The sequence below is a fragment of the Cavia porcellus genome, unplaced genomic scaffold (assembly GCF_034190915.1).
Source record: "Cavia porcellus strain 051 isolate PalLab524CR breed Dunkin Hartley unplaced genomic scaffold, mCavPor4.1 scaffold_6, whole genome shotgun sequence".
NCBI classification, from domain to species: domain Eukaryota; kingdom Metazoa; phylum Chordata; class Mammalia; order Rodentia; family Caviidae; genus Cavia; species Cavia porcellus.
In genome coordinates this window covers 103529112-103601200 of record NW_026947489.1, presented here as the reverse complement: position 1 = coordinate 103601200, position 72089 = coordinate 103529112, and the positions used below count along the sequence as shown (strand labels likewise).

Sequence of the window (72089 nt, the reverse complement as noted above, 5' to 3'; positions counted from 1 at the left end):
TAGCATCTTCTCTTCAATTTACAGGCATTTGCTGAGGTTGGGGAAAACCCCTGGTGATGTGGGGATTTCAATATACCTCAGCTTTGTGAGGTGGTTGATTAGTGGCTCCTGGCATCAGTAGAGTGGCTGATCTTCTCAAGCTTGGGAAAGCCCTGTCTCACTTTCCTATGATTCAGGTTGAAGCCAACAAAATGAGGATTCCTCAAGATAGCTTGAGAACAAGATTACAATCTGGTGTTGCTATTACACAGCTGCATGGCTTCTCCAAGCTTGGTGTCTCCTCTGCAAAACTGAGCATGTGCATTTAAAAGAGCCTTGGGATTGCCTCATTAGCTCCTCTTCTCTCTTGTTAACTATCATGACTTTCACTGGGGTGAAAGATCGTTCCCCTCCCGAAGACTCAGGCCTAGAAAAATTCCGTTTCCAGGTATCATTATAGACTCAGTCATGGGCCTTGACCTAATTCAGGCAGTGAGCTTATAGAAGTTTACTGGTTGTTTCCAGAAATGAAATGAAATGAAAGGAGGAAATAAAGTTTTATTTCTCCTGCTAGATAAGATTAGGAATATATTGGATCTCAGTAGCAAAGAAGGTCACTCTGAGGTTAAATCAGGAGCCACCCCTAGATGGAAGCTCTCCTTATGGATGGTAGGGTAGAGCAATGGATGACAGGGGACTCTTTGGTAAAGTCGTTGACTCTGAAGTTGAATCATTCTGAAGCCCACTCCTTGTCTGTTACTCAAGGGTGTGACTCAATAACTCTTTTTATCATTTATGCTGTTTTGAGTTGAGCTTTTTGCTTCTTGAATGAAAGGCATCTTAATTAATATACCCCTGTACTGGATTTATTATGGATATTAAATGAGATGAAGCATTCACAGTATTTAAGACAGAGTTGGACCTACAGATATTCTCTCACCCTTCCAATCCGAGAGCATTAGTGGCAGAGACTACAGTTTTCCAGGGTTTTGTTGGATTAGGAAGAAACTAGTGCATGTAGTTTCTGATTTGGGCAGTATCCTGGTGTGACAGTGGGCATCTTGCTAGGGCTGCATGGTTAATCTTCTGGAATGGTTCTAGTTTCAAGATCAACCTCTTTGGAGAGAGTGGGCCTTTTAAACCTAGTCCTTGGGGAGATACATGAATTGAAGACACTTGAGATATGCTAATTGAAGAAAGAAAGAAAAGAATTACAGTCTGCTGGAGCAATAACAAAAGGACTTTTCTTTGTGACCAGGGTACTTTCCTTCTTCTCCTTTTTGTATCATCTTTTCCCTCTTCTCTTCTATGCAGTTTTCCCTCCTCCCAATTTTCACTAGGGCTGTGGAGACTTGTGAAGTGGAAATTGAGATGAATCTTTGGCAAGGGAGGAGAAGTATTTACTGGAAGGGGAAAGAGGAACTTTTGCTAACTCTGCTGACTTCACAGTTGAGTGTAGCAGAGATACCAATTTTCAGACTAAGTGGTAGATTTAGATTCCTATAGGAGGTTAGCAAGGCTGAAGAATAGGAATCTAAGAAGGGCAACCTGGTTCAAGGACAAAGTATTGTGTCCTGACTGGCGGTAGGGGAGAGTTGTTTGGAGTACACATACTGGCTGTAGGTTAGACTTCCAGTCGTTTCATTAGCCCTGGCTTTAGACACTGGTTCCCAGGAAGTGGAAACTGCAATAAAAGAATAAGTTAACAAAGATCTTTATAAGAAGCCTGCTTCACTTGACATTACTGCTTTGTCAACTTGCTACTCAAGAAGCGGAGGGCTCAATGCTTATAAGACTGTGTTAGAATCTAGGGTGGAAAAGGCACGTGAAAAAACATTACTTCACAAAAACGGGTCAAGGGCGCCATGTTCCAACAAGGAAACAGATGCCGAGAAGAGAAAATAGATCTCCAGTGTGGCCCAACTAGAACAGGACTGAGCTGCCACTCTCTTATCTGAAAATGAGATTTATGGCTGTAGTCAAGAATTACCCTAGCTTTTGTTTTTATCAGTCACATTCCATTAATGCCTCAGAATGAAACTGTGGTCAATAAAAACCCAGTTGTTTTTTTTTACATGAACTACTACCAAGCCAGGAATCACTATGAGTTTGTGCTGTTGATTTATTGAAAGTTAAATATAGAGCGTTACAGAGATCCTTATTGAATTTCATACCGTTCAGATCATTTTGCATCTTGGCTATTACTGTAAACTTTGGCTTATCATCTCCTTCGTTTGAGTCATATATAAAAATGTTGACAAGGGCAGCTCTAAGAGGACTGACTGTGACTTGCATGGGAGGCTTACTGCCAATAGACAGTTTTTATCAACTCTCTCTATGAGGAGGGTTATTCAATCAGCTGCAAAACCATCTTACAGTGCTTTCATACAGGCACCTCCCCCTGCCTTAGCCGTCACTGGATCATGAGACACTGTTAAATGCCTTGATGAAGTCTAAGTACACTGCCCTTGACATTTCTACCTCTAGAAGCCTGGCACTGGCCCAACAGCTTGCACGTGGTAAACTCCCAGTCAATGTTTGTGGAATTCTGCGAATCAACACATAATAACCATATATTTACAAATGGGAAGAGAAGCATGATTCAGCCACTGAGTTCGTAGAGCTCTTTGTATTCCTATTATTTGAATCAAAATGTAAAATGAGGTCATGGGTGTAGCTTAGTGGTAAAGGGCTTGTCTAGCCTGTGTGAGGCCCTGGGTTCAATCACCTACACTGAAAAATAATTAAAAATGCTACACATTAACAAGAAAGTAAAATGCAGACTATGACTGATAATATCCATTGTGCTAGTTCTTACTATTATCAGTATCCATTATTATAATTTTTTTCTTTTATAAAAATATAATCATACATAATTTCAGTTTTCATTTAATCTGTTTTGGCTACCTTTGTATGACTGAATAGAATTTGGTTATAAGAACCTCATTTTCTTCTAAACATTTAACAAATTGTTTCCCTAAATTCTCTAGGTACCGACACTACATTCAGTTATTTGTTTTCAAATTATGGGATCAGTTGATTTTTCCTAACGTGTATTAAAGATCTACTATATGCTAAATCTTGGATGAATGATTAAAATGAAAAATTGGGCCAGACCCTGACCCTTCAGAGGCTAGGATCTGGGAGGTCACAAAATAAGCCTGCACTCCTAGTGAGGAACAAGGCTCCACAGGTTAGGGGCTATTGCAGGAGTACGCCATGTGCTCTGGGGCTTCAGTGAAATGCAAAGAGTAATCATCCCCTACCCTTGGATGTTTCGGGCAGCTGAGGTTCTCATGACAGCCTGAGTTCTGTCACTCCTGTTACATGACAGCAAAATCAGTGAGCTACCTTCAGGCAGCTTTCACTGGGCAGTGAGTGCTAGCAGAGGGTGAAGGACCATGCCCCTTCACTATTTCTGTGGTCATCAGACAGGTTCATTCTTTGGCCCTGAAACAGAGAGACCTGACAGAGAAAGGAAGAGGGAAAAGCCAAGAAAGCAGATGCTGTTGAGGTAAGTAGACCTTTAAGATGAGATTCATGATTTATTTCTCAGTAGAATACAGTAATGGTGATGGAATGCATGTGAGTATTAATTATGTTGCACATGACCTTCGTTCCATCTTGCTGAACTGCTTTTTTTTTTTTTTTTTTTTTGCCTTGGAGGAAGTAAATGACCATGTTGGTAGCCCCAGTGCCAAGGAACTGTGGGAAGCCTTTAAAAGTAGCTGGGTGACAAGCATCATGAAACTGAAGGCCTGAGTCACATAGCCACAAGGATCTGAATTCTGCCAGCTGAATGCTGAGTGAGTTTGGAGATCTTTTCCCAGAGTAACCTCAGACGTGACCACAGTCCTGGCTGCCACCTGGCTTACAGCTTTGTGAGATCCTAAGCAAAAGATTCAGCTACATTAAACCTGGGTTCCTGAAACTTGCAAAGTATGAGATAATAAATATGTGCTGTTTACACAGCTAAGTCTGTGGGAATATTGCTAAGCTGCAATGGAAAACTAACATACCAATAGTTAGTCTCCTTTGCTGTTTATAATAGCAGAGGAAAAGATAGCCCAGGTAAGGAAGGTTGGAAGGGAACCTTTCAGCCTCTATGAACAGAAGAGAGTCACTAGAGAAAAGCCTTTTGTTGTGAAGCTCTACTGTGATCATTCATGCATTCATTTATTAGAAAATATTTAACTGAAGGTACAAATAGAAATCAAGATATATGTGTGAATCAGGCTTTATTTTTTAAAATTAATTACTTTTTATTTTAAAGGGAATAAAACAAGATAATAAAATGGAACAAAACAAAGCAGTGAGAACAATATTGGGTTTCAAAAACAAGACAGAAGGAAATTCCCCATAATTGCTATTTTGCATATTGTGATCCTCTAAATAATGTAAGCTTTAGACCTGCGAAGTCAATTAAAAAAAAACAAGCACTAAGTTATTTTTTTTACTTCAGTAGCTATCATTTCAGCCTGTGTTCCTCTGAATTAACCAGGTGCTTATGGAAGTGGGGTGGGTGGCAGTGGTGATGGTCTTCTTGTCTCCCAGCCTATGTGCCAGCTGGCTCACAGGAGGGCAGGTTGGCTTCTTGTTTCTCCTCCTGGCCCACATGACTGCCCATGAGTCCAGCTTTAAAGATGGTATTAGTATCAATTGTGTCTCTCCAAATTCATATGTCGGAACCCTAGCCTCTAGTACTTCAGTACTGACTGTATTTGAAGATAAGGCCTTTAGAAAAGAAATTAAATTAAAAGAGGCCTTTAGAGTGGGCCCTAATCTAGTCAGATTGCTGTCCTTATAAGAGGATGAGATCAGAACATATAGAAAGACACCAATGAGCCAAGTGTGGTGGCACAGGCCTGTAATCCCAGCACTTAGGAGACTGAGGCAAGAGGATCACTGAGTTTGAGGATCTACAAAGTGAATTCAAGGACAGTCTGAACTGTACAGCTAAACCCTGTTGAAAGAAAGAAAGAAAGAAAAGCACCAATGACATGCCCACAGAAGAAAAGCCTTGTGAGATCATAGCAAAAGGTGACTACTTGCAAGCAAAAGAGAGAGGTCTCAGGAAACCTGAGCTTCCAATTTCCTGGACAATGAGAAAATAAGTTTTCTGCTATATCAGCCCCTCAGTCTGTGGTGTGTTGTCATGGTAGCCCTAGAATCCAGTACAGACTCAGAAAAGCACTGTAGACATTTTAGACAGAAAAAGATTTTATACAGAGAGTTAGGTGCATAAATCTTTGGAAGAGCTGGAGTGGCTGCAGTCTGGGACTGCTATCAGAACTCATTTGCACTGGGCATGGTAGTGTGTGTCTTTAATCCCAGAATTTGGGAAGATGAGACAGGAGGATCACTGTGAGTTCAAGGTCAGCCTAGGACACATAGTGAGTTCAAGGCCAGCCTGAACTTCCTAGTGAAATCCTGCCTCAAAACAACAACAAAATTAATTTTAAAAATGCATTGCTAGGAAGCCAGGTGGTCGTGCATGCCCCTAATCCCAGCTACATAGGATGCTGAGGCAGGAGGATTGAAAGTTTGAGGCCAGTCTGGGCAACAACTTAGTGAGAGTTTCTCTCTCTCTCTCTTAAAAAAAAAAAAGGAAATAATGAAACAGATGGGACAACAAACTAGAGATCATGACATGAACCTGATGCCTATTCTGTTGATTCTGTCTTGGTCTCCACTGCTGGCTTTTAACATCCATGGAGCTGGTGAGCTGTCACTGAAAAGCTGTTGTCGGCCCAAGTTTCCTGTCAGCAGGGAGATGCTCTCTTTCTCATGAATTACTGTGCCTTCCAAACTCAAATGAGAGCACCTAATGAAGTCTAGTATCCTAAGTACAAGGGAATTTCAGTTTTAAAGTGTCCAGCCTTGACAGCACAAGAAAACATGAAGAAAGGGCTACAAAGGGCAGCTGAACCACGTAGACATCCATCACACAGTATGCTAGGTATTGGATACCAAAGCAAACGCCAGGACACTAGATCTTCAGAGTAGATACCTGAAGCTGATCATATAATTCCTTGAACTCCTCGCTCACATCAAAGGTATAAAATGTATGGAAAAGGGAGTTTGTAAAGAGGATTTCTTTAGAAAATTGTGCGATGAGTATCATTCCCATCTAGCCCACGGAATCCCTGAGTACTCCTCTCCCCTCAAGTCAGTAGAGTTCAGGAGGACTCTCTGAGAGCCTGATAGGGATCCCTTGCAATTGTGGAGGGGCAAGGGTCCACTGTAGACTTTTACATGACTTCTCCTGGGATGATTTAAAAGACGGAAGTTTGGTTAGCTGCTCAGACCTAAGAGTGAAGGACAGGTGGTTGACTTGGGCAGCTTGCTCTTCTATTTTTAAAAGTAATTTTTAATTTTTATTAGTGCATGTTTGAAGTACATAATGAATACATTCATCATGAGGAGCTGGCACATATATCTAAACTGTCTTTTTTTTGAGACAGGATTTCACTAGACAGTTAAGCTGGTCTGAACTGAGCTCACTGTGTAGTTCAGGTTGGTCTTGAACTTGCATCCATCTTCTTGCCTCAGCCTCCTTCAGGAGACAGGGAATTATTGTAGAGTTTTTGTTTTGTTTATTGTGGTGCTGGGGATTGATATCAGGCCTCATGCTGAAAAGCAAATGCTCCACCACTGAGCTAACTCTTCACCTGAAATTTTAAAAGACTGTACACCTATTTGTTAGAGCAGATTTGGATGTACAGAAAACCTGAGGAATCAGAATTCCCAAATAGCCCTACAGTTTCTCTTATTATTAACATCTTACATTAGGATAGGACACTAATTAGAATTAATTAATCTATATTGACATGTTAATATTAACTAGAGCCTATAATTTAGACTTTCTTAGTTTTTACCTAATGCCCTTTTCCTGTTCCAGGATTCCATCTGGAATACTGTATTACAGGTAATCATCAGGTCTCCTTTGGCTTCTCTTGGCTAAGACAACACAGTTTCTCACTCCCATCTCCTTTTTATATAAACTTGACATTTCAGGAGTACTGATCAGGTATACTGTGGGATGTTTTTCATGATTAGAATATCATAGATTTTAAAGTATAATTTGATTTGTGTTTTACAAAAGTATTATAGAGTCAGTGAGTGTCGGTGAACTAGATTGAGTTTAAGTAGTACTCCATTTTCAAGCTGTGCAGTGACCTACCAACATAATTATTAAAAAAATGAAACATGGGCTGGGGCTGGAGTTCAGTGATAGAGTTCTTGCCTAACATGTATAGGCTATAGGTTTGATCTCCAGGACTGAAACCAACCAGCCAACCAGCCAACCACAAAAACTTCCACAACCAACCACTTTTTTCCTCAGTGGGCATATAGATTCTGGATCTGTCTCATCTCATCTCATCTCATCTCATCTCATCTCATCTCATCTCATCTCATCTCATCTCATCTCATCTCCTTATCTTCTCTTTTCTGCTCTTTGTACTCCAATGCACTGACTTTTGTTTCTGTTTTTTAGAAGTGTAAGGTCATGTTAATCTTTTTTGCAATATGGTCTAAGTAGAACATGAGTTGTTCTTAAATTAGAGGAGAAGAGCCTCTGTGTGGTAGAATTGACAGGAGTCTGCTGATTGGACATATGAAATAAAGAGAAGACTTGAGCCCAGTTCAATCTGACGCCAGTTCAAACAAGTTAATCCATGGTCGTATAGTTCATCAAAACTGGAATACAGGAGTTTGGAACAGGGAATATCATGAGGTCGTGATGACATATGGAGTTGGATTTGTCTGTGGGACATCAAGGTACTCATGTCCAGCAGGAAGTTGGAAATTATGAGTCTTAGGTTTAGGAAAGAGATTGGAATAAGGATAATTGTCAAACAAGAGATTGTGGCAGGGGTTCTGATTATTAATTCAACTGGGATAAACCCAAGGGACATATTTGCAGTAATTCAAACCCTTGGCAGTAAATAGTTTAATGTGAATTTCAGGTCAGCAGAGAAATTAAATTTATTTTGGAGACTATCAGGCAAAAGGAGGCCAGGACTTTAGGGAGGATTTTGTGGTCATTCTACTCTCCAGTCTTAGGCTAATGACTGCTTCTTTTCTACTCAAATGAAAACTGAGACTTGAAAAACCTGCTGCATTAATTATTGTAGCCTCAGAAAAAATAGCAAAGAGCTTTGACTGGGGCACAGTAACATGATTAAAAAATAAAGTGGTAGGAAGTCCAGTTTATGATGAAATTGCTCCTGGATATGTTGTTTCCCTAAGGTCTTGATAGCACTATTTTTTACATTTAAAAGATTACAAAAGTAGTATGTTCAATTCTTGGCTGATGCTATATATTGGCTTATCCAATAACCACTTCTCCTTTGCCTTCTATCATGGAGGCTGCAAAGACGCACACACAAAGCCAAAGACTCCCTTACAGCCTGAGATGGCCATGTAAAGAGTTGGGAATTTAGCAGACATTTTTTTTTAGTACCAGGAGTTGAACTCAGATCTCATGCTGGCCAGGCAGGCGCTGTGCCCCTGAGCTACATCCCCAGCCCTAGCAGACCTTCTTGAGGTGAGCTTCCATCTCAGATTAAACAGAGATATAGGCAAGCCGATTTGCCCTTTTACCTTCTTCTAACAGAGTCTAGACACAGTGCTTGGTGTACCAGCTCTCTTGTTACCAAGAGAATGAAAACTGAAGGCTAAGCATGGGAGAGGAAAAAGGTGAAAGGAATTCTGACTCCTTGATGACATTATTTATTTATTTGTCTTCTATTTTGAGACAGTTCAGGCTGGCCTCGTACTCACTATGTACCCCATGCTGGCCTCAGACTCACAGAAATCCTCCTGCCTCAGCCTCTCAAGTGCTGGGATTACAAGTGTGTGCCACCGTGGCCAGCCTTGATGACAGCTTTTAGCAATTTTATGCTGATTGTTTTTGCCCAGTCTCTTCTGCAGTGTGTGTGTGTGTGTGTGTGTGTGTGTGTGTGTGTGTGTGTGTTTATATCTTTACCTCCTTAAACTGGTAAACTAGCCTTCAAGCTTAGTTAATGTGTCAATCAGCTTTTTATCACAAGCATTTTAAAGGTTGATTGGCTAATTTGGCTGATGATTTCAGAGGTTTCACTCCATGCTCAGTCAGCTTCATTGCCTTTAGGTCCATGGCAAGGCAGAAACATCCTGGCAGAAGGGCGTGGCAGAGGAAAACTCCTCATGTCCAGGCAGCCAGAAAGGGGGCAGAGGGGAGGAGGGGAAAGGACCAGGGACCAGATATAGTCCTGGGGTCATGCTCCCATGATCCACTCGCTTTATCTAGGCTTCGCCTTCTGTTTCCAAACCTCTGTAATACCATCAAATTATGATCTCATCCACTGATGAAGGTAGAGCCTTCACAATTCAATCACTTCCCCAAAAGCCCAAGCCTTTTGAGGTTGTATTGGATTTTAACTGTAACACCAGGCCTTTATAATCATTTGAGGAGTTTTAAAATTCCCATTGCTTAGTCACTGTGTATATAATGGACTGAAGGGGAATTTCTGATGGTGGGAACTAAGCCTCAGTAATTTTTAAAACTCCCCGGACAACTCCAGGATGAATCTCAGGCTAAGAACCAGTGGTTTGAAACACTGTTTGTTGCTGTTATTGTTTCTTTTTTTATTTCCAGCTGGATATGATTGTAATTCATACATATCTTGAAACTTATATCCAAACAATTAGAGCATGTAAATCCTCTCGTTTCCAGTCTGCTCCATCTCTAGAAGCAAAGTTTCTTCTCTTCATACACAAATGTATTCTAGTTTTCTATTTCAAAACTCCTTCCAGGGGCTCTTCAGTGGCACCAGAGAAGCAACATGGCCATATAGCTTGGAAAAACCAGGACAATGCTGACTTCAATTATTCTATGTCTATAAGCCACTAGAATACCTGGAAAATATCAATATTTCAGCATCCAAATTACGTCTCCCAGTCTGGTTTTGTACTCTGGATAGCAGAAAAATAATGCATTGCATGGCTTAATCTATTTCAAATGTTTAAAACTTGTATATAATTTTGTATCTATGTTTAATTATTTAACTGGGAGACATAGAAATGTTTGAAAATGATATTGCTGGGATTCAACACAGAAAAACTCTCAATTTTGTGTAGTAAACTCTTCTTTGAGTTTCTGCCTTGAGTTTCAATTGCTTGAGGTTAGCTTCTATTGAGGAAATATCGTTATTAGGTAAAAGACATTATTATTATTGTTATTATTAATTGATTCTTTTTTATTTTAAATTGGAAATCACTTTGGGATCCAGGAAGCTTGAAATTGGTACATGATAACATCTTCATACTTGGTAACATATCTGAAACTGTGTATATATATGAAAAGAGGAAAACTAAATAAAAATTATTTACAAATAAAAATAACTTTATAGTGAAAGGACCCAACTCTAAGATTAAGATTCTTGTAGCAATGAAGCATTAATTTTGTGGGTTTACAACTACAATTTCCAGCTTCTCTTGTTTCTCAAGGGAAGCAAAATTGTACTGCAAGCTAGAATGAGAAGAATGGCTTCAAAGGCTAACTCTGCCCACTAATGGGAAGAGTGACTTGGATAAATTGCTAAATCTATGCCTTATTTTTCTCATCTACAAAATCGGATTATTTTTGGTAAGAATTAAGGGGATAATACATGTAAAACATTTAGAACTATGTCTGGCATTAAATGTCAAAACATTAAATATCAAATAAATATTAGCTATTATGGTTATCTGTATTAATTTGGATATATAATCCTGGATAAGTATGTCTTAGTTACTTTTCTCATGGTGAGACAAAATACCTGACACCCAAAGTTAGAGGAGGAAATGTTTAGCTCACAGTTTGTAGAGGTTTCAGTCCATAATTTACTGGCTTCAAGGCAGGATGGTACACAGCAGAGGAGCAACTGTTCACGGTGAACAGAGGTAACAAGGCCACAAGCAAAGGCAGCAAAAGCAGCAAGAGAGGGAGAGGGGACAACCCTTTCTCTGTCCCTTATATTTTTCCCTATGGCGGGTATAGCACTCACATCCTTTATCCTACATTGGATCATGGGTCAATCACAAACTAGATTCAGCCACTTCCCAAAAACCTGTCCTCATGACTGCATGAGGCTTTGGGGAGACATCTAGACACAAACCATAACAAATTACTTTCAAAAGCAAATTTGTTTTTTGTGGATATTTCCTTTTTCTACCCAGACCTTTAGCTGACAGAGTTTTTCCTCCTTTCCCCCTCAATATTTGTTGAATTCCCTGTTGGGACCTCACTTCTGAAATCTCATTTTTCTTTTGTCTTTTCATCCTACAAATCTTGAGCTATAATTATCATCATATGATCGCTAATTGTGATGTGTCAATTTGAGTAACAACTGCCTAGCAGATTAGTAAAGCTCTGGGTGTGTCTATGAGTGGTTGGCATACTGGCTGCAAACTGAGGAGAAAAAGCCCAGATGTGGGTAGCACCAACCACTAGGTTTGTAGCCTGAATGGAAGAAAAAGAGAAAGAAGAAGGAAGTCTTATTTTCTTTGGAGGAGATATGGTCTTCAGTTTTGGGCATTCATATCCAGTTCCTTCAGTCTTTCTATGAAGATCCTTCAGATTTCCAACCTGGAATCTGACCACACCAGACTGCAGTGAGCTACAGGCCTTTGACATTCAACTAGCTTTTCCAAAACCCCATTGCACAGTTGGCTATTTTGCACTTTTCCACCCCTGATTTCTCAGATAGCCTTTGTTTTATAAATATAAAATCTGTTCCTCTAGTGAATACTAAGTAATAAATATATACTGTGTACTGAAAGGCCTGCATATTTGAAACTTTGCGTATATTTCCAGGGCCTTTTAAACACTGCTACTTGTATATCCCATAACATTTTATTCTCTAAACCTGTGTGATCTATTTTTAGAGAATGATACCATAATTCATATATGATAATCTGATTTCTGGTTATAATCCGTTGGCCCCTCTCTTTCTCATCAACCAGTCTTACCAATTTTCTCCAGTTTGTCTACTCTTCATTCTTTTTGCTGTAACTCCAGTTTAGTCATCATCTTCTTTTCCATTTAGCCTCCTCTTCTGCAACCTTTTCTGTGTAGCCTCAGTAATATTTATAAAATGTAAAATTGTCATGTTATTTCCTTGCTTAAAACTCTTTAGTGACTTCCTAGTGTCCTAAGAACAGAGTACAAATTTTTTATCCTGAGGGTAAAAAAATACAGAATATTTTATACTGAGGAGAAAATACAAATTTCTTAACAAAGTTGGAAAGTTCTTTCATAATCTGGGCCTGCTTAGTTATCCAATCTCATCTCTTGTCCTTTCCCTTGTTACATCTAAGATCTAGACTTAGTGGCTGGATCCACTGTGCTGTCTGCTACCACAGGACTTTGGGACTTGCTGTCCTTCTAACCATATTTTCATTATCGTGCTCCCACACTTTGCCCTAAATTTTTTGCCTGTCTCCCACTGATTCTTAACATCTCATTTTGAATATTACTTCCCCTCAAGAAACTTCTCTTGAGTGCACTGAAATTATACTTATTTATTTGTATCCCTACTCTAGGGGGATACAGATAAAGCTTGATAAATACAAGATTTACATAATCAGTACCTATTACCTTGTCAAATACTTGTTTCATATATTCTGGAACCAGTATATCTTTTTTCTGATGACTCTTTCTCTTGTAGTTTTTGGAGGGATTACTACAGCTTCACACGGTCTAGATTAAAGGTGGGTGCCTCACTCAAACTAGAGTAATCAAGGTCTGAGAGCTGTGGCAGAGTAATGATGAAGTATATTGGATGCTGGATTCAAACCCTAAATCTTCCCTTAGTAGTCCACGAGCACTTTTGTGGTTCTGTCTTTTTATCTATAAATGTGTGCAATAATAAAAATACCTGTCTATGACAGAATGACCATGAATGTGTGATCATGAATCACCAAGTTACCTTACAACCTAAGGACCCATCATGAATTGGGTGTTGTCTGATCCTAAGCTGTAAAGCTGATCGTTCACAATTGCATTCCATCATTAAATGGAGTGGCTTATACAAGATCAGGCTTAAGTAAGTCCTGAAGGTTTAAGTAAGTTGTATGAACAATTTGCAAAGACATTGATCACAGTGCCTCTTAGTGCCCTCTGACATGTTGACTGAAGAGAAAAATTCTAGGGGCTGGGGATTTAGCTCAGTGGCGTAAGCGCCTGCCTTGCAAGCAGGCAGTCGTGAGTTCAATCCCTGGTACTGATAAAAATGAAAAAGACAAAAAAAAAAAAAAAAAAAAAGAGAGAGAAAAATTCTAGGACTTCTTTAAAGGTGGTATAATATGCTACTACTACCCAAAAGTGGTAGTACCATAGTCCCACCATAGAGTGGGTTTGAAAGCCAGGAGTGAAGGAAATAACACCCTGTGGGCAGCATGAATCTGTATGGATTGAAGGGCAATAGCCAATGGTCTGGCTGGATGACTGGGATAAAGGATTATGATTGGAAAACTGGTGAACAGAGGTCTGGAAAAGCAGTTTGTAGGTAGAAATCTCTTAACGGTGAACAGAATATGAAGACCTTATGTCCCAAGTGAATGCTTACCAAGTAGTATTCTCACTAGAAGAGGGTATTAACAAGCAAATGAATAAGATTACCTGTTCTGTTAGCTCATTTTCCCAGACCTCCTTTTCTTAGTCTACTGAAAACCGAAGTGGCCCATAGGGTTATTCAGGGCCTTTTTTTTCCAATAAAGATGTAGAAGCATCATGGATTTTCAATCACCACTGCTCAACCTGCCAATACCATAGAGTAACAGTGAATTTTCAAGATGGTTCTAGTCCCCAGAAGAACCAGCCAGCCACTTGATAAAAGATTATCCACCAAGGATCATTTCCATCATGGAAGAGACAGACTTTGTTTTCACTGCAACAGACAATTTGGATACAGATTTGTTTTTTCTTTACTTCTACTAAAACTACTATTCAGGGTTTTATAGAGTATGTTATTCATATGGTACCTCACAGGCATTGCTTCTGACCAGTGAACTTGTAGCAAGTGAGCGGTGGCCGTGAGCCTATGCTCATGGAATTCACTGACCTTGTGTTTCCTTCACCTTGAGGTAGCTGACCTGATAAAGTTGTGGAATCGCCCTTTGAAAACTTACTTACAGTGCCAGTGTCTCAGATAGCTGGCACAGGATTGTCTCAGACACAGTATGAACCCTAAATTTGGGTCCAATATATGTTACTATTTCTCTCAGAGCCAGTTTTTATGTGTTCAAGAATCAAGGAGTAGAAATGGAAGAGGGTTGCTTTTTCTTTCAATTACATTTAACGATCCACTTTGATTTTTTTCTTCCTATCTCTATTGCTATAAGTTCTGCTGGTATAGAAGTCTTATTTCCAAGGAAAGAACGTTATCATTATCCTGAAAGTGAAGATTATCTACTACCACTAGTGGATTAACAGGAAAAGGAGAGTGTGCTAGACTGGCTCGGGTTAATTGGCCCTGATTATTAAGGAGAAACTGGACATCTCTTTAGAGAGATTCCCACTAGAAATCTGTATGATTCATGTGTAAAGGCCGAGTGTGCTGGATTGGACCTGTATTTAGTTAGGACTTACTAAAAGCAAAGAATGAAATTACCAAGTCAATCTAGCTTGAGGAAAACAAGGAGTTTATTTGCAGAATTATCTCTTGAAGGTCAAGGGCAAGACCACACTTGGCTCTCAGGATTGAAGTAGAACCAGGTCTTAAAATGCTGGCAAGCTCTCCATGTCCTATCTCTCTATCTACACACCAAGTTTATTCTCTCTTTTTCTTTCCCTCTTCCCTCTCTCTCTCCTCCTCCTGCCTCCTCTCCTTCATCCTCCTTTTTTGTGGTACTGAAATCAAGGCTTCATGCATGTTAGGCAAGGGCTCTAGCACAGAGTTACATCTCCATCCCTTTAAAATTTTTGAGATAGGGTCTAGCTAGGTTGGTCAGGAAGGCCTTGAACTTCTGATTCTGCCACCTCAGCCCCCCAGAGTGCTGGGATTGTAGGCATATGTCACCACATCTGGCTCACACTTTGTTTTTATTCCAAGCGGATCTCTGCTCCCGAGTTCCCAGGGCCAAAGTCAGTAGTAACAACTTTAGCTACATAGAGACTGCCCCTCTTTCCTGTTCCAGCTTCAAACTTCCTGGGGAAGGAATCTGATTAGTCAAGTTTGCTTCACTGCTTGGGAGAGAGGGGTCACATTGTACTAACATGTGGGTTCCATAACAATCTCATAGATAGTGTTGGTAGGTCAGGAGGTTGAGGATGGTTGGAGTACTGATTGTAAGAAATTCTGTTCCCAGAAGAAGGGCTTCTACTATTGAGTTGAGCTTGGCAAAATTTTTATACCTAATAATAATAACAACAAATATAAATCATACTTATAGCACTTATTCTTGCTGCATAATACATACATATGGTATTTGGCACAGCATCTAGTTGTGAGGGTGTGCGTGTGTGTGTGTATTATATTCACAGTTTATAAGTTAAGTTTAATTTTTATCCACATTTTACAGATGAGACAACTAAGGCTTAGAGAGAACTAAGTAATTATCCCAAGTAAGTACCTGAGTTAGAACTTGACCCCAAACTTACTTGTTTCCACAGGTTCTTCTTATCATGTAACTCTAGTCCTCCAGGCTCTGGGTACCCACTGTCAACTACAGACTTCAGGGTGCTGGCTGGCTCTGGAAACCCTGAGTGGGTCCTGCCAACTGCTTTTTCTAGGCTTTGATTTCCTCCTGGGTTCTACATGTGGGACTGTGAGACAGACTGACCCCGAACCTCTGTTTTTCTTGTATGTAAAAACGGACTGTTATAGGGATTATGGGTGCTACATGAGGGAAGATTTTTTTTTTTTTGGTCTGTCATGGTCCCTGTTAACCTTTTGTACCCAAATCAGTGCTCAGAACTTGAAATTATCTGTTAAATGAATTAATGAAATGAAATGAGGCTCATAAGGGTCCTGCCAGAAGAATAATTAGATATTCTTTCTTTTTGGCTAAGTATTAGACTTTGTACGTGGGATTAGGCAAGTGACAGGGAGATATGGATTGAAATTTTAAAGAAACTGTGTATGGGCAGGAAGAGAGAGAGAGAGAGAGAGAGAGAGAGAGAAAAGGAAAGAGAGAGCTGCAGAGAAACTAAAAATTGAGAAAGACAGAAATGGAAGGCAAAGGTAGCATTAGATTAAGATATTTTCCTAATTTCTTTACTGATAAATAAAAATTGTATGTATATTTTTAACTTGATAACCAGATTTGCTATGGTTGCCAAAATATTTGAATTCTCAGGTTCTTTAAATAAAATGGCATAGTATTGATCATTGAGCGGAACCATTTGCCGTCTCACTGTTTGAAAGTCCACTTTATATGCTTTAATTTTGTAACTTGAACAACTGTTTCTAAGATGACAATATATAGTCTATTAACTAGTGATTTCCTACTGTTTATTTTTTCTGAAATTGTGTATAACTTGTACCCTTTTTCTGTTTTTTTTTCTTTTTTTCCTTAAATAAAACTTTTAAAAAATGGCATAGTATTTGCATCTAGTTTATGCACACCCTCTTACATAATTTAAATGCTATGTAAATAGTTGTTAGATTATATTGCTCAGAAAATGATGGTGAATAATAAGGTCTGTATATGTATAGTATGAATGGAATTTAAAAAAATATTTTCTATCCGTAGTTGAATGAGGCTGGGGATGCAGAGCCTATGGATATGGAAAATAGGTTGCATTTACCATGTACAGGATAAATTTGATTTTTGGTTAGTCTTTTTTTTGAGACTAGGTCTTGCTATGCAGTCCAGGCTGGACTTCAACTCACTTTGTAGCCCAGGTTGTTCTCAAACTTGCAATAATCCTCCTGCCTCAGCCTCCCAAGTGCTGGGAATACAGGGCAATAATATTTTGACATGTATATACATTATGAAATGGTTATATTTAGCTAGTATGCATTACCTACATACCTATCTTTTTGTGGTGAGAACAAAAACATCTCTTAGCAATTTTCAAAAATGAAATGCCTTATTATTAACTATAGTCACTATGTTGTCCAATAGAAATCTTGAAGATGAAAATTTACTAGTGGTCTGCTATGTAAATGTCCCTTCTGTGACCCCATGGAATCTGTGATAAAAATCTATGTACTCACTATTGCTGTAGCAGTGGCTTTGTGATAAGGTGGATCCAGAGTAATGAGAGCATGCAGCTGAGCACACATGGGTATAAGTAAATGAGAAAGGTAAGTGAAACATCTGCTCCTTTATCCAGTCCACAGAAGTCACTTAGTAAACCTCTATTTTTTCTAGGATCCTATGACCTTGCCTGATTTCCTGATTTCCCTCACCACTGCAAAAGGCTTTGCATGCCTAGACTTCTCATAATGTCTGTCTCCTTGCCGAGTCATTTTCCACAGGCTCTGCTGTATGGCATCAGAAAGCCCTGAAATAGGAAGACTTTTGTGCCACTTTACTATGTGCAGAGTTTTTTCATGCCAAGTGAGGCAGACACACAGCTGTCATATGCACATGATCACCCAAGTCTTTAGCCTGCTTGGGAGATTCCTGAGTAAGCAATGATGTAATTTGTTTGTACAAAAACTATAACAGGCTTCTGAGTTAAGCATTTGCCCATCTGGTCTTTGCCAAAGACAACAGGTGTTTTGTGTCACTGCCTGTTGACAGTGGTCATAGTCATGCATCTTACCTCAGAGGTTGAGGTATTATAAAGTAAATATAATTAACAGGGGTGGTAAGCTATGCCAGAGGTTTGGATGAAGAATGGTGGGCGTCCAGTAAGGCTGGGTCCAGGGAGTCTCCAGGTGTAATAGAGTTGGTAGAACAAAGGAAATGACAAGTGATTCAGGCTTGCACTCTCCTGGGGACAAGTGTTCTCAGAGTTGCCACAGATATTTTAATCAGGATGTTTCTTTCACTTGAATTAGAGGAATGCAAGTTCTATATTTATTTGTTTCTTCTTTCCATCAGATTTTGAGGCCCAGAGGAGAGGAGCCTCCAACTTATTCATTGCCATGGACCTGTTGTTTGGCACAAAAAACACACACGATGAAAGTTTGCATCATGGAAGAATCACGATATGGGACCTTTTTCTGAGTCTTGTCTTTTCAGGCCCTTCTTTTTCGGCTTTCTTTGGCATCGGTCCCTGCTCACTGCAGGTGTCTCCTGAGAGCTTATGTCCCCATGTTTCCTTCTCCTCCTGGAAACGGAAGTTCATTTAAAAGCAGTTCTATTGTTTGTCCTGCTTACTCTGAAGCCGAATGCAACCTATTTGTTGTGTGGTTGGCTGGTCTTCACACAGCATGTTTTTGTGATGTGCAACATTTCCTTTCAGGTCAAGTGTGGCCTGGTACATAGGCAAGACCATGCATTCAGTGTAGCTAGTGTCCTAAATTTCAGCTTTCCCACTTTCTCATTGTAAAATTCAGATAAACAGTTAAGAGTTCACAGAGCCTCATTTTCCTTTGTCCAAAAAAATGCATTTAACCAAGTGAACTTGGTTAAGATTGGACTCAAAGATTTTTAGATCTCTTGATAGAGACCAAGAAAAGGCTGTCATTTAAAATTTGCAGAGTTTTATGTCTCCTAAGAGAGGAAATGTCTAGGAAAATCTCTCCTATTGATCCTCTGGAGATGTAAAGAAAAAAATCATACTCTGGAATGAGGAGTAGATATCTAGTACTTTGTCTCCAAGAAACTGAGATGTTGGCAAAATTAGGTAAACTGTCATTGTGTTAGACAGAATTCATCTTTGCAAATGGTTCTTTTTTGGAACAGTGTCTATTTCCTAAGTATGTGTTTCAACATCCATCTATCTGTTTATTACTGCTTGCTCTTCGAAATTTTTTAGTGGATGAATCACATTTGAACTAGTCAATCATAGAAACTCAAGAGCTAAACTATGAAGATGACTGGAATACGGAATAACCCTGAACACCAGAGGATCAGGAGTGACGATGGAATAAGCAAAAGAACTTAACTGGGCTTTATGGGACTCAGCTGTGACAGGGCTGTTAGAATCACTTACGTAGTGTTCTATGGCCAGAATGCTTGTTCTGGTATCACCTAGAAGTTGGATATTTCCTCCTGGGATAAGATCAACCTTACAACAAGAAATAGAGACTCAGGACATGGGCCTTAGATTGTATGTGAAGAAATAATTCCTGCTTTTTGTGAATCTCAAGGATTTGGGGAATCAAGACTAGTCTTGTCTGGGCCTTGCTCTATGGTTGCAGCAGAGAGGAATGTAGAGGTCAACACAGGACCTGAGAAATCTGAACAAAAGCATTTGCTTTTAAGTTTCTCTGTGTTGTGATGATCTTCTTGCCAAACCTTTAGTTATGTCTTATAAATTTTAGCTGGTTTCTCATTATTCCAATGGGAAATGGTTGAGGGATCTGTACAGCTCCTGTTAGGGCAGAGCACTGGGCTTAGGGAAGATGGATCTTGAGGGCAGTAGGTGTTTAGACACAGGAGTCCCCCATGGAGGTAACTGGCATAGGTGGAAAGTACAGAAGAAACAGCTGGGTGGTGTGTCAGCACTCCTTGGGGGAACTTGATCAAGGCGACCATTGTTTGAAGTCGAGAAAGATGAGGCTCAAGCTACAGTGATGGGTGGAATTCAGTAGAAGAGTAAGTGAAAACTCATGAAGTCTGGTTTTTAAAATTACATCAGGATACTAGAATCGACTTCATTTAGTTATAAAAGCGTGGTTAAGTCAAGTCTCACTAGTGTAGCTAATGTAACTAGTACAATTGTCTGATCTTTAAGATGCCTCATGGTCAGAAGTTCTGTGAGTTTATGGGGTCAGCTGGCCCCCTGTGCTCTTCACTCACTGTTCTGTGGGGCAATGCTGGAATGTTTCAGGACGTGTTGCCAGATGTTGTAATTCATAAGGAATCTTTCTTATGTGGAGAGACTCTTGTGCTTCAGATAGTCACATTCTTGGAAATTATGGTTCTGAGATCTCCCTGATTGCAGGAGGTGTTACTCTTATTTATATTGCAACATGTTGAGAAATTGTTGAAGCATTTCTTAAACACAGAGGAGATGTTTCAGGAGATGTATAAAGAAAACCTCAGTTTCAAAATAATAAAAGAATACAGAGGCTGGGGGTTTAGCTCAGCGGTGTAAGTGCCTGCTTGGCAAGCATAAGGTGAGTTCAATCCCTGATACTGGAAAAAAAATAAGAAAAAAAGAAAAGAATGCATAGGAGGATATTTACACAAGGGCAGATCAGATAATGTTACAAGGTAGGACCAGAGAGCCACGTGGCAATGTACTTCCCAAAGATATTCACAGCAAAGTCTTTCCTGCCTTGTGCTCTTCTTGTGGTGATGGCTTGATATTGTACATGCAAGATGCATCTATTATCCCATCTTGAATCTGAGCAGCTTTATGACTTAGGTGAAGTAGTATTATATAATTTTGGGGTGGTGGTGATGGGGATGGAATCCAGAACCATGCACATTTTAGGCAAGCACTGTACCAATGAGCTACACCCTCACCCGTTACATAATTTTTGAGTCTAAGTCATAAGTGATGATATAGGGGCTGAGGATTTAGCTCAAAGGCTCAAGTGCTTGCCTGGAAAGCACGAGGTTGTGAGTTCAATCTCTGGTACAAAAAATAAAGATGATATAGTTTCTACTTGGTTCTTGTGGGACACTCATTCTTGGCACATGTATTAGATATCTATTGTTGCATAATGAAGCACTCAAAAACAGAATTTTAAAACAATACACATTTATTATTCAACTTTGAGTAGAGAGTTTGACTATACCCTAGCTGGATCTTTTGGTTCAGGATCTCTCTCAAGATTGTATTCATAGGGCCTGGGGATTTAGCTCAGCAGCATAAGTGCCTTCCTGGCAAGTGCGTGGTCATGAGTTCAATCCCTGGTACCAGTAAAAAAAAAAAAGATTGTATTCATGGTTTTAGTGAGGGATGGGGTCTTTTCTGAAGATTTGACTGGAGAAGGATTCACTCCCAAGGTCACTTATGTGGTTTGGGAACAAGATTTAATTCTTTAAGGTTGTTGAACTGAGAGCCCCAGTTCTTAACAGAAGCTGGCCCTGGTAACCCTCAATTCCTCATCATTATGAACCTATACAACAATGAGAGAGAGAGAGAGAGACAGAGAGAGAGAGAGAGAGAGAGAGACAGAGAGAGAGAGACAGAGAGAGAGACAGAGAGAGAGACAGAGAGAGAGACACAGAGAGAGACACAGAGAGAGAGAGAGAAACAGAGAGAGAAGGCATCTTTGTCTTGTTTCTGATTTTATAGGGAACACTTTCAGCTTCTTCCTATTTAAATTGATATTGGCCATTGTTTTGTTATAAATGGTTTTTATCAGATTAAGATAAGGTCCTTCTGTTCCTATTTTCTTCAGGATTTTTTTTAAAAATTGTGAATGGATGTTGGATTCTGTCAAAGACTTTTCTGCATCAGTTGAGATGCTCATGTGATTTCTGTCCTTGCTTCTGTTTATGTGATATAGTACATTTATTGATTTGCATATGTTGCAGCATCTCTGCATCCTTGGTGGGAGTCTACTTGGTCATGATGTATGACCTTTTTGATAATTTGTAGCATTCATTATGTTTGCCATATTTTGCTGAGGATTTTTGTGTTTGTGTTCTTTAAAGAAATTGGCCTGTAGTTCTCCTTTTGATTGGGTTGTTTTCTGGTTTTAGAATCAAGGGGATGCTAACTTCCAGAAATGATTTTGGGAGTATGCTTTCCTTTTCGATTTCCTTAAACAGCTTGAGGCTATCTTAGTTACTTTTCTCTTGTTACAGAGGCAAAATACCTGACACTCAAAGTTAAAGGAGGATGGATTTATTTAACTCAAAGTTTGTAGAAGTTTCAGTCCATGATTAGCTGTCTCCAAGGCAGGGTGGCACATGATAGAGGGGCAACCCTTCATGGCAGCAGAAGACAGCTACTCATTAGAAGATTTGATTCAACCCTGATATTTCTTTGTTGATTATTTGGTCTATCTGATCTGCTTAAGACAGAGGTCCTCCATTATAATTGTGATCGAATTTATCTGATATTTCATGTCTAATAGTGTTTGTTTTATGCAGTTGGACATGTCATGGTTTATGAAGTTTGGTGCATATATATTTACAATTGCCATCTCTTCCTTAACCAATATATAGTGGCCTCCTTTACCTCTTCTGATAAGTTTAGGATGAAGTCCATTTTATCTGAAAATAGGGCAGCTACTTCTGTTTCTTTCTAGGTTCTCAATGCATGGAATCTTATTCTAACCTTTGCTTTTGAATCTGTGTGCTTCTTTTTGGATTAAATGTATTTCTTATATACTGCATATCATTGGATTTTGTTTCTTGATTATTTTCGATTGAAGAATTGAGACCTTTCACATTGAGAGATATTAATGAAATTATTGATTTATCCCTGTCATTGCATTTTTTTCTTATTGCTGACTCCTTCCCCCTTTCTGCTCAACTGTTCATGCTGCTTGGCGTATTCACTGTATTAGATTTTTTGGCATTCTTGACTCTATTATCTCTTTCTAGAGTATCTTTGAGAATTTATTTATTGTGCTGGTTTTGTGGCCATGAATTTCTTGAGATGGCTCTTTGTCACAGAAAAATCTTGTTTCTCCATCAATTTTAAAAGGAAGTTTTTCAGGATATATAAGTCTGGGTTGGATGTTGTTATATATTAGGGTCTGAAAAACTTCACCCCAAGCTCTCCTGGCTTTTAAGGTTTGTGTTGAGAAATCTGCAATAATTTTAATGGGTTTATGTTTATGAGTGATTTGTTACTTTTCTTCTTAGTTTTTAAGATTCTGTCCCTGTGCTGAACCTCTGGAAGTTTGACTATGTTGTAATTTAGGAAAATTTACTTTTGATTGTGGTTATTTGAGGTTCTGTAACACTTACTTATTTGCATGTTTAATTCATTCCCTATAGTTGGAAAGTTTTCTGCTATTATTTCTGTGAAGTGGTTTTTAAAAATATCCTTAGTGTTGTCTTCCGATTTTTCATTTATTTCAATTAATCTTTGATTCATCTTTTTTGTATCATCTAGCAACTACTGAATTATTTTTTCATATTCTCTTGTTGCTTTTAAGGAATCTCTGGCCAACTGATTTCTGATAGCAGTCCTGTCTTCTAATTCTGACCTTCTGTTCTCACACTGGTCACTTATGCTGCTCATATATTCAATATAATTTGTTTCCATTTAGACCTTTTTATGGACTCTAGTTCTTTGCTAATCTGGTCACTTATGTTTTTATCATTTTGTTTAGCTCAGTTAACTTTTAAAAAAAATTTTATTTAAGGAGAAAAAGAAAAAAAAAGGGTACAAGTTATACAGAATGTCAGAAAAAATAAACAGTAGGAAATCACTAGTTGATAGATTACATATTGTCATCTTAGAAATAGTTGTTCAAGTTACAAAATTAAAGTATATAAAGTGGACTTTCAAACAGTGAGACTGCAAGCTCAATGATCCAACAAAAAAGTAATATGGTTATCTATCTTATACACTTAAATATACATGCAGCTATATCCTTTAGAGCACTTTCTTTTCCTCTCTTTTGTACAGTAACAATTACACATTTTTGGTTTTATTACTCCCACAGTTCTTATTACTTTTTTTGAAGAGAATAAAACCAAATGTGACATAACAAAACAGAGTCAGTCAAATCAAAAGGATGGACATAATACATAATGTAAAAACAAAATTCAAAGTGATCAACAATGGTTACCATAATGCCTCTTGCTATCTTAAAAAGAATTGCCTATATCATAAGTTATAATAAAATTGAACAAAACAGTAAAGAACAAAACCAATAAAACCAAAACATTGGAGACATTACAGGACTTCAAAAGAAGATAATAGTCAACCAGAATGGGCATCATAATGAATCTTATTGTCTTCACAGTTGTTGCCTATATTTTTGAACTTGGCACTATCAAGCAAAACAGAATAGAGGAAAATCGGTCAAAACAAGATGGTGAGGGCAATACAGGGTTTCAAATCAAGTTAATAGGAAATCAAAGTGGGTTACTATAATATATCCTGCTATTTTTATTTATTTTTCCCTTAATTAAAAAGATAAAAATAAAAAAGTAAATAATAAAAAAGGAGATTGAGATAAAAGAGGGCATAACAACAAAACAGCGCAGGTCAAAACATAACCATTTAAGCAAAATAGTGTTTCACCACCAGATATCCCGACATAAAAGTAGTTACCATAGTGTCTCTTTCCTTGAAATCTTTAAGTATAACTTCATGTACTGTAGCATCCAACATATCAAGACAACGTAAAACCACTCAAGAGAATGACACGATTACAGGGTATTTAGAATCAACTATCAGAAAATGAACAATAGGTTCTATATAATCTCCTTGTCTATAAAAGTTTTTGCTTATGTTATCACATATAATAAAATCCAGTAAGATACAACCTGTTAAGACTGATGGAGACAGAAGAACAAAAGCTTGATGGGACTTCAAGAAAGATGATATTAAATCAGCACTAGCTATTATGATGTCTTGTTTTCTCCAAAATAGCTATTCCTACCATCCAATCTTCTCTGCCTAATTTCTGTTGAGCTCTTTTTCTGTCTTAGTTGTCAGCTTGTCTTCTTCATTTCTCTTTCTGCTCCATTCATTGTGGCCTCTCTGCCACTGTTTCTGGAATCTTGGTATTTTTCTTTTTTAGAATATCCTGCAGTATTCTCTGTAGAGTTGACTTGGTGGTTGCAAATTCCCCTAGTTCCTCTTTATCCTGGAAGTGCCTTGTTTTTCCATCAATTTCTAGGGACAGTTGTGCAGGATATATCAATCTTGGCTGGAGGTTATTTCCCCCTACGCTCTTCGTGATTTGATGTTTTGTGCCAAGAAGTCTGCTGTAATTCTGATGGGTGTTCCCTTGTAAGTGATCTGTTTTTTTTTTTTTTGTCTCTGATGGCTTTTAATATTCTGTTCTTATATTGGATTTCTGGAATTTTGATTATTATATGCCTGGATGTAGCTCTGTTTGGGTTGTAGGTGGCTGGAGCCCTGTATGCCTCATACATCTGAGTATCTTTACCTTTTGCTAAATTAGGGAAATTTCTGTGAATAGCCTTTGTAGTTCATTTGTTTGTGTCCCTACTTCTTCTTTTATGTTCTTAATTCTTAAGTTATATATCCTCTTATCATCTTCTAGCCTTTGTATTATTGCTGCTTGCTTCTTTGTTATTTTTAAGAAGTTTTTCATTTCATGTTCCCACTTGACAAATCTGCTAATTTCAGTTACAGTTCAGCTAATCTATTCTTAGTTTCTTTCAAGCTGTTATGCCAGCTTTCAATAGAGTTTTTAGTTTCCTGGTAATCTCTTTGAACCTGCTTCATGTATTTTATGTTTTCTCTCTTTTCTCCATCAAACAATTCTCTCCTTTTTTTCTGTTCTTCCATTCCACCATTTGTTTTTTCTTGGGTGGTGCTTAGCATTTCTCTAACTATTCTACTTATATCTTGCCTTACTTCGTTAAATACTTCACTTTTGAACTCATCTATGAGGCTCTGGAGATATTGCTTTTTGTCTGTTGGTGCCGTGTCTGATACTGCATGTTTTCTGCCTTCATTCTCCTTTGCATTAGCCTTTCCTGGATCAGTGTTCTCAGTATTGGGGACTGAGGACCCTTTCTTGTTGCTTCCTCTTCCCATACTTTTTGTTCCTTCCACACAAGTATATATAGGAGGCCCAGTTTCTTTGTTTGTCAGTTACAGTTTGTTTGAATGTGCTGGCTAGGTGTTCCCGCCCACTGCAGTGTATTAGGGAGACACAGACCTGTGCAGCCTCTACTGGGCCCACCCCTCCAGGTCAACCTACTGAAGGCTTCATTGCTAGGGTGCGCCACCAGGTGATGGGACCTGGTTTGGGCTAACCCAGCCTGAGCGCTCCCCACCAATCCCGCTTGAGAGGGAAATATGCAACTAAAGTCACTGCAGTGTCCTGTTCCAGCTAGTCTGCCCAGTCCCAGAATGTCCTCTGTTGGATCCTCCTACTCTATGAAAGAGTCCCCATTCATCTCACTCACCGCAGGTCAATGCAAGGCTCCCTGCCAGTCCCGTTCTCAACTCTGTTCACTGATTCCCACTCTCAGAGCTTTTGCATCTCTCTCCCTGCTGCGCCGATTCAAACACAGCAGCAGTGGCAGGAAATTCAAATTGTGGTTTCCAGAGGTGTGGGTTCCAGCTTCTGTGCTGAGATTTTATCTGTTCCGGCTATAGCACCGGGATTACATTTCCAGTTGGTTTCTCTCAGCTTAGTTTGTTCCTGGGTCAGCAGGGTATATCTCCCCTTGCTGAGGACTCCTCACACTGCATGATTCCTGGATTATAAGCTGGCTGTCTCAGAGAGCCTCCATAGCTGCTATTGTCTATCCACCATGCTCTCCTGGAAGCCTCAGTTAACTTTTTACTAGTACCTTTTGTAAGTTCCCTGATTGCTTTACTTATTACTTCTGCTGTTTGATTAGTTCCCACCAAGCACCTCACTGATTTGTGTTTTAACTTTCTGTCTTAACCCTTGAAATAATTGGGCTGTGTGCTTTTATTTTCCTCCCCTTCAATGCACCATAAATCAGCTTCAGGGAAGTTTAAAGTTTTGGGAGGCATTTTGTTGTCTTGTCTTCTCATATTTCTATTCTTGGTTGGTTTTGTTTTGTGCTTAGTTTTGAAGTCTCCTATACTAGAAAGACTATGTTCTAGTATGGAAATCTTTGTTAATTTTTTTTTCATTGATGCACTCAGGACATGGCTAACTCAGTCCTTTGCTTCTGTCCCAAGATTTAATCACCCCTTTTAATATGGGAGGGGGCATGCAGTGTAGTGGGTCCAGAACTCACTTTTGTCAGAATGACTGGTAGAATTATTTAATGTCACAAAGACAATCTAGGTATTGACATATGGAGAACACTCATTAATAGTGATGACTGCGATTCTAGAAATAATAACTAAATTAACAACTATAATATCACCCAGGACAAACAAGCTATTGATATTCCTAAGAACCAATAATATACCACCCTTACAAAAGAAATCTACAATTACAATATAGCCAAATCAAATATTGACATATAGCATGTATTTACTAATTTACCTCCACTAATGATGGAAAAGAATTCAACAGGTATAATATGGAATGAACTATCTAAAGATTTATAAAACTTAATGGTTACACTCTTACAGATATAGGAGGTTGGGAATGGAAGACTGTAAAAAGAAAAATTTGAAAAATTAAACAGTGGAAGATGATAAAAATGAGACAAAAATCCTATATAGGGTAGAAAGATATTTATAGAATTGAATAAATATAACAGAAAAAAACCATAATGAAAATTAGAAAGTAAGAGAAAAATGGAAGAAAAAATTTTCTTCTTCTCTTTTTGAAAAAGCAGCTTCCTTTTAGGATCCACAGTTTTGGAGTCTAACAAGTTTTGGTCTTCTCCACCTGGTCTTATAGCCTGTGGGTTTGTTTGTTGTGCCCCCATTTCAGCAGCTCCTCTGTTTACCACAGGTTGTGGCAGTTACCATGGTAAAACATGTCCTTGTCCATATCTGTGGAAAGAAAGGCAATAACACTTCAGATATATGCTAGATGTGGTATTTTAATGCAGCAGGGCAAATGTTCAAATAGTTAATGCTGGCAGACATTTTTAGACCTGAGTAAAACTCAAACAAAGTATGACTTCTCACAATGGGGGTAGAGATGATGTCCTTCCTGTCTTGATTTAAACTTTTCAGGGTACCTCTTTCTATGGGTCTGCATCTGGCTCCCATGGTTGTTTCTTACCCAGTCACTGTGGGAGAGTAACACTTGGAGCCCTAAAGTGAAGGTATTTTTTAGTTGTCCTGAGTTCCAGATTTAAATAAGCTGACCCTTTCCCAAAATGGTGCCTGATCAAGCACACCGGTGATATGGAGGACATTTGCACTTAAATTTCTTTCCAGATGTTGTCTGCCATGTGGAAGTACTCTCGGGGTAAAGCTTCACTGTTTTTGCAACTCACAAAGGCCATGAGTTCCACTGACATTTTTTCCTAGTTCTCCCTAGACCCTGGATGCTTACCTTGTTTCTAGGAGGCCCAGTTTCCCTCCCTGTGAGCTGTGAGACCCAAGGAGAGAGTCATTTCCTTTTAGTTGCTGCATTGTGGACCAACTTTCTAACTTCTCTGCAACTTCTAATCTTTCCTGTCAGTTCCTTCGCAATTCCTGGTGATCTGCTTCTCAATTTTTCTTTACCAAGTTATTATTTTCTAGTGTCTGGACTCTGGATCTTGGACAGACTAAATTTTGCTATTGATCAGTACTCTGCCATTTTCTTTCTTTTAATTTTTCAGTTTGTACATTATTTTTTGTGTTTTATTTCATTGATTTCTGCTCTTATCTTTTTTCATTTACTTATTTTGTGATCTATTTTTAAAAATATGTATTGGAAGCTTCGCTCTTCTAATATATCCCTAATGGTGGGGCCAGCTGGAAGACAGTGAATTCATGTACCTAGCCACTTTCATTAACCCCTACACCAGATGGTAAGACTGGCTGGAAGAATGTAAGATGGAAGGGAACCCCAAGACCCAGGACATTAGCCCAGTGCACAGATGCACACACATCTTTGGAGGGCAAAGTAATCAGTGAGGCCAGTAACATGGAAGTGTCTGAAGCAGTAGTGAGGAGACAGCAGTTTGACTCTGGAGAACTCCACCAAATGAAGATCAGTCCCAGCCCTCACACCCAGAGGCCAAGATCAGTTCCATACTCAGAACATCTCTAGATGTAACATGGACATTATCACAGAACTATAAACACCAGAAGAAGGTGGGGTCTTAGGATAGTTATAAAGAACCAACTACATCTGGAGGACATCCCTGAGGAATAGACAACTGTTTTCCTCTTTGAGAGAGGCCTCAATGCTATAGTAGAATTATATATCATAGAATGTTGGCAATCATCAACATAGAAGATAAAATAAAAGAACAAAAGAAGGTGGAGAATGACAAGACACAGAGGTGGGGTGTAGCCCCAGACCCCCAGCCCACCCAGGACAGCCTCAGAACTCCATCCATCCAGTGAGATGGATGAAGTTGGAAGTCAAACACTGTAACTTTTGGAAATGATAACAATAGAAATGAAAAAAAAAAAACAAGTGGAAAAGGCTATAGAGAAGATGATCTCTCAGGTACAAAAAGAAATGATGCTTAAAATCAAAGACATTAGAGAAGACATAAGAATAGATGATCTTAGAAAAAGATAAAAACAAAATATGTTCAACATAGGAGGTAAATGGAATCCATAAATCAGATCCAAACAGAGATCCGGAAGACTAAAACTTGCATTGAAAGTGTATGCAACAGATTAAATGAAGGAAAGGATAAAATTTTAGATCTTGAATTGCAGCTAGTGATCTTAAAAATAAAGATATCTTAAAAATAGCAAGAGCCTATGGGAAATCAATTTAACAGCTACAAAACGAGGCAAAGAACACAAGACTGAGTGGGGTCAATGAGAAAGCTGGAGACTGTACAAATGCCATAACAATCATAAATATATATACACCTAGAGGAGGGAAGCTAAGTCCCCACCTATAAGCCAGCCAGTACATGAAACAGGGAGTCAGCTTGGAAGCAATGCTCCCACGTATAAGCCAGCCAGAGCACAGACTAGGGAGAACCATGAAGGCAGGTAAGCCCTTGCCTGTGAACCAGCCTAAAGCTGGTAGTCTGAGCAACTAGAGGACAACAATATGCAATATAGTAACTATTATAGATTTCCTACTGTCTTATTACTGTTTAATTTCATTTTATTACTGTTTTATTACCTTTAAAATAAAAATACAAATATATTGCAGGAGCACTCAACTATATATAGACATGATAGACATGGAAAATCAAACAAGCAATAACACAGTTGTAACAGAAGACCTCAATACCCCATTGTCACAGAGAGATAGATCAACTAGACAAAATCTGCAAGGAAATATTAGAGCTGAACCAAATCTGCAAACAAATGGATTTAAGGGAAGAGGTCACCCTGAGGCTATAAGCCAGTGGCCCGGAGGCATCTGGTAAGTCCAGTGTAGACTGGGGTGGGGAGAAGACATGCCCCTAGGCCATGTGCCAGTGGCCCAAAGAGATTGGAGAGCCCAATGTGGACCCCGAGTAGAAGCCACACCCTAAGACCCACTGCCATCAGAGGAACATTGGTGAACCACCTCCCCATGCCCAGGAGCCCCAGATCATAGGAACCAAGGTACCTAGTCCAATCTATTATATCAAGGGACTGGTAGCCAATGCAGGAAGCATCTGGATGCAGAAGTGGGCTAAGTTGAAGAAAATGTCAACAGGAAGGAACAAAATATAATCTCAGACCTCTAGCCCACACAGAACAAGTTCAGGAGACAGATATAGCAGAAATTAGAAAGCCACACAACTGAAACTTCTGAAAAGATAACAACTGAAGTAAAGAAGAAACTTAGTTCTTGTATTGTTTGGTTAATTTTACATATCTATATCTGATGGTCTAGACAGCTATTTTGAAGATAACAAAAGGCACTATGGTAGCCCTTGTTGCTTGCCTATTTTCTTGTTTTGAAGACCTGTATCATTTTCATTGTTCTGTTCTGTTTGATTTCATTAGGTCTGATGGAATGGGCAACTATTTTGAAGACAACAAGATGTATTATGGGAACCGAGATCCGGCCATGGTGGGATTAGGTGGCTGCACAAGAAGGCAATTTGCCCGCTCTCTGGGTAAGTGCCCCTGGTGTGGGCTGGAAGGAGAACCAGTCAGCGGCTCCCATGAGCCTACTGGTGCGAGGACTGAGAATCAAACACCCCTCCACCCCATCAGCAACTGGGGACAGAGGGCTGAGCATCTCTTGGGAGGATGACCATTTGCAATATAGCAAATATCGGGGATTTCCTTCTATGTTCTGTTTGAAGGCACAGGTTATTTTCACTGTTATGTTTTGTAATGATGGTTTTGCCTTATTCAATATTCACCTTCAATTGCTTTTATAAAGTTATTGATTTGATTTCACTATACCTAATTGACTGGACAACAATTGTGAAGATAATGAGATATACTATAGTACCTATTAGTACTTTCCCAGTATCCTGCTGTGAACTTCTGTACCAGTGTCACTGCATTGTCTCGATTGGCTTTGTTCCATCATGTTCTGTGGTATTTTTTACCACATTTCAAATAAAATTTTTAAAAAAGATTTATTATGGTAACCATTGTTGATTGCCTATTATCTTATTTTGAAGTCCCATATTGCTTTCATTGTTTTGTTTTGATTGGCTTTATTCTCTTTCATTTTGTTTGATTTTATTCTCTTTAAAATAAAAAAGTGGAAGCTCAGGTCATTTTTTAAAAAGTAATGTTTCTCTTCTAATAAACATTTATAGCTAAAATGTATTTTGAAGCAGTACTTTAGCTATATACCACCAAGTTTGATTTGTTCTGTTTTCATTATCATTCAGTTCACAGTGTAGTTTACCTTCTGTGACCTATGGGTTATTTAGAAGAATGACATCTAATTTCCAAATATCCGTGGACTTTTTGTTATTGATTTACAATTTATTTTTAGTCAGAGAACATATTTTGTGTGATCATAATTCTTTTAAATTTAATGAACCTTATTTTATGGCCCATAATGTGTTTTACTTTGCTGAATATTCTATCTGCAGTTTAAAAGAATGTGTGCTCTGTTGGTTAACAAGTGTTAATGTTCTATGTATATCATATCAGTTTATAGATGATGTTTAAGTCTTTATTACTTCTGGTCATTTGTTTTATCAATTAGTGAGAAAGGAGTGTTGATACTGCCAACTGTAATTGTGGGTTCACTCATTTTTTCCTGTATTTTTACCAGTCTTTGTCTCATATATTTTGAATCTCTGTTGAAGGATAAAAACACATTCACAATCTTTGTGATTAATATATCTTTTCAGAATTCAGAAATGTCTCTCATTATCCTGAAGTCTAGTTTATTTTATATTAATATAGCCAGCCCACTTTTATGGTATTGTTTACAACGTGTACATGCTTCTATTTTTAAAAGTTTAGTCTATCTGTGTCTCTTTGTTTAAAGTGAGATAAGTTTCCTCTAGACAGCACAGTTTTGCCTGTGACATTTCTGTTTTGTTTGTTTTGCTTCACAATCCTCGAGATCTCAGGACGTCTTGTACGCTAGGGAAGCACTCTGTCCCTGAAATATAATTCCAGACTTGGGTCTCTGTTTTTAACTGGTATTCTAGATAATTTAAGTTTAATGTAATTATGTGATCAGATGTAAGTTTACTATCTTGCTACTTGTTCTTTAAAATATTTTTTCTCCTTCCTGACTTCTTTTGACTATCCCATTTTATCTTAATTTAAAGTTTTTAAGCTACTTTTAAAGTTTTTAAGCTACATTTATTTGAAGATGTTTTCTTTTTGTTTCTAGTGATTGCTTCATGAATAGTGATATGCATATTTATGTTATCACAGCCTACTTTCAAATAATATTATACTTCTTCCTGTGTAAGACTATATAGCAATTTACTTCTGTTTCCCCTTTCCATTCTTTATGCTATGTGGTCATTCATTGTACTTCTACACATGTTATAAGCACTGCAAAACACTGTTATATCTAGCTTTTGTTCTTCTGTCTCCAATGGTCTAAACAGGTTGTATCTTATTGGATTTTACTATGTATGATAGTATAAGAAAAAACCTGTTAAAGACAAGGAGATTATACAGAGACCATTGTTCATTTTCTGTTAGTCGATTCTAAATACTCTATAATGCTGTCATTCTCTTAAATGGATTTACATTGTTTTGATATACTTAATGCTACAGTATATGAAGTTGTACTCAAGGACTTCAGGGAGGGAGTCAATATGGTAACTATTTTTGGGTCAGAATTAGCTGGTGGTGAAACACTATTCTGCTTAAATGGTTATGTTTTGATCTGCCCTGTTTCGCTGTTATGCCCTATTTTTTTCTCAATCTCCACTCCATTATTTACTTTTTTATTTTTATCCATTTAATTACAGGGAAAAATATAGCAGGATATAATATAGTAACCCACTTTGACTTTCTATTATCTCGATTTGAAGCCCTGTATTACTCTCACCATCTTGTTTTTGACTGAGGTTCCTCTATTCTGTTTTGCTGGATAGTATCAGGTTCGAAAGTTTAGGCATCAGCTGAGAAGATAATGAGATTCATTATAACGCCCATTCTCGTTGACTTTTATCTACTTTTGAAGACCTACAATGTCTCCAATGTTTTGGTTTTGTCGGTTTTATTCTTTACGGTTTTGTTCAATTGTATTACAACTAATGATATAGGCAATTCTATTAGAAATAGCGGGAGGCATTAGGGTAACCATGGTTGATCACCTTGTATTATGTTTTTATATTATCTATTATGTCCACCCTTTTGACTTGACCGATTCTGTTCTGTTATGTCACATTTGGTTTTACTCTCTTCCAAAAAAGCAACAAGAACCGTGGGAGCAATGAAACCCAAAATGTATAATAGTCACTGTACAAAAGAGAGGGAAAGAAAGTGCTCTAAACTATATAACTGCATGTATATTTAAAAGTATAAGATAGAAAATGATATCACAGAGTTTTATTGGATCATTGAACAGAACTGTTTGCAGTATCATTGGTGGAATGTCCACTCTACAAGCTTTAATTTTGTGACTTGAACAATTATTTCTAAGATGGCAATATGTAATCCATTAACTAGTGATTTCCTACTGCGCATTTTTTTATTCTGTAAATCTGTATAACTTGTACCCCTTCACTGTTTTTTTTTCTTTCTTTTCTTTTCTCCTTAAATAAAAATTAAAAAAAAAATTTTAAAATGACACTTTTTTATAAATAGTCCTCTTTACCATTTCTGTTTTCCTTTGCATAGTTCCAATTTTCCATGTAGTATCATATTTCTTTAGTCTTCAAAACTTCTCTTAGTTCAGGTGATGCTCACAAATTCTTTTACCTTTTATTTGTCTGAAAGGTCTACATTTTACCTTCACTTTAAAGCGATATTTCCTGGGTAAAGAACTCTAACTTGATACATTTTTCCTCTAGGACTTCAAAGATATTGTCAGAAACAAGGACTTGTTTTTGCTGTCAATCTTATCTCTGTTCCCCTGTACATAACGTACCTCTGTTTCAGATTTTTTTCTGCGTCATTGACTGCTAGCAATTTGATTATGTTGTGCCTTGGTGTGGTTTACTTCATATTTATCTTAGCCTGCTTGGGGTTGTTGAACTTCCAGGGTCTGTGGGTTTATAGTTTTTATCAAATACAGAAATTCTTTTGCCTTTATTTTTTCTGCCCCTCCCTTCAATTATACATATATTATACCACTTGTTATTATCCTGTAGTTAACTAAGGTACTGAACATCTTTTTCAGCCCTGCCTCTGTCAGTTTTGGTTAACAGAAACATGGAACAAACTTGAAATTTGTTTTCAAATTCACTAATCTTTTCTGCAGTATTCAATCTTTTTAAGCCCAGTGAATTTTAAAAACATATTTGTCAAAATAAAAATAAAAAATTAAAAAAAAACATTTTTCAGCTCTGAAATTTTCATTTCACCCTTTAAAAAATACCTATAAATTTCTTCCTTGTTAGGTTCATGATATTATTTACATACTACAGTATATTTATAATAACTGTTTTAAAGTTTTTTCTGCTAATTTCATTATTTCTACAACATCTAAATTTGTTTATACTGATTGAGTTTTACGGGTCTTATGGATTACTTATGGGTCATATCTTCTTCCTGCTTCTCATAATTGTTTGGATTCTGGGTATTGTACATGTTATGTTATTAAGTGGGTATATATTGTTGCCTTCCAATATAATTACCTTTGGATATTAAAACAGAAAAAATTCATTAAGGAAAACACTGGTGAAATCCAGAGTCTAGTGTAAATAATATTGTGCCAATGCTAATATTTTAGTTTAGATAAATGCATCATAGTTATATTTATATTAGGGTAAGCTAAGTGAAGTTTATATGCAAATTATCTCTACTATCTTTGCAAGTTTTCCATGTATCTAAAATTATTCCCAAATTAAAAGAGTAGTTTTCCTTTTCTCCTAGTTACTTTAAGGCATTACCTACTGTGCTTGCATTTTGTTATAACTTAGTCCTCATTTCTAAAAGGATATTTGGGGCGCCATGTGTGAGCCTTGCAGGAGTGGGGCTAGCCCAACCCAAGCCTCTTGTGATGAATCAGCGTCATTCATGGACTGCAGTGGGAGAGAACAAGGCCTCACCAAGCAAGGATCGCCTCCCGGAAACCATATCATTTTTATTGTGTTGTTTGCTTGGGTTTTAGTCTCTTTTGTTTTGTTTGATTTTGTTATATCTGATGGCATGACAGCTATTTAAAAAATAGCAAGACATTATGGTACCCATTTTGGATTTATTATTGGTTTGTTTTGAAGTCCTTTGTTACATTCATTGTTTTGTTTTTATTCTGTTCTGTTAGATGTTTACTCTGTCCTAAGGTATCTGCAGTTTTGTTCAAATACCTTTTATGATTTCACAAAAGTCCCTAATCTGTCATTTTCATATGGTATCAAAAATGATAGCCTGCATTCTAAAACTTAAAAAAATCAATCATTTTCTTTCCCTGGTTCTTTTCTCCTTTCCCACTTTGACCTGAGTCTTCTCTTTCTTTAGCTTCTTTGTCCATGTCTTATTCTATTTCAAATTCCTCTTCTAGAAGCTTCCTGCAGTTAGGGGACCAATCTTTAAATGTACCCTGCAGGCTTTTTAGTCACCTGGGATCCCGTTCAAAGAGGCTGAGTGCCCCCTCCCTTCAGGCTTCACCAGAGCCTCTGTTTCATCCATCATTGCAGTGGACAAACTCTTGCCAGTGTTTTCTGCTGTTCTCACTTTGACCCTGCATGCTTTTCATCATGTCTGAAGTTTTCCCATAATTCTTACTCTATCAGTTGTTTTGTACTTTCCCTCTGCTCTGTCTCACTCAGAGAGCCCTGGTATGCCTGTGGTTGCTGTTGCTTGTGATTTGTTACTTAGTTTTGCCCTAATTGTTACACCTAGGTCTTTAGTTTTATTATCCACTCACTTGTTTTTCTTTTTCTTTTTCTTTTTTTTTTTTTGTGCTGGGAATTGAACTCAGGACTTTGCACTTGCCAGGCAGGTGTTTGCGCCACTGAGCTAAATCCCCGGCCTTTTCATACAGTGATTTAAAGTGGATCATACACTGTGCCACGCTTCTACCATCTTCTCAGGATGCCAACATGTTTCATTTTTTAAACCAGAGCAGGGGTGGCAAATATTAGATATCCTAAAACAACTTTTATATTCCTTTTGGAATTCAGTTGCAGTGATAGAATTTTGGATAAAATTAATCAGATGAGACAGGGGAAAACATCCAACACATTTGCACTAACAATGGGTGTAGAATTTTGTATATTCTCTTTTGACTAAATTCTTTATTACTTATGTCCCATGTTTGGTACATAAGCTTCATGATGCTCATTATAATAATTTTGAATATTTCACTGAGTAGATGTAACAAAGTTTACTCAGTCTATTCCTTTGTTAGACATGTGCCTCAGATGGCACTGTCATAAATACCTTCATGTACTTTACTTTTTGTTTGTTTGTACCTTATGATAGAACCCTAGGAGTGGGAGGACTGGGTCAAAGATAGGAACATCTCACTGATTCTGGCAATCTGTAATCTAAAATATGTTTTGAAAATTGTTTTTCTTATTGTAGGGGAAATATTGAAGCTCAGTTGTTAGTGCCAATGTTCAAAAGAGAAACAGGCCTATTTCCCAGTATCACTACTAATGTATCCTTTCTCCCAGCCATCACTCTTTCTTCCTCACCTTATTTAACTTTCTTTCATTTACTTAAGCAACATTTATGGAGGGCCTATGTATCAGGCTCTATGGTTTCTTTCCTTCTGTGAGCAAAACCCACAAGTATGTGTGATGTTCTGATTAAGAAAAAATGCAACACATGTGATGCAGAGAGACCTGGTCCAGACATGCACTGCCTTATTATCTCTGAGGAGCAGGAAGGGTGCTGGGGCTTGCCCTCACCATAGTGTTCCCTCATTCCTCCTGACATGTCTGAGACTGTTCATTAGAACCCTAGATTCTTTTTCCTGAAGACTTACGGTATTGGTTATTCCCTCCCACTATAGGCCATTGGTTAGCACCATTCTAGTATAACCTTGAGAGGGAAAAGAAGGACCTAAGCAATCTCCTTTGCACTAGCTGATCCAGTTGCCCAGAAGTAATCTTGGTATCTCTACCCCAGAATACTAGTGAGCTAGTAATAACCCCCATGGCAACAAGTTGGCTATTGTATTGATTTATTCCACACAGTCAACCTTCAGTCTCAGTCTCCTCTGTCTGTCTTCCCAGTACCCTCTGGAAACTGAGTCTTACCTTGAATGAGCCTAGATCCTTATATCTTGGGTTTTGAATGAAGTTATCTGATCTCTGCCTACCCTGTTCATCATCTCCTAACATGGGAGCTGAACCTTGTTCCACAACTCCCAGCTATCATTTGAGTTTGTGCTCAGTCATCTGAATACTGAGAACCACGATGGTGCACCTGTCCCTAACACTTGGCGGAGCTTGCAGTCTCAACCCTTGCTGCAACTGGCTGAAATTCACTACATCTTGGTAGCCTCTGCCAAGAACAACTCTCTGGACTATTTCATCTTGTTGAGGAGCCTGTGTAACTTGTATTTAAGCCTGTTGAGTTAATAATCACAGTGTTTTAAAGGTAAAGAACCAGAGAGAAAATATCACTTTGTAAAAGTCAAACAAGCTTGTATCATACCTAGGCCTAGACCCTAAGATTGTTTATTTCTAGGAGGACATAAATAGGTAAAACATCAGAGGAGAAATTTAGGAATGTATTCTAAAAAAGAAGTTGAATTACATGTCCTGAAACTTCCAGCATGAAGAAATAGAAAAGTTGCTAAGATATGAGAATAAGATAGGTTCTACTTTTCAAGATCAGGGTATGAAGTGAGGATTTTTTTTTCAAACAAAAACACTTCCTCCCATAGAGAAATTCTAGTGCCAGATAAGGTAATTCAAGCATTTTCCACCCCAATATACATGTAGAAACAATTATCCTGATGCATAGCTCATGCCAGACTAAGAACTGTGATTGACCTATTCAAAATGGATTAATGAGAATGTTTGGAACATCCTATCTGATTAAAGAGTTTGCCATTGGCCATGAAAGCTCAACTGAATATCAGAACTGAGTCTGGGAAAATTTGATTTGTCTTATGCACTTTGAAGGCATTTTACACAACTATTGCTGTATTAAAGACACCCAAAATACAGTACTGCTTTTATTAGATAAGACAAAAATGATTGCTGATGGCAACCAGAAAGTGTCAAGGTTTTCAAATTTGTGTGGATTTTCAAAGTATTCGCAGATTGCACAGTTTGGGCTGAAATGTGCTATCAATCCAGCTGCAAAGATTTTTAACTGAGAATTTCACATGATCAAACCAGGTGAGTAATGAAGTTGTATAATATGTAATTTGTTCCAGATACTATCAAGAGGTATTAAAAGAGCAGTTTATTATTCTCAAGGGTTATATGGGTCAGGAACTCAGAAAGGACATAACAAAGACATTTATACTTGCTCCACAATGTCTTGAACCTCATATCAAAAGTCTCAAAAGCTGAGGTTTTTGGTTGGAATAAAAAATATGTCCCCCCAAAGGCTCATGTGTTTAGAGGTAGAACTTTGGGGAAGTGATTGGACCATTGGATGCCTAGATCCATTCATCAGTGGGCTAATCCCACTGTTAGGAGGTGGAGTCTGATTGAAGAAGGTTGGGTCTGACCTCAAAGAGTATATTCTTGTCCAGTTTCTTCCTCTTTTTCTGTTTTTCCCCCTTACTCTACTTCCTGGCTACCATAATGTGAACAATTTTCCTTCACCATACCCTTCCACCGTGATGTTTGTGCCCTGAAATAGCTAGCCATGGACTAAAGCTCCTGAAATAAAAGCCAAACTGAACCTTTTGGCCTTTAAATTTTATGTGTTCAGTAGTTTGCCCCAGCAATTGGAAGTGACTATGCCAAGGGATATTGAGAAATAAATATGAATATTTTAGCTAATGCTTTTCAGAATATAAGTCTGAGTGACTTTAAAAAAAATTAAACTGCAATTTCAATACAATTCCTAATGCAATACCCATCTCTACAATGTTATAATAAGCCCTGCTCAACTGTCACAGATTACTTTTAATGGGGTTTAGGTTAATTGCTTAATTTTCCGGGTTTTTTTGGTCCACATTCAAAAGTGACACTGCTCTATTCTTGTTGGGTATGTGTTGTTATTGTCAGTCAGCTTTCATTATCAGGGTTATGATGATCTCATAAAATGAAATGAGCAGATTTTCTTCTCTGCTGTTTTTTGCCCAAATTCCTCTTTGCTTTCCTGGCCTGGAAAGAACAGGGCAGGCCCCTGTTTAGACTTGCTCCAGAACCTTTGGTGACCTCCAGCAAGTTCCTGGCTCTCTTCTTGCTCTCAGTGGTGTTGTCTCTGGCATTTCTCTGCTCCTCTGGTCTGGTTTCCAGTGTACTCTGAAGCATCTTTCTTCAACCTGACCTGGCCCCTCTATGAACCTAGGGGAGGGGATTTCCTTGGCAAATGGGGCTCTCCACATGCTCTTCCACTTCCTCCAGGAGTTCTTCCAGCTGGGATCTTGAGCTTTTCCCTGGGGTCTGGCTCTCTGCTGCCCTCACTTACCCTCTGACCACCCTGTCTGTCCTGGCCATGAGTTTCTGCAGCCAGACCATTGAGAATGGGACTCAGTTCCACAGGTTCATGGGTGCCTTGAAGTTCCTAAGAGATCTCAAGAGCCCCTGACTTGATGGGGGTGCCGCACTGAGGCAATGGCTGGTTCCTCAAAGCTTGGACTCAGCCCTTAAGGGGAAGCATGAATCATGTGCTTGCCCAAGGGCAACACTTTGAAGGTCTGTTGTGGCCTGGTGGGGCTCTTCTGCAAATCCCAGAAAGGAGAAGAAGTTATATCCAGTCTGGACCTTAGTTTAATACACTGCTCTCCTGCTCTTTCCTGCTATCTGAGACACTGCATGTTTAGCCTTGCTGTTGACCTGTTAGGGTAAAGGGAACCAAATAGTGAGGCCTGAGTGATGCAGCAGATTTTCTAGCTTAGTGAGACCCGTTCTTTTCATCTCCTGTGGTGCCATAAAGATCACAGAGAGAAACTTCATTGAATGTGATACTTGCCACTATTTATCATCTCCTGGTGGTTAAGAGTGAGACATCTGGAATCAAGCATATTTGGGTTTGAATCCTGGGTGTGTCTTTGGACAAGTAACATAGGGTCTCTGGCTTAAGGGATGGAGAATAACAGATTGGGTCAGATGCCATTGGCTTTACTGGTGAACCATAGATATTTCCTAATCTGTGCGTAAGAAAATGTAGTCCTTAGAGTGAGACAATAACTAAACCAGCTCTAAACTAAGTAATTGCTGGACTTGAGAATGTGAACAAAAGGGCAAGGTCATATGGAGTCGGCAGAGAGAATAGACAGGGCATTGTCCCATAGCTACCTCCACGTCTCTCTGTGAAAGGCCTCCTAGGGAGATGCATCGTTGGTCTGGGTTGAGTATACTTGGCCAAATAGTGTAGGCTCCTAAGAGTTGAACTTCTTGTCAAAAGAGGGAAAAATGCGGCCAGGGACTGGTTGATGAGAGTTTAGTCTGTCTACCAAGAACCACAGGCAGGTAGTCAGGTAGGACTAGAGGTATACCCATCCCTGGGAAATGGGCTGCAGGCTGCCTCCAGGGATCTCAAGGGCTTGGGCCATGCTTAGAACATGACACTGAGTGGGTGTGTGGCCTACTTTCTGGATACCTGCCCCTCCCCGACCAAAGGGGTGGATATAGTGTCAAGTGAAGTCAGAAAATGGCCCACGCCTGAGACAGGACTGGAAGATGCTTGCTTCTTGGGACTATTGTGTGGAAGGTGACCTGAGGAGGGTGAGGGAGTAACTGGCAGAGCAAATTTCCTTTCTTTCTTTCTCTCTCTTTCTTTTCTTTCTTTCTTTCTTTTTTTCTTTCTTTCTTTCTTTTCTTCTTCTTCTTCTTCTTCTTCTTCTTCTTCTTCTTCTTCTTCTTCTTCTTCTTCTTCTTCTTCTTCTTCTCCTTCTTCTTCTTTCAGACAGGGTCTCACTATGTAGTTCAGGCTGGCCTTGAACTCACTTTGAAGCCCTGGCTGGCCTAGAACTCACAGTGATTCTCCCACCTCAGCCTCCTGAGTGCTGGAATTACAAGCATGTGCCACCATGTTTGTTGGCAAAGGACATTTCTGAGCACAGTCTCGGGGAAATCTCATTTTACCTGAGGTCTAATCCCTCAGAACCCAGCCCTAGAATCTTTTCTGCCTTTCTGAAAAGTTTGATCTTCTCTTAGACTTTGAGGACTCACAAGTGCAGTTTGCCAGTTTTTCCTCCTCCAGGTGCATAATAGGATTGCACTTCTTGGCTCCCTGTGGCTGGTTGGTGCAACAGTGACAATTTATGGCCCATGGATTGTGCATGGAAGATATATGCGTCACTTCTGGGCCAGAGCATTTCATTCCCACTACAAGACACTCTGTGGTTCTCTTTCTGCCAGTGATGTGGTCAGTGTTCAGCATCAGAGCTACTCTCCCAGGCGAGGAGATGGAGAGCAGACCCCACCCAGCCTCAGACAGGTGACATGAGAGGAAATATAACCTCTGCTGTTATAAAGCTTTTGTTTATATCATTTTAATTCATCAAAAATCAAAATTCCATCTGTCAGTTCCCACATGAATGCTTCTTTTGCTTTCTTCAAGATTCTGTGCCCTTTGGTTTATTTCTCTTGCTTCTTGTTGTTATGATCCTTCACACACAGGTTTCTGGGCCCAGGGATAACTTGTTGCTACCTAGATCCATCCTTTGGGCCCCTAAAATTCACTCTTTGACCACAAGACAGGCAAGACCACAGAGGCTGGAGCTGGAGAGGGTAGACTATGTGAGCGGACAGCTTCCCAGGTGGCCCCAGTGACTCCTTCTTCCTTGTTCACAGCCTTGTAGAGTTTTCTCCCACCTGGTGCCAATGTGAGGTCCACATGAGTGTGGCAGAAGTGTTGGTGTGTGGCTTTGAAGACTGAACTGTGAAGTGCTGCTATTTCATCTTGGCCATTCTGTCCCTACTGGAAAATTTGCTTGATGGGAAGTCATATCATAAGAAGCTAAAGAGAGGCCCACATGGCAAGGACTAATGCCTCCCAGCCGCAGCCCCACAGATGGAAGGTTGTGTCCTCCCATCCCAATCAGGCCTTAATGGCTACTGCTCTGGATGACCCCTTGATGGCAAGCTAGACTGAGCCCCTGAGCTTAATAGCCTTGTTAAGCCACTCCTGGATTCCTGACCCCAAACAAATGTGTGTCGTTTTAAACTACTGTTTATAATAACATACTACACAGCAATAAACACTTAATACATGGCAGGTGCTGTTGGGGAGAGTGGGTTTGGGGGTCTCTGCTTAGCCTGAGTGTGCCCCTTGTTCTGAAACAGACTTGGCCACCACAGCATAGATGGTGACCTGAAGAGTTACTAAGGGGCAGCATTTCTCCTGGGGGAAGAGAGAGCAAGAAACGATGATACAGCTTGGTGTTTATCCCATACGAATATCTGTTGTCTAGTTTCAAGAGACTTGCTCAAGCCTGTCTTGTGCCGAACAGGGAGTTCTAAGTAAGAATCGATGCCACTGTACAAAGAATGCAAAACATTGGTGCAATAGCCAGATTCTCTGAGGATGCTTTTGCTGAGTGTGACGCATAGGGAGAAGCCTGCATGACATCACTGGGGTTTCGAACAGTGCTGCAGCTAGAGCTCATGCCACTCAGGGTGGTCCTTCCATCTGCTTCCCTCCAATATATCTTTTTTTTTTTTTTGTCTTTTTTTTCATTTTTACCAGTACTGGGGATCGAACTCACGACTACCTGCTTGCAAGGCAGGTACTTACGCCGCTGAGCTAAATCTCCAGCCCCACTCCAACATATCTTAATATGTCAACCTATTTAAATAGAAAATTGAAATGATTCACAGAAAAAAATTATATTTTCATGCATTACAATCTTTGCCATGTTAATTGAGTAAATTGTTACAATATAATTTTCCTTTCAGCCAATAATGCTACCTCAAAAATGTGCCACCCAGAGCATTGCAGCCCCACTATGAGGTATGACATTGGTTCAGCTGAATGCAAGGAGTAGCCCCAGAACTGGGACCCTACAGAATAGTAGATGCCAGAGGGGGGAGGGAAGGGGGAGAGGAACAGAAGGAGAGAGAAAGAGAGAGAGAGGAAATATGCTATAAGCAGGGATACCTTGGTGAGACACACCGCAGACACTGTGGTATTAAGGGGGGACATATGTTGGTGAAACTATTCAGGCACCTTCAGTCATCCGTGTAAGACTGCAGGATTTGGGGAAAATTGGGAGTACAATAAAAATAATAGCATACACTCTTTTTCCATTTATCAAGGACTTGCTGCGGGGGTGAGAGGATGAGAGAGATATGGGTTAAAGGATACAGGATTTCAGTTAGACAGAAGGAATTCAAGAGGACTTGTCCAGCATAGTAACGACAGTTAATAATGATGTGCTGTACTCTAGCCAACTGGCTGAAAAATAGATCTGAAGTAGTCTCACCTTGAAAGATGCTAAGTCTGTGAGGTAATGGCCATGTTAGTTTGATTTAGCCATTCCACAATGTATGCCTAAATCAAGCACATGATTGTGATGGTTACTCTTAATTGTCAACTTGATTGGCTTGAGAGAAATCTAAGAGATTATTTCAGAACACTTCTGGGTGGGTCTGGGTGGCTCATGGGAATGAAACTTTAGGAACTGTATCTGGTCCCTGGCCCCTTCCTCTCTGGGTTCTTCCCCACGCTCTCTGCTATCTGGGTGCCACAAGAGGAGCCGCCGTCCTCTACTACATCTTTTTCCTCCAGGATGTTTCTGTCTCGGAGCCAGCTGACCATGAGCTGAAATAAATCTTTCCTCTTTTAAGTTGTTTGTGCCAGGCATTATGTCATAGTAATAGAAAGGTGACTAAATTCAATGGTGTATACCATAAATATGTAGGATTTTTGTCAAAAAGCTTAAGAATGTACTTTTATATGCATATTATGGATATATTACATACTATAAAATGTAAACAAGAGAAATTAAACTTTAAAAAAGCACTCACTGTATATCTGGTGGCAAAGTAAGTAGTTCGCACAAGTAAACTTCAAGCTTTGAAATAATCTACCAGGTGGATACAGTATATTTTTGTCTTACTGATGAGGAACTAGACATTGCATAACTTGCTTCTCCCAAGTTCCTTCTCCAAAGGTCAGAGCAAGGGCCACACAGGCAGGCACTCGCCACCCTGAAGTCTTGGATACAGTCCTCTGGTGCCCCCATCTGACACACAGGACCCAACAACTGCTGTGTTGTGTGCATGTGTACATTATATCTGGCGGTTTCTGAGATAGTGCCTTGGAAGGGAGCCCATGCCACTCACTGTCTGGCCTGAGGCTCTTGGCTGCAGGGCACTGACCTCCTTTTAACCACAGAGTCAGCAACTGTGCAGATAATTTATCATAACCATTAGCAGAGTGCTTTTGAGGTCAAGTATGAATCTTTTGCACTGCAGCTCTGCACAGATCTGTGCAGGAGCAAAGAGGAATCAACTTCCCAGAATCACTCTAAACATAGAAAAGGATTCTGTCACTTCAAGACTTTTAGGCAATTGTAAAAGGAGAGATGGAGAACAGTGTGAACATAGCACTAGCAGACTGTACACTTAAACATGGTTACAATTGTAAATATTATGTTATGGTTTTTTTTTTTTTACTACAATCAAATGTAGAGACCAAAAGGAAAGGGGTAGAGTCATCATAAGGTAATAAATGGGATCTGTAAGAAGGAAGTGCTGAGCTGGGAATGTAGCTCAGTAGCACAGTTCCTGCCAGGCAAGAGCAAGGCCCTGGGTTCATTCCCAGTACCAAAAAAAAGGGAAGTGCTCAGTCTAATGAGATTCAGTGTAGTCTGAGTGGGATTTGGATCATCGAGAAACAGAAATGGGTGAGCAGATGCATAGTCAGGCCAGGAAGAGCAAAAAGGCCATCCCAGAAATAACCAATAGCCAATTCTATTCTGGCCATGACAATTAAATATATACATATATATAAGTAAATAACACTCTATGGCTTAGCACAGGCTGGGTTCAGGTGTTTCAGATAATCTTGGCACCTTTACAGAATCATGGGTCACAAGGGCTCTTCAGGAGACATGAGGGACTGGACCAGCCAGCTTTACAGTTAGCATTCCTGGGCTATGTAGAAGTCCCAGAAAAACTGTGCCCTGTTCCTGTCTGTCTGGGCTCCACTTTAGACCTACAGCCAAGCACAGAGAGCCAGCAGGCAGGATCAGCCCAGGATCTGGCGCTCTCGTGGGAAGATCCAGCATCCTCCTGGTGGATCTGAGGTGCAGGCTCCCCGGTTCTTAGAGAAGGACCTTGCAGGTGACAAGGTAAGTAAAATATCTAGGAAGCAGTCTGAGCATCTTGGCTTCTTCTGAAAGCTAGAAGGCCTTGAAGGCTGGGGTGTGACCTTGTGAGGGTGAAGCCTGAGAAGCATCTTATTTTTCAGAATTTTATTACAGTCTTTATTCCTTTCCAAAGTGTCTTTTCTCTCTGGACCACTTGCCTAATCCCAGGCCAGGGAGGACCCCATGCTTTGACCACGTCACCCAACCCCAGAATTTAAAAGAAGCCCCTATGGTATTTCATGGGGAGTGCAAACAGCCCTGCCTCATTCCCTTTACCCCTTGATTTAGGGTGAACAGTCTTTTCCCCTGATTTATGATAGAAATCTCTAGAAAAACAAATTTCACAAGTCATAATACTGCAAAAACTTTAGAGATAGTCTAGTTTGTTCATTCATTTAATTTTATTGTTTTAAAAATCTAATATTGAAATCAGGAAGGCAGACATTGTGGGTTGCTGATTTAGGAGCTGCTGTAGAGTCTTGTTCTGTCCATTTCTCCATGTGCCTTGGAGCCCCGACTTCTTTTTGCCCTGAAAATCCATTATTGTGGCTTTGTGACTTTGCACTTTTGGCCAAGGGTTCTTAAACTGCAGTTTGTCTTTGTCTGTGATCTCCAGATTCTTGCTAGATTCCTTTCTCTGGAAATGTTTCAGATAAATCACAGTTAGTCACACCCACACTGCACCTCTCCCCAAAATACCAGCATGAAGCAGAGTGAGAGAGGCCTCCAGAGAGCATCCAGGAAGCCCTTGTATTATAGATGGGAAAACAAAACCCCTGAGAGGACAAGGGACTTGCCCAAGGTCATGGTTTGAGTCAGGACCAGAAGTCAGCTTTTTGGCTTCCCAAGGGCCCCAGTGCTCTGCATGTTGGGTTTGGGCCCTTTCCTTCATGCTGTCTGAGCTTTAAAGGAGCATCTCTTTGGCCCCCACCTTTCAGGAACCACCCCAAAAGAGGTAGACTGGTAGCTCAGCCCAGTCAAGTGTCTACTGGGGGTGGGAATAGGAAGACAAGCAGTCAAGGCCTGAGAGAAGAAAGCTGGCCCACAAGGTGTGGAGACAACTGCCAGTGGCCCTCTTGGTGATCCTTCAATTCAGTGACTTCTGTAAATAGCAGTTTGACAGTGGACTCTCTGAGCTCTGTGAATTGTGGATAAAGTTCATGCTGAACTTGAACTCCGTAATGTGTTTGTTCATGGCCATCGGAACTTCCGCTCACTCCATCTAACTGTCTTCTGGCCAGAGGATGTTTTGTTTTTGTGGTCTCGTGGTAATGTTTTTCTCATCAGCAGGGGCCAATTCCTGCCTGAGTCTGACGAAGGCCACCGGCTGTGTGCCATGGTGAGTTCTGCAGGGAAGAAGATAATCATGCTGCCTTACAAAGCTCTTTTCCAGGCACTGCTTACTTGATCCTCAGTGAAGCCCTGGGTGTCAGCAAGGAAGTCCTTATTAGTCTTTTGTTTGTAGAAGACGCTGTGGCCCAGAGGGATGAGGTATTACTCCAAGGTCACGTGGTTAGCAAGTTATTGAGATAGAGAAACAGAGCTCAGACGCTACTTATGTGCATATGGAACTTGAGCTCTACTTGACTGCTCTTCCTGTTTCCCTTGCTTTAAAAATTATGAATCTAGTACATCCCTCAGTGGGGTTCTGGGAGAGTAAATGAGTCAGTTATGAAAAGTACTTAACCGTGTACCTCTAAGGCACTAAGTACTCGGTTATGTTAGAAAACGTTGTTATTATTATCAAGTCTGGTTCTGCTATGAGATGGGACAAATCTCTCCTGATCTGGGATGTGGATTCTAGGAAAACCAAATTTCAAAAGTCATAATACTGAAAAAGCATTAGAGATAATTTAGTTTGTCCACTCATTTAATTTTATTATTTTAAAAAGTCTGATATTTAAAGATAGTCATACATAGTTATCCTTGTGATTCATGATAACTAGGCATACAAGGTTAGTGATCTACATAAGCAGTTGAATTTTTGTATTTTATAATGAAAACCAAGTATTTTTCTTTTATTGATGTTCTCTTGTTTATAATAGACATTGATGTCATCACATTTCTCCATTATACGCACCATTTAATCCTGATCACATGCACTGACAATGACTCACATTAAGAGACAAAAATAGGAAAAAACAGTGTTACTCAACATTTGGGAAACGGGAGGGAGTGTACAAATGCTGATTTCCGTATCTTTCCTGGCAGCAATCGCCAATTAATAGTACCTCAAATTGAATCATGTTAAAATGAAAAGCACTCTCGTCTCTTAATACTTTCCATAATATATTTTCTTAAACTTAGAGGTATTTTTGAGAAATATCTCTTGTGGAGAATAAGCAACGTTAAGCAATTCCACTAGATTTTACCTTAGTATTTTTGATTTCTATTACATTCAAGGAAAATTAAATTTCATACCTTGTATAAAATATTATCTGAATTATGATCCTTTTATAAGCCATTCATCCACTCATCTACTCTCTCTTCTTAGTTACTTACCTACCTATCCTGCTATTTATGCAAATAAAGATATCTGCACGATATTCTTTTGTGTCATCTGTGGTTTCTTTGGGCTATGGTGTTTTGAAGATTAAAGGAATTTCTTTGTGTTCTTAAATATTGTTTGAGTTCTTTAGAGTAAGTATTTACCAGTCGTGTAAAAATAAAATATCTTAAAGTTAGAGGTTTTCTTGCTCTTACCCCATGGCCGTCAGGACCAGGGCTTTCAGGTTCCTCCAATTCTCTAATACTCACAACGATTCTGTTCCAAGTCCCTGCTCTCAAACTTACCTCAGGGTTAGTGCTGGAGAACTTGAGCGGCAGACTGCTGATGGTCTGCAGGTGGCATATGACTGAGGGGTAGACAAAAGATGGCTAGAGGACAGAGACAGGGAAAGAACACTCAGTCCCTGGCATTTCTCATCTTGCATACGAAATCAAGTCTCGAGAGAAAGGATGATTTGTTCAGAATCTGCCAGCCTGCCACATGCATCAAAGCTAATCAATTGTCCTTCCAAAAACCATCAGTCTTGTTCTCCAAACCATATCCTAAGTTTTAATATGGAAAAAGTAGCAGAAGGGGAATCCAGGGCATAGGAAAGAGATTGGTCCAAAATCTTTCTCTTTTCAGCAGCTAATCATGCTTTCCTGTTAAGTCCGCTTGAATCAGCACCTTCAGAGATAACAAGAGTCTCTGGAGGCATCTCTATCCATATCTCTATCTCTATCTCTATCTCTATCTCTATCTCTATCTCTCTCTATCTCTATCTCTATCTCTATCTCTATCTCTATCTCTATCTCTATCTCCATATCTATTTCACAGGCTGTTGAGAACCTGTGCATAGGAGTGGGAAGATTGGATGTCTGTTTTTGAGTGAAGGGGGAAAAGATTCAAAAGGCTCTACAAGCTAATTCTTATATTCAGTACTCTAGCTGGGAACGTGGCCTGTTTACCTAAACTGTCATCGTATTTTATATTTTTCTGAAGATGACATGGTGGGAGGGGTGTAGAAGGGACACTTTGACTACTCTTGAGGGCAAGTAAGTCCCTGTCCAACTCCAGGAAATTGTCAGCACCTCCCTGGTGGACAGCTCCACAAAATCCACTGGAATCTTCCCATCTCAGTGGGGCCACTGGGCCACTGGTGTTCTGTGAATTCTCTTTCTCTCTTCCTCCCTCCTTCTCTCCCTCTCTCTGCCTCTCTCCTTCCCTCTTCATTTTGATGTAAGGCGCTTCAATTCAAGAGGTGATATTCTTTAAGATACATGATGATGAAAAGAAGTATTGTTAGCCTACATAAAGGGTTCCTTTGGCCAAGTATAAAAGCCGGGGTGATTGAGTTAGAAACAGTTCCATGATGTTTGTGTCATAGCTTAGGAATCTGTTGTAACAGAATTTTTAAAATCAAACCAACATCAAGGACACATCATCTTACAAAATTATTTTGGGCTATTTCCCAGTGTTAACGCAATATGGGAGAGGTTAGTTGGACATTGAAATCTTAGAATTCCAAATATATTTTAATTATTTAAGGCTAAAGTTCAGAATATTTGAAATCTGGACTGTCCCAGAAAGTCCAGAATTGTGATCATCATGCCCATAACTAGCAGTCTAGAATGACTAATGTAGAAGAGAGAAATCTAAGACAAAATGTTAAGTCCTGGCATTGCAAACATCCTGGGGACAAAAGTATTTGGCATGCACAGAGGTTCTCCACTAACAGTAAGCAGAAAGTTTTGAAAGCGTGTGAAGCCATCTATCACTTCCCTTAATTGAAGTGGAACACTGCCACCTAGGCCTGAAAGGTATCAGCTCTGGTAGGTGAGGCTGGTTGCCTTCCATTAGGTGCGTTATGAAGCAGCCTTTCCCTTGAGACGTCTCCTTGGTCAGAGCCTGGTTCTCAGCCTGGTAGGCTGGGAAATTTAATATTGTCAACTTAAGTGGCTTTGTCTCGCAGATCAGGGCTTCACTGTCTAAGTTCATGAGGGCTTGTGTGAACTACTTGTCAGGTGTTAATTGGCAATGAGACACAGAACAGTTTGTGGACTGGACATTTGCTGCCTGTAGGCAATATCCTCTCCTTTTCTGTAGGAGAAATAGGTTGTTAAATGTAGTGTATTTGATTGTGGTTCTATTCCTGACCTCAGGAATATTTTTATAGGTCCCTAGTTTTTAATTTCTAATATGGAAGCTTTAATAGCTTACTATTTAGAATCATGTGATGATTATTTTCATCACATGTGCTTAAAGGAAACAGGGCTAGGGAGGAGAGGGAAGCAATAACTGGAAGAGGAGGAACTTTTGAAAACAAGATATTTGATGTGTTCTCAATTTTTTTATGATTGCTGATTCTTGAGTTCCTCTGGAATAGAAAAATGTACAAGCCTAGCCAAGACCATTTTAAAAAAAAAATGGTGAAGAATTTGCCCTATTAGAGACCAAAATATACTATGAAGCTCTGTAATTAAAATATTGCGGGATTGGCACAGGAATAGACAAATAGAGCAGAGTCCAGAAACAGGTTCATTTGTACGTGGAGACTTAGTATGTGATGGGTCTGATTTTTCAATGTGAACCTATGGGGAAGGGAATAAAAGTGAATTATATAATATGCTATGTGATATCTATCAGGGAAAGAATTAAGTTGAAATTCCTTTTCCATACATACACAATATAAATTTTCATGTGGATTCTGAAAGTGATTTCAAAGAACAAATTAAAAGTTTTGGAAATTTAGTTGTTCCCCTACCCACAGGGCATACATTTCATTCTGTGGGTGCCTGAAATGGTGAATCATACTTAACCTCATATAAACTGTTTTTTCCCGTATATGCATTTTTTTTTTTTCTTTTTCGTTTTTTACCGGTACCAGGGATTGATCTCACGACTGCCTGCTTGCAAGGCAGGCGCTTATGCCGCTGTGCTAAACCCCCAGCCCCTCCGTATATGCATTTCTATAAAACAGATTATAAATTAGGCACAGTAAGAGAACAACAATACTCAAGTATTGTTATAATAATCGAAACGTGCTATAGTAAAAGTTGAAGAAAGACATATGAGTTGTTTACTTTTAGAATTTTCTACTGATATTTTGGTAATGGAGTTCACCACAAGTAACTGACACCGTGGGAAGTGTCACATACGATGGACGCTACTGCCCAGAAAAGTGTTTTTTCGATTTTGCGGTGGGGAGGACCTTTCTAAGCAGCACACTAATGTTTAGAAGTAACTCTAAGGAGAAGGCTGGTAGGTTTGACTACATAACTTTAAAAACCTTTATGCAAGTTACGACACCATAATTGTGTTATGTCACACACACACAAAACTCTGAGTCTCTATCTCTAGCTATGGTTTTCATATTTTTCTCTATCTCTCCTCTATCTCCAGGCCCTGTCTGCGCCTTTCCCTCTTTCTCCTTTCCTCTTGTCTCTTCTCTTTTCTTCCCTTCCCTTCCCTTCCTTTCTTTTTCCTCTTCCTCTCTCCTTCCCTCCTCTCCTACTCTTTCCTTCTCTTCCTCCTTTTTTCCTCTCTCTCTGTTTCGTTATCTCTCTTTCCCCCTCCCTCTCCCTCTCTCTCAACCTCTCTTTCCCTCTTTCATGTCTTATGTGGTGCAGGGGACGAAACTCTGGGCCTTTGCACTAAACTACCCCAGTCCTTCATTTATTTATGCACTTGAGACAGGGTCTCTTTAGCTTGCTAAGTTATAGCAGCTGGCTGGAACTTGCCATCCTCCTGCCTCTGCCTTCTGGAGTGCTGGCATTATGGTGTATGCCACCATTCCTGGCATATACCATAGGACTTCACTGTCTAAGTTCATGAGGGCTTGTGTGAACGACTTGTCAGTGTTACTTGGCAATGAGAGACAGATTGTTTCCCTTTTGTCTGAATCTCTGCTCCTTCCTCTCTGAGTACCTCTGGGTTTGCCTGCACCCTTACCTCCGTCCCCACCTCCACCCTTGTCTCTGTCCCCTTCCCTTAGGCTTTGTCTCAGGCTGTTTCTCAGTGTTGGCAGACATGTTCTTGACAATAAACAGAGTTTTAGCCCTAGATTGAGGAGGCAAAGGGGAAAGAAGAAGAGAAGGCAAAAGGCAGAGTGAGGGGAGAGATTTGCAAAACATCAAAATATGAAATATATGTATCAACTATAAACCCATAAAACAAGTGAAGCTACCTTTAAAATCTGGGTACAGGATACGCACAGATGAGCCACAGCTGGGAAATGTAAGTGGCTGAGGGGGCACTGGTGCCTGTCTCAGATCCCCTTTTTCAGCTTAGTGTTTGTTCTTCAGAGCCCTGCCTGCACAGCTCAGGGCTCTCAGGTGGATCTATTCTGAGGAACTGTCCTTTATTTAGAACAAAAGGAAATTCTGTTCTTGGGAACTTCTTTTCATTCCTGAGGGAGAAGTCATGCAGACATCTGAAATACACTAAAATTGTGTCATTTGTACATAAAAATAAAAAGATCTTCAGAGCTGCTACCACAACGGGGTTAATTTTCTCTCTTAAATTTAAATTAAAATGCTTAAGTTTCCTCAATCTTTTAAAACAATTCCTCTCCACACAAAAACAGTGACCAATTTAACTTCTATGTCAGTAGATTACATTTTACTGTCCTCAGACCTTTTTGGTAATTGTTTTTAGTCAGCAGATTCCTGAACAATCTGTTTTGTGCTTCCTTTCCTCCCTGAAGGAGATCTCCTCCCTAACCAGGTCATCTCGGACTGGATCGTCCTTTAGCTCCAAGGGCTGGGAAGAGGCATCCACTGTGACTGTCCTCAGAACACAGAGACTGCCTTTGGCCTGGTGGGAGCAGCATCACAGTTCTGTGCACTGTGAGTTGGACAAATGTCCCTGACAACAGCAGCTAGGGTTGTAATTGTTCCCACGCTGGCTCTACAAATCCACATGCTCATATTTCCAGCACTGAATCGTTTATCACCCCATAGTAGCTTTGGCTGGGCAGCTGGAAGTTCCCTTTGCCTCCCTCATGATACCCTGTTTCTCTGTTGTCCTCCTTGGCCTCTTGGGGATCCTCATTCCATTCTCTATGATAGCGTCCTGTCTTGAAGTCTTCAAGTCTTAGACGTCTTTTTAGAAGAGTTGGAGAGAACCAGCCATGAAACAAGTCATTCTCTTGCTAATACTACTTGTTCTCCATAGCCTGGAGATTTTATGTGACCTCTTGTCACTTCTGACCACTAGAGAGGCGACTTCACACGGGTGCTGGGGTTGTGTGTAAGAGAGAAGTGGATGAATGGGAAAGAAAACCTCATCCTGCTGCCACAGCTCCTTTCCCAGGTGGTGGGCTTTGGGGGCAGGGAAATATGCTGGTGGTTCCTGATGTCACACCATGTACAGGGTCTGTGGCTAGCGCTGGAGGGGACCTCACCAACATTCTTGAAGCCCTGTTTCCTCCACACATGCAGTCCTCCTGGCCCTGCCCCACTGTGGCTAGTATGATTCATTTTATTGATTCACTTAGCCACACTGGCAGCTCTGTTCACTGTCCTGTGCCAGGGCCCTCGCTGGGCACCACGCTACAAGGTGCTGCTTCTCACTTTGTGAGCTTCCATGCTCTTCTCCAACAACCGCAGTGCTCTGCAGTCTGCTCATGTTAGGTTAGGGATGGAGAGGGGTATGGGGAGAGTGCAGGGGAAGGGCCTTGATCCAGACTGGGGAGCTGGGAAAAACTTGAGGTCTTTCTCCAAGCTGTTAAATTCCTGGCCAGAGCTAGGGAGAGGGTGACAGGAGTCTGCAGAGAGGGAGTTGACCGGCAGTGGGGCCAAAAAAAAAAAAAAGAAGCCAGAAAAAAATTTGGCTATTTTCATCACCCTTTGGCCAGGAAAGGGAGTGAGAAGCCTCAAATGTAGCGTTGACACTGTTTTTCTTTCTTCTGGAGAACTGCCACGTGCCGCTACAGAGAGCATTTCACGGGTAGATGCATATTATTGCAATGTGTTTATCTAGGAAACCAGAGCCCAGCTCCAGCATCTGGTTTTCAGTACAATCCTGAATGAAGTCCAATTTTCCAGTTGGGTTAATAAAAATAAAACCTGGGAAGTTGTGGGCTGGCTGCATCGGGGGTTGAGTCCTGGCCTCATGCGAGGTCATGGACTGTAGAGCCGGAAGGGCTCGGGCAGGTCATGGATTCAATGTGGACAACCTCACACGGGGAGGAGCTGCAGGGCAGCTCAGAGGAACACGCTTCAGAGGGATTGGTGCCCTTGGGTTTTCTTCTCTGAACCCGATGCCAGTTGATGGAGTACCTACCATGTCCTGAGTACTGGGCTGGGGCATGGGACAGGGTGAGATACAGATGTGGACCTGAGCTGAGCCTTCATGGACAAGCAAGGCCTGCACTGAACAATGCTCAGGACCATGACAACTGGTCAGCACTCATCACCTTGAAGCGGAACTAGAAGTCCCCAGGCTCCGTGTGCCTCTCCTGCCTCCCAGTCTTGCATCCTGGCTTCATTACCTCCCTTATGCAGAATGCACTTCTCTGCTCTCGAATAGCATGGTAGAAAACAAGATTGTCCCACAGACCTCGATTCACATGAGGTTTTTTCTTTCTTGCCTTTCTTCCTCCAGCCAAAGTTCCTTGGGCAAAGGTATTAACTGACTCTGGTGATGACAGGCTCATTTCTGGTAAAAGTGACAATGGTGGTGGTGGAGAGGAGATGGTCAGAGTCACATATGCAAATGTGGCCAAGGAGAATCACTCTCTGGGGTCCCATACCTGGGGTTCTTTCTCATTCATGGAAAGTATTCAATATCAAAACGTAAATCACAGCTTCTTTTTGTCCTGATTCTACTTTTGTGAGGAGGCTAGTGCAGGGAGGCCACTTTGTTATGTTAAGACTCCTGGCTTCCAGTCCAGTGCTCTGTCCACTACACCCTGTTCCTCTGGTCCTGATATGAAGCCAGAGGTTGTGAAACAGCTTGTGCCTATGACTTCCCCTGGGAGCAGTGTTGATGAAAGAGAACTGTGTTGGCTGGTCTTGGAAGAAACTGGGAACCAAATGCCAGTGGTGTGGCTAGCTGTGGCCCTTGGGGGGAGCTGTCAGAAGACATATATCATAGGTTCTGAGCAGGCAGAGTGACCTCCCATGGGGTGCATGATCCCGGGAGAGGGATGTGCCTGCCCTTGCTCCATTCTTCTTTACTCGGAGGCTGCTTCTTCAGACAGTGAGGGAAAGGTCGGTGTAGCAGGAGGATGTCCTCTCTCCTGACTCCCACCGTAAACTAAGGAAAGTCAGAGCCACACAAAGTCAGCGGTGATCAAGGAAGAGAGATTTTTTTTCTTCCTGATGCTAGTGACAAGGATTCCCAAGCCGGGCCAGAGAGTTTACCATCATTACTGCCTGCTGGCCTGACTGTCTTTCACACTGGTGCTAACCACAGGCACTTTCCGAACAGTTCATTGGCTCATTCTGTAGCTGGGTTGGAATTCATGGGTCAGGCTTAGTGAGAAAGTTTTCTCTATTTTCTCTTGCGCCTTTCCTTGGCTGTAGATACTTCTTCAAACTCATAGGCATGAACTAAGCTGTCTGTCCTACTTATCCATGCCCAGGGGGCTTAACCTCTTTTTCTTGATCTCCCTTCTGTGGGTTTCAAGGGCCACAGAGGGAGGCCACAGGCATTAACCTGTCTCCTAGGTAATATGTGTCCTCATGTACTAATAAAGGATGTTCACAGTGCAAATCAAGTCTTTCACATATATATATATATATATATATATATATATATATATATATACCAGAGCACTGTAGTTAATCTTGCTTCATTAACATGGAATTAACCTGAGTCCAAACAGCTCTGATCCCAGTGAGAAAGAGAAAATGTTCACCAGGACCTTTAAGTTTTGTGTTTTTTGTGTTTTTCTAATTTATTTGGTTTTAATTCTCTCATGATGCAGGTAGGTGTGTCCTCAACACACTCAAAGAAAGGCTACCCTAATGTTTTCCTTGAGAACAAAGACTTCATGATAACTAGACTAGAGATCAACTATTACATTACAGTGAAAATATTTATATTTTGCCCATGTCCTGAAGCTTTGTGGGAAACTGAGATTAATGGTGGCGAACTAATTGATATGATGGAGGACATTTCAAGATAGCTCAAAATTCAGCCTGTGGCATGGGCACTGATACCTACTTTTGGGCAGGTTTATAGTGAGGATTGGGGACAAAAAGCAGAAAAGAAGGCTCTAAAACTAAAAATTTGACCCGAATGGGATCAGATATAAATTTTGGGTGAAAGGATGTGTAGTAACTAAAGAGATTAGTGCCATTAAACAGAAACCAAGTATTTTGTACAAAGAAAACAATAAAGATGCTTTGAGTGTATGTCAGAAATCAGCAAGACTCCACATACTGCAGGCCCAAGGCTGCAAAAATGTAGATCTTTTACTTGAGAAGAGAATTCCTGGGATCCTTGCTTAAGATAGGTTGCCTAGGGAATTGCTTTCCTGGGACTCATTCTACTAATCTCAGTCATCCAGACACCCACAGGCTACAACAGCCATGATCCACAAGGGCCTACCTACTGCTCCAGTTAGTGGAAGACCTTGGAGTTGTCCATACTTTTTTTAAGCATGTAAAGTGCAAGCGTTGTGGGGTCATGGAGGCTTCCACCAAGATTTTAAAGGAAGGCCTGAAAGCCAGGCAAGAAAGCCTAAGAGGGCAGTACTGGAAGATGTAGTACTGAGAAGATGAAATGGAGACCTCAGAGATATCATAAATGTGGCACTTTCATTGAAGAAAACTGCAAGCTGAGTGGAGCCCAGACCAAATGAGAGGCTGCGTGGGCTGCAATAAGCAAGTCTGTGCATGTTAGGCTGCCCAAGTCTGTTGGAATGTGCATCTTGCTGTAGTATGCCTGGATGGCAGATATGGAGTGTCTTGGTTACTTTTTACTTTGTTGCTGAGACAAAATAAAGGTTCTGAAGCCCAACCTGGGGAAAGGAAAGGTTTATTTCTTACAGTTTTTGGAGGTTTCAGTCCACACTCAGTTGGCTCCAAGGCAGGCAGGCATGGCTGGGCCGCAGTTCATGGCTGTTGCAAACAGCAAGCCGGAACCAGCAAAGAGCAAGACACATCTTCTTTCTGCCATTACATCACATCCTGGCTCCACCCCTTTAAGGGTGGAGCACTGACACCATCAATCCAAGCACTAGACAATGAATGAATAACAAACGCACAATCAAACTTATGAGGCCTGGGGGACACAGACATAAACCATGACATGGAGCTACAGGGCCTGATGATTGCCCTCCTGGGTTTTTATTCTCTTTCCAGTTCAATCCTATCCTATATACTATTCTTCCCTTTTGGGATGAGAATGTTTACCCTTTGCCCTTTCATCTTGGAATTATGTAATTTGTTTTTTATTGTTTTAGGGGTTCACAGCTAAAAATTTGCTTTGAGTTTCAAAGAAAACTTTTTAGCAATAACAGAATGGTTAAGACTTTGGGGGACGGATTATTGTGCTTCACTTGAATTAGGATAGTTGTATCATGGTTAGACACAATTATTAACTTGTGTTTATTTGGGAATTAAGTATGACTTATGGAGTATGTGATAAGGGTTGGGTTGTGGTGGTTATGATGGCTAATCTGAGTGGATTAGTAAAGGACACTTTTGGCTGTGTCTGTGTGGGCATGCAGTGTGACTTAGGTTGATATCTAGTCTCTCATCTCTTCTTCTTTGGTGTTCTTCCCTTGCTCTGCTTCCTGGCTGTCATGAACTGAGCAGCTTTGTTACACTATGCCCCTTTGCCATGATGTTCTTGTTTTGGAGCCATCTAACCATGAACTGAATCTTCCAAAACTGTGAACCAGATAAACCATTTCCTTTTTGTTGTTGTTGGTACTGGGGATCAAACTCATGACCTCGTGTTTGCTAAGCAGGCACTTATATCACTGAGCTAGGCCCCTGGCCCCATTTCCTCCTTTAAATTGTGGATGTCAAGTAATTTGTTCCAGTAATGAGGAAGCTGACTAGTACAGTCTTTGTTTTTGAATTTGGGTCTAAACAGTCCAGTAGGTATAATGTATGTTCTAATCAGTTCTAATTCCTCAAATATTTTTTCTACTGCTTTTTAACAAAGATTGAAATTCATCCATCTGTCATCCACCATCCAGCCATCCATCCAATTCTCTGGCAGGTATTGTGCTGGACAGTGGGAATACAGTGTGAGAAGTGGTTTCTCAAAGAACCTGACTGCCTCCCAAGAGCAACTGATGTGCCTACCTCCAGGCTAAGATTATTCTTACAGTAAAGACAGACATATAGTGGGGAGAATGGCAATCAACACGGAAATATGTAATTAATTGTTACAAATGTGTTGACTGACTAAATGCTACATGAGAAATAAAACATATGGAGAAACTAGGAGAGGACCTACCTTGAAAGGGCATCAGGCATATGTTTATAGAAGAAATGATGTTTGTGCTGAGATCTGAAGGATGCGGTAGAGGAACAACAAAATCTTAAGGTCCTGAGATAGGAAAGAAAATGTGGTTTTGAAACAGAGAGAAGCTCAGTGTGGCTGAATTATAGTGAGAAAGTGATGTGAAGTGAGACCAGAGAGGCACGCAGGAGAACTACTGAACAGCTTTTTGACCCCAGTGAGGGAGCTGTGAAGGAAGGGAGGGGCTAAGGCACAAATAGAGATCATCTGATTTCAGAAACTGACCTAGCTGCCAGGGGGAAAGTAGATGGAAGGGCCCACCGGCAAGCAAGGGAAGCAACCCAGAACTGTTGCAGCCAGCTGAGAGGTGATGGTGGCGTGGTTCAAGGTGATGGTACTGCAGACCTATTTTGGATGTCCAGTAGGAAGATGGCAGGTGGGCAAGAAGCCTTCTCAGCTGAGTCCCGTGCTTCAGGCTTGAGGATGTGGGTGAACAGCAGCGTCTCCATCTGCAATGGAGATGGCAAATGGTGAAGCTTGGGAGTTTCAGGAGGACTTTTGGAGCTCATGTTGGGTATGATAAATCTGAGATCTCCACGAGCCATCGAGTATAACAAGCAGACACTGGGTAGTTGAGACTGCTACTCAGAAGAGGGTTGGGCTCTGTCAGCTCATGGTCCCTTATCAAGTCCCTGGGAACTTTGCACTGGAGCTGAATCTTTCACGGGGCTTCAGTGAAGAGCTTGGATTTGGATCCCAGGACTTCCTTCTAACAGGAGAGACTATGCAGGTCAGGACTGCGTGCATTTAGAGGCTCAGTTGAGGCAAAGAAATTTCTTTTTTCCACAGGGACAGTCCTTTCAGAGTATTGTTCTAAATTCCATTGATTATTTCTTGCTTTGTCCTGGAAACAGCTACTCTTTATGTAAGCGCGCTGAAAAAGTGAGAAATCATGGAAAAATGCTTTTGGTTTTGGCTGCAGCAGAGGCAGAGAGGGCACATCTTGCTCTGTGGTGTAGAGGCGGGGCCTTGGGCATGTCACAGGCCAGGCAGCCGGGAAGTGGATGCAGGTGGTCGCTGAGTCACTGGACAGCTCTTTGCTCTGGAGAACCCGGGCAGAGCTGTGTGCTGCAACGGGAGGGGCACGGGTCCTATCTGATGCTCCAGGAAGCAAGTGAAAATTGGAAAAGGAGGGAGACGTCATTTCTGTGGGGCAGGAGAACACAGCGTGCCTCTCTGGCTTCCAGCAGGAATATTTCTTGCAGAAAGCTCTGAACTCTTGCTAGCACTGAGCTGCTGGGACAGAAAACTGTGACTCAACCACAGCGGAAAACACCCCCCCTTCCAAGGTTCCTGCTGTAATCATTCTTGGCTTTAGAGGACATATTTGGGGAAGCAAACTTCTTTCTGATTAGCTTCTTGTCTCTCTGCTCACTATACACAGAGATTCCTGAGCTCTTCCTCCTCCTCTTCCTTCTTCTCTTCCTCTTCCTCCTCATTTTCCTGTGGTATTGGAGACTGAGCCCAGGGCTTTTACACTGAGCTACATTCCCAGCTCTTTTTTCAGTTTTTGTTTTGATATAGGGTCTCCCTAAGCTGCTAAACTGCCCAGACTGGGCTTGAACTTGTGATACTCCTTCCTCAGAGTTCTGGGATTGCCAGCATGCACTGCCATGCTGGGCTCTGGGCTACTTCTTCAGGACAAAGGGCCCCTGTCCTTCTGCCCTGGCTGTACTCCTGACGTCTGTGCTGTGTTTCTCTCTGTCTCGCTCCTTGTCTGTCTTTGTGTTTCTCTTTGCTTGCTTGCACCTTCTCCTACTGACCTGATGGAGTGCGTGGTGAGCAGAGGATGACAGCGCGGAATGTGGTGGCAGAGGTGGAGTGAAGCAAGCAAGACCCCCATGAACCTCACGTGCACGGACTCGGAGAGCCTCTACAGAGCCACAAGATTTAAGCATTTGGGGCAGGGTGGAGGTCAACACACCTGGCAGCTCGGGGAAGGGGAGCAGCAGACCCTGCTGGGGAAGGGAAGCAGCAGACCCTGGGCACGCTTGCTAGAAGACTGTGTTCAACCCAGTTGCTAAGATTGCAATGAAAAAAGATTGGTGGGAGCAAGGTTGAAAGCATGCAGGTCAGCTTGCAGGATTCTAGTCAAAGTGTGGCCTATGATGGTCTCCCTCTGTCCACTGCTCTCTTCTCCTTCTCAGATGCTTCACCTTGAAGTTAAAATCAGCTCCTCTTGGAGGAGAACGAGACAATGCTGTTGAGGGGCAAGGCAGGGTCAGTCCAGCATCTCTGAACAAAGCATGGCATGTAAGCACTGGGCAGTGAAAACCACCTTGTTCTCTTTTCTCCCTCTCTTGTCATATGTGTATGTGAATGCGTGTGCATGTGTGTGTGTGTTTGTGGTGTATTTGTTGCTGGGTATTGGTTGTAGGACCTTACACACTTCTACCACCGATTTCTATCTCCAGCCTCAGAGTCTTGGGGAATTTGGACGCCTCCAGTGACTTCCAATCTTCAGCAGGGTAAAACCCCAAGTTCTTATCACGGATATAAAACTCTGTGCTTGACCTCCCTCTACTTCCACTATTCTTGCCCATCTTTATTCCATTCTGGCCACATTGGCCTGGGGCTGCTCCTCCAGTTCGGCAGAGTCCTTTGCCTCAGGGCCTCTGCTGTCACTGTGCCCCCCAGTGGGGACCTTTTATGGCACAGGGCTGCCCCGCTGGCTCCTGCTCCTTCACCAGGCCTTTCAGATGCCAAAGCAACAGAGGCCTTCTGTGCACATCCTGGTCAATTCCACAGCACTGCCAAGGGGCCATGTGCTCCCCTTCCCCTTGCCGCACTGAGGTTTTCTTCATTTTGTTTTTCACCTTGAAACAAGCGCGTCCATCTGTCTATGACCTCTTTCCTGCGTGGAAAGGACTGCTTGCTGTGCATTCCCAGCGCCTGGAAGAATGTCTGGCTCATGCAGGCATTCAATAAATATTTGTGGAGTGAGCAACCGAGTTTCTAAATCCGATGAGTAGAGGTTTTTGGTGACTTCTTAGCAATGATATGTAATCTTCAGAATGAATGTTTGTCACACTTATCAACATTTTCTCTAAATTAAACCCATTTTCTAATAATATTGTTTCAACAGGGCAGGGACCCCTCAGGGTTGGGCCATGAGCCAGGATGTTCCTGGAAGAATCAGAGTGGGATGTTTGAGCTTGTGCCCTAGGCCTCCGTGTCTGAGAAGAGAGTCCAGTGCTCTGGGAACTGCAGAAGTGACCCCTCCTGCCTTGTTTCCCCTGGGTGGAAGCCTAGCTGTGCCCTCTGTGGATGAAGGTGAGGAAGGGGTATATCAGTCAGCATATTACATCAGAGAAATAGAACCACTATCTGTCTCCCTGCCTTCCATCTACCCATCCATCCATTATCTATCTATCTATCTATCTATCTATCTATCTATCTATCTATTAAGAGACATAAAGACAGACAGTCTTTTTTTTTTAATTAGGGAAATGGGGGCTAGAGATATAGTTCAATGGCACAATGCCTGCCTGGTAAGTGCAAGGTCATAGGTTCAATTCCCGGTACCAAGACAAAAAAACCCCACCAAAAAATAATTAGAAAAGTGGCTTATGTGATTGTGGGGATTGACCAAGTCTGAAATTTGTGCTGGAAAGCCGAGTATTTCTGTACTATAATTTTGAGGTCAATTTCTTTGTACTCAATGAAATATCAGTCTGAATTTTTATTTTTCTTTTTTTCTTCCTTTTTCTTCTTTTGTCTTTCTTTCTTTTAATATCTTTTTTGGTAGATATGATCTTCCTATGTAGTTCAAGTTAGTCTTGAATTTGGGGTCCTCCTGTCTCAGCTTCCTGAGTACTGGGATTACAAACTTGTACCACCATGCTCAGTTTCAGTTTTTGCTCTTAAAACCTTCAGTTGACAAGATGAGGCCTATCACATTATGAAGAGTCATCTGCTTTATTTGAAGTCGATTGATTCCAATGTTAATCATGTTTAGAAAAATATCGTCAAGATGGGGGTACAGCCCAATGGTAAAACACTTGCCTAGTATGAGTGAAGGCCTGGGTTTGATCCCCAGGACTGCAAAATGCTAAAAACCAAAAACCATAACCAGTCAACCAACCAACCCAACAGAAGAAATCTCCCCAACAACATGTAGACCGGTGTGTTTGAGTGAACAACTGGGTATCACGCCCTGGCACACGGAATGAGCCATCCCTGGGCCCAACCTGCAGTGACACTCACCAGTGGGCAGTCCTGTAGCTGCGGTGCCTGAGAGCTGGGAGGAGCTGCTGAGGGATCTTGGGGACATGCATGTCACACTGATATGCAGGAGGCCCTGCAGGAGGGGCCACAAGGGGCATGGGAGCTCTTCCTTCTACCCTCTTTTGCCTCTCCTCTAGTCTGGCCTTCATCCCGCATCCCTGAGGCCCTGAGTCAATTCCAAGGGACTGAAAATCAGGAGGCCTGGGGGTGCACGGCTGTCACTGGGTACCTTCCAGAGCCTGAAGGTCATAGGGGACTCAAGGGGAGGCGGAGCAGTAGCAGGCACTGCAGAGGCAGAGGTGGGGCTGGAGGCTGAGCTCACCAGAGGGCTGGCACAGCTGTCCCTCCTGTACACACCTGGAGTCACAGCAGTGCAGCGTGCCCTTCCCTGGCCACCCAGGCAGACACTCACCTCCTTCTCTTGTCCTCATAGCACTGTGTTTGCCTCCCCACACTTCTCAGTCTAGACGAAAGATGGTCAAGGTGGGCGGGGCGCCCTCTCCCATCCCCCACTCCCTACTGGGGTGGCTCCTTGGGGATAGGCTTGCTTCTCCCTTATCTGTGGGTCCCCTGTGGAGGTTAGATAACTAAATGTTTGATGGGGTGCTCCGTTCAGGGGTGTGAAATGTAGCCCTTTCAAGGCTGGTAGTTTTGGGGGTGGGGAGGAAAGGCTAGATGTCTCTTGTCCTCTTACCTTTCCTGTGCTGCTTCTCTTGTATATGTTTAAGATACACAACATGGTGTTTTGATGTATGTGGTGGAGTGATTACTACAAACAGCAAATGAGTATATCTGTCATCTCAGCAGTTTCTGCCCGTCCTCCCTTCCTGCTTCTTCTTCTTTTTGCTTTTTGACAAGTTCTCACTATGTAGCCCCCAGGCTGGCCTTGAATTTAGAGTGATCCTCCTACCTCAATCTCTGGGTGCTGGGATTATAGGCATATGCCATCAAGTCTCTTGCTCCTCTATTTGTTTATTGGGGTACCAGGAATCGAACTCAGGACCTTGTGCCTGCTAGGCAGGCAGACAGGTACTGTGCCACTGAGTTATATCATTGGTCCCCTTTCTCCTCTTTTAAAAATCTCTTGGGGCTGGGGCTCAGCGTTATAAGCATCTGCCTTGCAAGCAGGCAGTCATGAGTTTGATCCCTGGTACTGAGAAAAAAAAAACCTCTCTCTTCTTTACTTTCCTTCTTGCCTTCTTTCCTCCCTCCCTCTTTTCAATTTCTCTCTTTATGGAATAATTAGTAGGTAATCTCTACTCTCTAAGCAAATTTGTCATGGATAAGGTCCAAGGAGGTCCCCCCAAGAGGAGATGGGGAGGTCAATTTGTGGTACCCTCATGGAGTAGGCTTTTTTTTTTAATTTTAAAGAGAAAAACAGAAAAGTCAAGAAGCAAAGAAACCTAAAACATAACAACAAAAACAAAATGACAACAGCAACAGCAACAACAAAAACCCCCCAACAATATCTACATAGGTTTTCAAAACAACAAGATAGGAATTTAACAATATACTCCATATAGTTATCTTCAAAATGGTTGCTCAGGCACCAGATACAGGAATAAAACAAAATAATAAAACAGAACAAAACATTGGATTTCTTTCTTTCTTTCTTTTTTAATATTGGATTTCAAAAACAAGACAGAGTCATTTGTGGACTGCACAGGGAGAGAACAAGGACTCATCAAGGAGCAAGCCCCGTCCCCAGGCGAACCAGTGCTAGAGGGACAGCCAGACCCCAGCCCCTCCTGATGTGTGGGCTGGCAGACAAGAAGAGCCAGTCCTCCACCCCGCAAAAGCCACTGGGTGACCCAGAGACACACAGGCTGTGATGACAGTTACTGAGGTGAAATGAAGTTGATGCTTGTGGTGTTTGGTGTTTCACTGACCTTGGGGGTCTGGGGCCAGTGGTCTGCTCATCGGTTCAGGGGATGGCGGTGTGCAGTGTGGCATCTGGGAGTGTGGATCTCCTTCTAGGGGTGGTGGCCATTGTTGTCTCCCTATTGTCTTGCTTTGTAGTCCTGTTTTACCTTTGTTGTTTGTTTGGGTTGGAATTTGTTCTCTTTTGTTTTGTTTGATTTTGCTATATCCGACGGTATGAACAGCTATTTCAAAGTTAGCAAGACATAGTATGGTAGCCATTTTGGATTCACTATTGTCTTGTTTTGAAGTCTTTTATTGCATTCATTGTTTTGTTTTTATTGGTTCTATTTTGTTCTGTTCTGTTTGATTTTTACTATGTCTGAAGCTATTTTGAAGACAACAAGAGGCATTATGGTAACTATTGTTGATTTTATATTGTTTTGAAGTCTTGTATCACTTACACTGGTTTGTTTTGATTGATTTTGCTCTATTTTCTTTTAAAGAAACCCCAAAATCAAAAACAACAATCCAGAAGGAAATCCCCCACAGCAACCGCAGTGCACACAGCCACCCTCCAGCCCCAAGCCTGCAGTCAGTGAAACGGCACAGGCATCCTGAGTCCTCTGAATCAGCCAGTCGCTCACTGGTGCTGGTGGTGGTGGGGACGTGCTCTTCTGGTCTCCCTGCCCCTACACCAGCTGCCTCACAGGAAGGCGCGGTTTACTTGCTCTCTGAGACTCTTCTCGATCCCTGTCTAGGAGCCTGGCTTGCAGGAAGGCATGGTTTCCAGACCCCCTGGAGTAGGTTCTTGAAAAATTAATTGCACCACTCTCAGTGAGAGATGTAGGCAAATTTAACAGCACTGTGTTCTTGGGGTGGTGATCTGTGGAACTGGTGAATTTATACTGCAGAAGAAAACATGGTCCCTACTTACAAACTTACTGTATCTTTAACTCGTAGAAATTCAGGAATGATAAGCTAGCAAAGAATAAAACAACACAGACCTAGAGGTGAAAGAAGGCATTATAACCTTCAGTAGCTGTGTTGGGAATTTTCTTAAAAGTACACTTTTAAAATTACAACCTCTTTGTCTCCTTTTTACCTTATCTCTTCTGTTCTGTCTAATTTCTATTATACAGTACTAGAGTGCTCCCGTATCCTCACCACTGTACTTTGGCTCTCTGTTTAGTCATCCTATATAACTTCAATTTTGTACCCTTTGATCTACTTTCCCCAACCATGCTCTACCACTCACTCATTGCTATGTGTTTAGTTTTTTAAAAATGGTTCCATATGTCAGTGAGATCATACAGTATTTTCCTTCTGTGTCTGTTTCATTTCACTTAGGATAAGGTCCTCCTTTACATTCATTCATACTGTCTCAAGTAGTTCGATATCCTTTTTATTTATTTTTTAGTCTCCCTATGCAGTGCAGGCTGGTTTTTTTTTTTTTTTTTTTTATTGGTACCGGGAATCGAACTCACGACCGCCTGCTTGCAAGACAGGTGCTTATGCTACTGAGCTAAATCCCCAGCCCTTGCAGGCTGGTTTTGAGCTCACTTCATAGCCCAGGCTGGTCTCGGACTTGCAATGATCCTCCAGCCACAACCTCCTGAGTGCTGGGATTACAGGCTTGTGCCACCATGCCTGGCATGATACCCTTTTTAAAGACTGAATTGCATTCCATTGTGTGATACCTCATTGTGGCTTTGATTTGCATTTCCTTGATGATGAGTGATGCTGAGCACTTTTCCACATACCTGTCTGTCATTTGAAATCTTCCTCTCTCATTTGTTTCTTTTTCCTTTCTTTCCAGCCTTCCTACCTCCACTGAAAGGTCCATTCTGGCTCTTCTAGTCTCTGCTCTAGGAAAAGATGACAGAAAGATGCAAACTGGATGGTAGTTTCAGATGTTCAAGGAACCTAGAGGTCCCCAGCTGCCCACCCAGCTATACTGATACTGGGACCTGCTCCCCATGTGGGTGGGGGTGGGGCAAATCCTTATGAGCTTGAAGAAGGATCAGTGTAGCCTGGGGGCCCAGGTGTGCAGACCCCCTGCCTCCTGCCTCCCAGACAGGACACCAGGGACCATCTTTGAAAACCTCGACATTGCAAATAGCAAAACAGGCTGAGAGAAGAAAAGAGCCACTCCTGGGCAAGACGAATCCTTGGGATGTCAGACATATACAAAACGCTTGTGTTACTATTCTCAAACTGTGAGCACCACAATTTAGTTTCCATAGTTATAAAGTAGGACAATAATAGTAGGGTCAATTCCGAAAAATGTTTGGAAAAATATTTTTTCCGCTCACATCTGTCAGTGATAGACACTGGCCTGTTCTTAGGTCCAACATGTTCTGGTCTCCTAATAAATCTGGCACCCACTAAACGTGCTGAGGTCAAGAAAGCTACGGATGAAAGGTTCTCAGGGCGATGGGTAACCTCCCTGAGGACAGTAAGTTCTCAATGAACCACTGTAAATATGTTGACTAGACACACACAGACATATTATACAAAGATGGGACAGTAGATGAAAAGTTGTTAAAGTTTAAAAAAAAAATTTGCTCCCCTCAACCCTCGGCTATTTATTGGGCACTTATTATGTGCCCAGGCTTACTTCAGAAATGAGTTAAAGTAGTGAACTACACAGCAAAGCTTTTGCTTTTATGGAGATTCTGGGTCTTTTTCACCTCTGATATTTTGATTTACACCTCCTCGGTTTCAGGATTCCCTAAACCAGGAGCCAAAGAATCAATTTCCCCTCATCCTAGTTCTCAGTTCCTTCCCTCTTTAATTTCCAACTCTGTGCTCTGGGGAAAATGCCAGGCTCCTCAGGAGCTGTGCCAAGGTCTCTGGATGCCAGAGATAGCCTGTTCCTCCCCCATCTTACCTTGCGGACCCACACTCTCAACCCTGAGGATACCTTGTGCAGAGCTCTGGGCTTTGTCAGGGAGGGGCCATCCTCTAAGTAGGGTTGGACTCACCCAGAGCAAATCATAGCTGAACTGCCTGTGCCCCTCTTACTTCACTTTTGGAAAATTCAGCCTCCCTTGAATTCCCCAGCCTCAATTTCAGGTGCCAGCCGAAACTTTCCTGAGATTTCCCAGTTGCGAGTTGTGTCTAATTGTTTGGGTTTCTAATCCCCAGGCCTCTGCTTTTGCTTGGACCTCAGGAGTGCAGTTCTGGCTCCTCTGAGCAGTGGAGCCTTGGCTGATAATCTCCAGGACTCCAGGCAAACCTGCTGAGACAGATGCACCCTGGGCTGATGCAGGGGGCTCAGGATGGACACAAGAAGACTGGCCTGGGCTGGGGATTTGGCTCAGTGGCGTAAGAGCCTGCCTGCCAAGCTCGAGGTCATAAGTTCAATCCCCAGGACAAAAGAAGAAGAAGAAGAAGAAGAAGAAGAAGAAGAAGAAGAAGGAAGAAGAAGAAGAAGAAGAAGAAGAAGAAGAAGAAGAAGAAGAAGAAGAAGAAGAAGAAGACCTGGCCTTTAGCTCTGTGTCTGCCACCTGCTTGCTGTGTGAAATCACTGTCCGTCTCTGAGCTCAGTTTGCTTCTTTGTTCATCCATGCAACCAGCCTTGTGACTATTCTCCATGTTTTATTGGGTGAGGTCTCAGTCCTCAGCTGAGCATTTATGGCTCTTCACAGCCACAGCCACCTGGGACAGAGCCGGAAGACAGTTTTGGTCTCCTTAATGGCTCCGATCCTGCCATTTGCCACCCTAGTCTGTCACATACTGCACCTGGGGCTCCAGCTGACCTCCTGTAACCAGCAGGCTGGCAGGGCCACACTCCAGGCAGCTGCACACAGAGAAGTTTGGTCCTTCCCAGATTCCCTGGGAATCCTGCCTGCCTGATGCTAAAAGATTGAAGAACTTTAGAAAATCTCTCTCTCTGGGTCCCTGAGTTCAAGCTAAACTTGGAGGTGGAGGAGAGGGCACTCAGACGCAGGGAAGGCCAGCAGAGCTAGAGAGGAGCAGTGGACAGGTCTCAGGGTAAGCATCCAGGGAATAGAAGCAATGGTGGTGGACAGAGTTTTCTAGAAGCTGACAGCAGGAGAAAACTGGAAGTGGCCAGGGGTGGCTGGGGCTGACTAAGAAATGGGAATCTGACATTGCTCCTGCCTTACTAGCCAGAGTGTATAGGTGAACACAGCATGGGTATGTTGGGAATGTGCCCTACTCCATGACTGAGACTGGTGATTGGCTCAGGGGTGAGCACATGGCTTAGCAGTGGTCCTTTGTGATGAATTTCAAGACGGGAGCAGGAGGTTTGGGGAAAAGATCTGTTTTTTTCCCACTGGATCTATGTTGGGGAAAGCAAAGAGTAGAGTTTCCAGTAGTCTTCCTTAGACATGACACTGAGGTGAGGCAAGAGGGAGGAGAGCAGAGCACAGACAAGCTGGACTGGGCTCTACAAGTCACCTTTACACCTGCTTTGCAGCCTTCTTGAAGCTGACCATTTCTGGGAATTATTGGTTTATGCCCCTTCCTTTTGCTTAAGTCAGTTAAAAATTGTTCATTCAACTGTAACCAGAAGAGTATTCCCTGATACAGAGTCCACGATAAACTTCATCTTCAGAAAGAGCAAATGATAGCGAGTCCTCCTGAGCTCACAGTGACTCGGAGGCTCATCTGCTGATAACTTCTGTCTTGTACAGGATCTGATGGGGCCCTGCTGCTCCTGACAGCAGCAGCAGGGTGGGCCCAGGATAGCTTCTCTCTGGCTCTAAGTGGAGTATGACCAGAATCTCTCCACCTGGACACCAGTGTACCTGCCTTGTGCTTCAGGTATCTGTGACTAGAGAGAGATTGGGCTGATTACTGTCAACCTCTGTAGCCCAAGGTAAGTCTGTGCACATAATTTGGGGAAAAGGGATTAGTTAGATGCTAAAACCAAGTCTGGGATGCAGAAAGCACCCCTAGGATGATGGGTGCTTCTTGAAGCACTTAGAAACATGCTGGGAGAAAAATCCTGTGTCCCTCCAATGTCCATCTTGGAAGTGTGAGTTCCCACTCCTGACTAACTTCACATGGACTGCACTTCCCCAAATGGACTTGCAGGTGTTTACCTGGAAGACAGAAGGTTAGAGTAGGAGCCCACGGCCTCTGGCTTTCAGAGGTGTCCGAATGTGGCAGATCAGGGTGTTGCTGTACAGCATCTGCAGTTTTCTCAGTTTGTGCTCAGCATAGAATGAAAAGATCTTACTTGAAAATGGCCCATGGTTCTCATTTCAGATGCAAGTCCAGTTTCCCTTAAGAAAGGTTTCTCGCCTGCATACGCGATCTCAACTTCCATATGTTCCCATTTCGGTGTAATTTTCCTGTCTGTAACTATGCACTGATGCCTCAAACCTCATTCTTCACCTGCTGTTGGATGATGATTTTCATTCTCTCTTGGTGGCCACTTGCCACCTCCTGCTGTGAGGGGAAAAAAGGCTCCATCGTGGCCTAGGCCATGGGGTGTAAGACATGTTTACGGGAGAGCTAGACCTATTCTACTGATGTGTCAAGGGGACCCCAGCCCCCTGGATGCCTGGGACCTAGGTTTATCGACTTGTTGATTTCAAATTGCTGGACAGGGAGTGTTTTCTTCCCAGACCCACACTCCCCGCTCTCCTCCCATAATCCTTGCATCTAGTGGGGTTCAGCAGCTCGTTGCTTTTAGATAAAGAAAAGGGTGATCTCATTGGCTAGGGAGGGTGACCGCTTGGCTCATGCTGTGCATTGGAGAAGATGAGGACAGAGAAGGGTCATGATACCGTGGAAGGGGAGCCATGGCTCAAAGTCTCAGGCCCCAGGGAGCAAGAGCTTGCCTTGGGAATGCTGTTCCCTCCCACACGCAAGGCAGTTGCAATGCTTGTGCAAGAGGAACAATAGCTTTGCCTACGAAACACATGTAAGTGCCCCTGTACCCTTTTGCCTTTAAGAGTCAGCTACAAAAATGATCACTAGGGGGCAGAAGAGACTTCTTTAGTAAGACAACAGTCTTCCCAGCCAGTACCCTCTGTTTCTTCCACCGTGGCAATATGGCCTGTCCTCACCAGCAAAGTAGAAAAACAGAAAACATGTATGGTGCCCAGGGCAATCTGGTGGGCACTTGGGGATCCCTAAATGGAGCCTAGTTTAAAAAAATCCTCAACATTTCATTCATAGTAAACTAGTAGATACTAAATTTGTACACACTCTAAATAAAATCATTTCAGGTATTTTATTGTTAAATGTGAACTTGTTTCAGATACTGTTCATTTATTTATATCTAATTGCATTCTTGAAATGGCAACATGAATTTTCTGATCAAGGCTTTCCATGGTTTCTTCAAATTCTCGGTAAGTATCATGGAGAAGCAATTTTGTTTCAACAAATTGGTGATAAAATTTTACAAGCAACTTTACAACCACTCAAAAATACGTCGTCACTGGAATTGTATTTAAACACTGTCACAGATTTTTCTTTTTATTCCCCCATGACAAATGCACTGTTGGGATTTCTTGTGACACTCACAGGGTTTAGCATCCATCAAAGATTTTTGGATCCAGTGCACTGAAATTAAAGTGAAGCACTGATCTGCAGAATTCAGACACATTTTTATAGCAGTTCCTGTGAGCTGTCACTGGAGTAACCGCTGTCCTGACTTGTCCCCAGGAGTTCTGATGTTTGCCTTCTGACCTGACACTATTCATAGCACTGCCTTTTGTTCAAAACCAAACAGAATTGGCCCAGAACTGGTATTGACAGGCAAAACATGGATGAGTCTCAAAACATTATCTGGATTGAAGGAAACCAGACACACAAAAAGGTACACACTGCGTGATTCCTTTTATTTGAAATTCTAGAACAGGAAAAAGTAGTTTGTAGTGATGGGGAGCAGATGAGTAGGGAGTGGTTCTGGGGGTGAAGAGACGGCTGGCTGTAAAAGGTCACAGGAGAACTTCCGAGAGGGTTCGGTCTTGATCGTGGTAGTGGTTACACTCTGGCTTACATATGCATTTGTGAGCATCTTAGTGCTATATTTAAAATGGATGCGTTTTATCATAGATAAATCATGCCTCGTTAAAGTTAATTAAGAAAAAAAAAAGTGTACCTGTCTGGACAATGACTTATATGGTTTCTAAATGAACTGTGTGGCTTCTGTATTGTGTGCAGATGAAAATTCAGGGCTGTCATCTGATGCCAGGGCCACTGGGAGTCCCCTGCTGCTCTCCTTGCTCCTGGCCCTCACTTTTGTTGACCTGTGCACTCTGCGGTTTGGGGACGTGGGATATCCCCCCTCTGTAGCATTTCTTTGGGCCTCTTTGACCACCGTAGGCAGCAGCACACTT

General features: G+C 41.2%; 1 long non-coding RNA gene across 1 annotated transcript; it reads right to left on the bottom strand.

The window, feature by feature from the left end:
- Positions 1-46083: 46083 nt before the first annotated feature.
- LOC134476296 (uncharacterized) lies at positions 46084-63426 on the bottom strand. The gene is made up of 6 exons (XR_010047872.1): positions 63317-63426; positions 58903-59126; positions 58612-58704; positions 57189-57378; positions 48495-48578; positions 46084-46338 (listed from the first exon to the last, which is right to left on the bottom strand). It is a non-coding gene; the product is annotated as an uncharacterized LOC134476296 (long non-coding RNA).
- Positions 63427-72089: the final 8663 nt, after the last annotated feature.